This window comes from Zingiber officinale, chromosome 1A (assembly GCF_018446385.1).
Source record: "Zingiber officinale cultivar Zhangliang chromosome 1A, Zo_v1.1, whole genome shotgun sequence".
NCBI lineage: Eukaryota > Viridiplantae > Streptophyta > Magnoliopsida > Zingiberales > Zingiberaceae > Zingiber > Zingiber officinale.
This window is the reverse complement of record NC_055987.1, coordinates 23608755-23680843: the sequence shown is the minus strand read 5'-3', so window position 1 is coordinate 23680843 and position 72089 is coordinate 23608755. Positions and strand designations below refer to the sequence as shown.

General features: G+C 37.6%; 5 protein-coding genes across 6 annotated transcripts; 2 read left to right on the top strand and 3 right to left on the bottom strand.

Moving 5' to 3' along the window:
* Positions 1-2347: 2347 nt before the first annotated feature.
* On the top strand, positions 2348-10732 carry LOC122020871 (mRNA-decapping enzyme-like protein). Of its 2 annotated transcripts, none has more exons than XM_042578911.1 (8): positions 2348-2747; positions 2854-2894; positions 3201-3250; positions 5019-5163; positions 6590-6643; positions 8425-8548; positions 8731-9204; positions 10301-10732. In XM_042578911.1, exons 1-8 carry the CDS (start codon positions 2592-2594, stop codon positions 10343-10345), a joined length of 1089 nt encoding a protein of 362 aa, XP_042434845.1. In that variant the 5' UTR covers positions 2348-2591; the 3' UTR covers positions 10346-10732. The 2 variants fall into 2 exon arrangements, with proteins under 2 accessions (XP_042434845.1, XP_042434838.1); XM_042578904.1 differs by having other exon boundaries at positions 2349-2747; positions 10443-10732.
* A 19678-nt stretch (positions 10733-30410) lies between these two features.
* LOC121996952 lies at positions 30411-33520 on the bottom strand. The gene is made up of 6 exons (XM_042551129.1): positions 32240-33520; positions 31999-32126; positions 31495-31884; positions 31116-31397; positions 30718-31029; positions 30411-30651 (listed from the first exon to the last, which is right to left on the bottom strand). The coding sequence occupies exons 1-6, from the start codon at positions 33518-33520 to the stop codon at positions 30411-30413; spliced, it is 2634 nt and encodes an 877-aa protein (XP_042407063.1).
* Positions 33521-38283: 4763 nt separating this feature from the next.
* On the top strand, positions 38284-39060 carry LOC121996943. The gene has a single exon (XM_042551117.1). The coding sequence runs from the start codon at positions 38284-38286 to the stop codon at positions 39058-39060; it is 777 nt and encodes a 258-aa protein (XP_042407051.1).
* A 4090-nt stretch (positions 39061-43150) lies between these two features.
* On the bottom strand, positions 43151-44251 carry LOC122001210 (NDR1/HIN1-like protein 1). Its single transcript, XM_042555842.1, has one exon. It carries the CDS (start codon positions 44029-44031, stop codon positions 43408-43410), a length of 624 nt encoding a protein of 207 aa, XP_042411776.1. The 5' UTR covers positions 44032-44251; the 3' UTR covers positions 43151-43407.
* Positions 44252-44547: 296 nt separating this feature from the next.
* Positions 44548-47644, bottom strand: LOC122001202 (receptor-like kinase TMK3). Its single transcript, XM_042555830.1, has 3 exons — positions 47519-47644; positions 45187-47385; positions 44548-45098 (listed from the first exon to the last, which is right to left on the bottom strand). Exons 2-3 carry the CDS (start codon positions 47276-47278, stop codon positions 44707-44709), a joined length of 2484 nt encoding a protein of 827 aa, XP_042411764.1. The 5' UTR covers positions 47279-47385; positions 47519-47644; the 3' UTR covers positions 44548-44706.
* Positions 47645-72089: the final 24445 nt, after the last annotated feature.

Sequence of the window (72089 nt, the reverse complement as noted above, 5' to 3'; positions counted from 1 at the left end):
GTCGTCAGCATCCTCTCAGTTTTGGCTTCAATAGTCAACTTTGTCTATCTTCAAGGTCTTTCCACATTGACATCATTTCCTCATCCGTCTTCATATTGGACCTACACTAAATCCTCATTAATGAGTCTATTTTTCCCAGAAGATACAGACAATAATGATGAATATTTTAGAACATAAGGTACCAGATGAATGGAGAAATAATTATGTGGTTATCAAATATGGTGTCCTAGATTTCCTTTTTCAAATACGTGGTACTTAGTGGATGGAGAGACAACTAATGGCTGTCGGATCTAGTCCCCTCATTAGCGCTGACATGGAGATACTCTCCTGACAGTTATATAAACTCTAGAGAAGATAACTACAAGGGGATCTTCTTTTTGTTAACTCTTAGGGTGTGTTTGGTTCAAGTTATCATGTATAACCTTGGTTATGTGATTACCAAGTAATCACATAACTAAGGTTATAGAGAATAAAACATAACTAAATGTTGTTTGATTCAATCTAGGTAATGCAACCAAAACATGTTTGTTTGAAAGTTTTAATGAATAATCTAGTTTAATATTTTATTATATTACCCTTAGTTACAAAACCAACTATACATAATAATAATAATAATAATAATAATAATAATAATAATAATATTATTATTATTATTATTATTATTATTTAAACTCTATTATATTTTACTATATTTTTACGTTTGTCTTTATTTTTTTTGTTTTTTAATTTTCCTTTTTTTATTTTTTTAAAGTTTTTAAAATTTTTTTACTTTTTATTTTTTTTTTATTTTTTAGGTTTTATAAAATTTTTGTATTTTTACTTTTTTCTATTTTTTAATGTTTTTTAACATTTTTTTTATTTTTTACTTTTTTTTTAAAAAAAGATTTTAGTTTTTTCTATTTTTTATATAATTTTTTTTTTAAAAAAAATTATGGTTTTTCTATTTTTTAATGTTTTTTATTTTTAAAAAGTTTTTAACCATTTTTTATTTTTAAATTATTTTTTAATGATTTTTTTTTATATTTTCCATTCTTTTATATTTTCCATTTTTTTCTTTACATTTTACTTTTTTTCACAGTTTTTTATTATCTGAGGATATTTTGAGTAAAAAAATTCGATAATCCCGGAATTAATAAAAACCTCAGTTTTTTGAAATTTTTCGATTCCTGGTTGCATGTCCCTTTTACTGACGTGTCGGGCATGAAACATTACTCGGGAATCATCGATTACCTAAATCAAACAGGGTTTTTGTTGATAACCTTGAATGAATAACCAAGGTTATCAAGAATAACCCCCAACCAAATATACTCTTACACTCTTTTTTATCTCTATCAAACTCTCACTTGTTTCTTCTTTCTGCTCTATTTTTATATCTCAAGCAATTTTAATTTGAGTGTCGGAATGGTCGAGATGTCTTTGATGCTAAACTAACCTTCCGTTGAAGTTTGTTTTCGGTCTTTCCCATCCTCTTCACTGACAATGTTTAAAGAGCGCGCTCATCGAATTGTACCTTGAGAGATAATTTGATCATATTTAACTGGAATAATGTGTTTTCTTCTCTATTGACTTTGATGGGTCAACGGGATACGCCAAAACTTGTCCCATCTTGTTTGGGTCTGACATAAAAAAGCCAAAATATTATTTGATGCAAGTCCTACAAATCAAGTGATGGCTCGATTTTGACATTAGCTAAGGCTATGATCAATTTGCTATCGCAATACTTTCCTATGTAATTTTAATTGTCCTTTCATTTTATATTTTACGATTAGACCGATGATACTAATTTTTTTTTATTTTGTGTATCAGTATTTTTATGTATTAACTGAAGTGTAAAGATAGTTTTATTCTAAGTCTCATTTTAGTGACTATTTTTTTTATGTATTATTACAGTTTGTTATTTTTTTTTATTTTACGGGTTAATATTTGCATTAGTGATTAGTTGAATTGATCTTTCTCAGCGGATAAAAAGGACTCCTTGAACGTCTGATTTCCAAAATTTAAAAAAAAAACAAAAAAAAACACGCTGTATTAAAATAAATACTTATGACAACGTCACCTTTCCTCCCATTATATTTCTTCTGTTCTTCTGTTTTCCCCTACGTTGCCTGTTTTCATAGTTGATAAATTCAACACTGGGTCAGTCAATATACAAGGATAAGGATAACTGCAATACTGCTATCGCACGATCAACGAGCATGTGAAGTGTTCATAAGCCCACGGCTGGCTCCACAAGTTGTTCCCATGACAAGTAGGGTATTCATCTGGGTAATCCACGATGAAATTAATCTTAACAATCGCACATTTTCACCTATAAAACTAACCTGTCGCTCTCGCCCCGTCACCTCGCTCATTCTCTTCCTCCTGAATTTCTTATTAATATTTTCCCCTTTTCCCTCTCTCTTTCTGCAGATTTCCTCGCATCTTGATCCAAATCCAATCTCTACTCTCCAAGGAGAGCGACGTCACTGATAGCATCTCTCTCGATCAAACGTTGTTTTCGTGTTTATTCCTTTTGTTCTGCTTCGATCGACGACTCCTCGAATTGCTGTTAGGGTTCTTCTGGATTTGGGGTTTGATCGCGCGCCGAGAGGATGACGAATGGGAAGCTGATGCCAAATCTCGATCAGAACAGTACGAAGGTCCTTAACCTCACTGTTCTCCGGCGGATCGACCCGTTCGTAGAGGAGATCCTGATTACCGCCGCTCATGTCACCCTCTACGAGTTCAGCATCGAGCTCAACCAGTGGGTGCGTCTCGACTGGAAAATTTCATCCTTAATTGATTAATAATGTTTCGGCCGGTTTTTGGTTGGTGTTATTGCATCTGATCTGGGGTTATTTTGATTTCCTTCAGAGCCGTAAAGACGTTGAAGGATCCCTATTCGTCGTCAAGAGGTAGTTGGGAGTCTCCCTTCTAAGATATTACGTTTTTTTATTATAGATTTCTTTTGATTCGAATCTGAGGTACCCGTGAATTCTTGTTTTCCTTCATTCCGACAATTCCTCTGGTCAAGATATATAGGATCAAGTGTTATTCTATACTCCTGGGAATTTATAGGGCATTGGCTTCTAATTTGCATCATTGATTTTTTTTTTTTTTGTAATTTTATTGTTTCTCTAATTGTTCCTTTCCCTTTAATTAATTTGGTTGTTTCTTTTATTGCCAATTATGAAAAGAATTAAGTGCTTATGTATTTGCAGGAACACACAGCCCAGATTTCAATTTATCGTGATGAATAGACGTAACACAGGTTGGAAATTGGTTCATGTTAGAGTTATTTTATTTATTTATTTTTGCATTTTTCTTAATAATTTGTGTTATGCTTCTTCCTTTATGCTGTGTTTAGTTGGAAGGGAGGAAGTATGAGACAATGAAGGCAATTTAGGTGAGGGCAAAGAAGAGAAATGAATTATTTTATCATTTTCATCACTTATTTCCACCTATTCTGTTTACTTGAAGGGAATAGGAACGAAAAAGTCATATCACCAACATATGTTGTGTTTATTGGATACTCAAACTACAGTCTTTTCTTTTGTGGAAGTAGAATGAGTTGGATAGAATTAAATTCCTCTCTCTCCTTTTCCATCCTAGGGGAAAAAAAAGTGAAATTAAAAAATTCATTTCTTAGGTCTTACCTTTATTTCCTCTCCTATTTCTGTCAAAGTAAGCATTAGTGGTCAGTTTTAGTAGTGAAAATCCGCAAATGAAAAGTTATCTGTAGATCTGTTGTTGAAAACCTTTTCTTGCAGACTCCAAATGGATTTTAAGTCTTTTAAAATTTCAGAGACATTTATACTTTATAGTAGCCTAGGGATTCTTTTGTCAGTGTTCTCGTGGGAAAGAATACACTTGGCAGAGCCACAGTGTACAAGGATTTAGAGCTTTGAAATAATAGGGATTCTAAAGAATCAATAATGAGCAAGTGCCAAGTAATAAGTTGTAGATTAGGGATGCTGTAGGGAATTACCTACCTTGTTTCTCATATCTTTGAAAACCAGCTGTTGGGAGGGACAATAGGAAGTATGAGAAACACAAACTTATAAAAGGAAGAAGATTGGTTGGAATTTGCCTCTGAACAGGAGGATATTATTTTTCAATTTACCAATTTCGTATACTTTTTTAGTCTTCAGTTGAACACTGATTATACTACAATAAACAAAAACATGAATCCCTGTTTTTAGTTAGTTATATTTATATCCACCATTGGGCTGGATATGAGGTCACTTCTTCATCAAACCAAGTTCATTTAGATTTCTTTCTATTATACTGAGAAAACCATTTTTGGTCTTCCTCTACCTATAAAATTTTCAACCCTAATTAATTGGACCAGTAACATTATATAGATCATCTATTTGATTTTATTAAACATGTGTTATCATAAACAAATGAGAAGGAAGCCAATCATCCTTCTTGGCATTCTCTTGACACTGTTGTTTGTCTCTGCATCCCAAATCCATAAAGAATCATCTTTCACTAGTCAGTTATGATCATATTAGAGATTTCTTATTTAAATAAAATAAAATATCTGAATCTAAACAACTAGGAAGATTTTTGTAGATTCTATTTATTATTTAGTTGGCACACTAAAACAACCATTCTAGCTTAAGTTATCTTTAACTCTATAATCAGATCAATGTTTACCTATTTAGTCATGAGTTTACTTTATATATATATGAAATTCTCATGCTCAAGTGTGTTTTATGACTTCCAATTAAAAATTGGTTCAATATATGCTGAATAATAAGTCCATCAGAGGCAGATTCAGAAATGATCAGATGAAAATTGTATGAATTAGGAACTTGTTTTGCAATAGCCAAAAAAGTGCTTGTATATTCCACTGTGAATTAGTATTAGAAATTCAGGATGTTTTAAGATATGCTTCAAAAGGTTCAGTTCCTTCAAACACATTCTAATTTGTTAGAAATGATTGATAGTTTCTTCAAAAGTGCTTGTATATTCTCTGTGATTTATCAATTTTGGTAGCCTGGTTCGCTGTATGTGCTTATTTTGGTTGACAGATAATCTAGTCGAGGATCTTTTGGGAGACTTTGAGTATGAAGTTCAGATTCCCTATCTTTTATACCGAAATGCAGCTCAAGAAGTAAATGGCATATGGTTTTATAATTCACCTGATTGTGAAGCAGTGGCAAATCTCTTTAGCAGGTACGGTGCTGCTAAAGTGATCCCTGATGTGTCAATTTGCTCTTAATCACTTCCTTAAGAATATTCTTGCTTATTCTATCCTTTTATACCCATCTTCTTGCCTAAATGCAAATATATACTCATTACTATATTCTATTACACAAAGAACATATTAGATTTACTTACTATGGATGTTGATTCATATTTCATATTATGTAACTTAACATTATTTTTATATTTTGTGAACTTTATTTTAAAATTATGGTTTTGGGGATGGTTTTTAATTTGATGTCAAACTTTTTCCAAATCATGATAGTGAACTTATATTTTCAAATGTTCATCTAGTTCATTTGTGTGTTAATCCACCTTATTTTATTTAAGTCCATCAGTAATGCTTAATAAAAGAACATATATTGAGATGTTATATTGATGAAAAAATAGCTTGTTTACTCAGAACCTTTGCTCAAGGATAGGGTATTAATTCGCTGCTCTTCAATTTCATATGGTGGATGTCAAAATACAAACAATTATCTAGTGCATCATTCTCATTTCTATATATTTCATACTGAACAGAATAAAGGATATGAAATTAGGCATTCCTGTACCATTCATGCTAATTCCCTTTTATGATTCCATGTTGGCAATCAAACCATACTGTTATTTGGCAATCCTTTGAAAGGAATTGGCTATCAGTGGGAAAGCAAAGGCAGCCAAGAACATTACTTGCCAGCTGTATCATGTGATGCTTTATTGATATAGTTCATCAATGATTTATGTATTGGTAATCTAGTTACCATATGGAGCATCTGACTTGTTCAAGAACAATCAAGCTTTTATTTGACCATCTGAATCATTTTACAACCAGAAGTTTATTTGTAGATAAGAATGTGGCTTTGACATTTTTTACTCCATGGAATAGTTATAGTTATTTCTTATCATTAATGTATCAATATTTATTCAAAACTATCTGAAAGTTTGTTTATGTGCAATCATATATTTGTGCAATGCTCTAATATCCAATGATATCATAAAAAATATTCAAGTGTCCAAACAAAAGGGTATAGGTAATTTTTTTTTAATGATTTCTAAGCATCGATATTCCCAATCTGGGAACCATCAATTTGCAGATTCAGGTTTTTGAACTTCTATTGATCACTGATTTATTCTACATTGCAACTAGGAAATTAATGTCCAATTAACAGAGCCATCACTTTCTAGGGATCACTGATTTTTTAATGATTGTTTAGCATACCATATGCTATTAACTGCTACTCTGTAATTGTGTCATCCTTGTATATGCATGTTAGTATGTGTATGCGTATATATACACACACAACTTGAGAGTCTTTTTGCAGAATCAATTGAAACTTATTAGACATAGGAAGTGAGCTGCAGTCTTGTTTCATTTATTTCTATGCTTTAGACTGATAGTCTTTCTTTTATTCAGGATACTAAGTGCATATTCCAAAGTGTCACCAAAGTCTAAGCTAACTTCTAAAAGGTATCTCATATCCTTCTGGTAAATTTATATTTCAGAATATGAGGATAGCATTCTTTCAGAATACGTCCATTCCATGTTGACAACTAGCAATTCCTTTACTTTTGGTTCTGTAGAACTCCTATGTGACACTGACCATGAACTCCAATTAGTTAATGGTCCCTGAAAAATTCATAGAAACAATGAGAATCTTCAAGTGGCTTTTAGACCAACTTCTCTCTTTCAGTTGAAGGATTCTCTTTCAGTTGAAGGATGAAAAAGGAGCTTGTTGATTGTTTTAGAAAAACACAGATGAACAAAGGAGAACATCAATCTAAAAAAAATAATACACGAGCAAACCACATTTATAAAAAGAAAAAAACTTCAACTCAGATCAAGGAGTGGAGGTCCCTTCTCTATTTGTCATCCTCTCGTTTTTAGTCTGCTGAAAAGTTGCACTAGACAACACAATTTGACACTGGCAAGACACTGACCTGGTCGACTCATTTAAGTGTTGGGCTAGGGATTGCACGATTCATTACAGGCTGTGCTTGACATTAACTTTGTTTGCTGGACATTGGATGATTGACTTGTGTAGGCACAGGTCCAAAACAATGGGGAAAAGAAATATAAAAAACAGAAAATAGGAAGGAATATTCAAAAATACAATTGGAGATGTTTATAGGGAAATTAAAAAAATATATAGATTTTTTGGGGTTAATTAGGTGAGTTTAGGTTTAAGTTGATTGAGTGCCCCCAAATTAGCCATTTTTATTCAAAACAAAAGGTATTTTGGTCTTTTTACCCCTTTGATCATTGAGACGGTCCCTTCCCAACACAAGCTTGGCCCTACAAGTGGGTCGTGCCATGCCTGGCCCAGGACAAACCAGGCTTCTATTTCAGATTAGGCACAAATGAAGAAACAGTGAGATGAGAAAAAAGGAAGGAGATGCGGAAAGAATGGAATAATGATGGTGACAACTGGTAAGAATATGCCATTGCCTATTATTCTATAAGTCGCATAATCATGTATAAAGATAAGGCTGGAAAAAAAGAAATTGTTGGAAGTTTTAAAACTAGGTCCACGGATGAACAAACTAAAATATGAACACATCAAAATTAATACATGAAATCACAGTCTTGAAAGAGACATTACATGACATGTGCAAGTCAGATTTTAACTCATATCTCCCTTCTATTTTTAGTCTCTTCCTAAAGATATGTGTGTGATTAGGTGTGACTAAGGAAAAGGTTAGATGAGAAGAGAGAAGGGAAAAGAGGAGAATATTGGAATATTGGTAGCAGCTGGTCAGATGGAAGAGATTATGGCATCTATTAATTGCATATAGTTGCATTGACTAAGCCAGCCCAACCGTTGACTGGCCAAACCAGAAACTGAGGCTGTCTGGTTCAAGATTCAGTCTGGTTTCAAGAACATAGGTAGCTGGAAGGTATGGTTGTTGTTGACCATGTGTTGATTGGTAACTTTTTTCTGCTGCCGTTATAGAATTTTGACAATTATGATGTAACAATTTCAGTGATCCACTGTTAACATGTTTCCTATGGTTGCTCACATGGACTTCAGCTTTATGGTTATAATAAATGGTGGTTTTATTTCATAAAATAGCTTGGATTCTCTGTCTCTTTTCTTTTTCAGCTCCTTGCATTCACATCAGATGCTGATATTTTTCCTAGTTATCACATCAGATGCTGATAACAATTTCAGTTATCACTTACCAATTTATCAATTGCTTTATAGATGATAACATCATGATGGCTGTGTGACATGTTATTTTTTGTAACAGTGAGTTTGAGGAGCTTGAAGTTGTACCTACTTCATCCGTCATTGAAGGTCCTCTTGAGCCAATAACATCAGTTTCTGCAGCCGCTCCTGATGTTGCTGATGATGCATTTGTGAACTTTTTCAGTGTATGTTTTCTGCTAAATAGTTTCCCTTATCGTACTTCCTATCAATAATATTTATTGTTGCTACTCATTGTTTGCTATCATTGTATGTGCTGCAGTTCCAGACTTAAAATATTGTGTACTACAAGATTCAGAGTTTGTTCTTCAATAACTATTCTTGACATAAACAGTTTGATTTTTCTCAGAATGCTACAAGCACCGGAAATGCATCAGATGCAACAGTGATCAGCCAGTTATATCTTGCTGCTCCACCTGTTCCTGTGACTACTCATGCACCAAGTCATGCAACAAGTGTCAATCTGCCTGTTTTGCCAACCGTTCCATCAATTCCCATTCCCTCTGCTTCATCTGTTCCTCTAATGAAACCCCTGGATAGTCTTGAATCTGGAAATGGGAGTGGTAGCCATGCTATGAATCTGGTGAAACCTTCATTTTTCTCACCTGCTTTATCTTCTGCACTGGTAATGCCTCCAGTATCATCCGCTGCTCCTACAGCCCCGCCCCTCTATTCTCCAGTTACACTGCAGCAACCATATGGAACTCCACTACTTCAGCCCTTTCCTCCACCTACTCCATCTGCATCGCTTACTCCTAGTCAAAACATTGGACCAGTTATCACAAGAGACAAAGTTCGTGATGCACTATTGAGCCTTGTTCAAGTAAGTTTCTTTCCATTATTCTCATCATTTGCTCTACTATTCTTTCTGCTCTTTTCTAAGATAACATATCTTAAGTTGCCATTGCTTTTTTGGATGTAGAATCCAACTTGTTTATTCACAATTGCATTAACTGATTCTTTTCGATGTGGTTTGCTTTCGTCTCATTTTGTACCTCCACACCTGAGCTGAAAGATGTTCAGTGGACCTTGAAATCCTTTGATGTGATCATTAGGTGTTAGCTCATTCTTCATCTGGTATTGTTTGTAAGAAGAATTGTCTATAAAGCCTTTTATTTTATTGCTTTCTGTCTTCTTCAATCTCTATTACATATTGATTTTGTTCCTCTTTCACTTTCCTTTTAGCCCTTCTCTTTTCTGTTTTTCCTGCAACCATATATTGCTCTGATTCATCACCTTGTATCTGATTTTTCATTTATATTTGTTGTTATGTTTATGCTATTTGTGTATATGCTGTACCAATCACGTCACTTGTTATTGATACTTTCATTTAATATTTATTTTGTTCTGGTTTTTCATTTATATTTAATATTGAAGCTTGTTTTTTCAATTAAGAGTTGAAAAGTGCTTTTAGTCTCAGATATTTGTTGCCAGAGAATGCATGAAAACAAACTTGAAAGATTATTTGACTGGATATCATGTTATATTCTTTTGTATATGTTAGTCTGTTTGTTTTGCTGAAAATTTTGCTCTTTGGTAAATGGTAGGTGAGGATCTTGATTTTGTTTTGGTCAACTCACTAAATTCAGTTGTGATTCAAGCTCACCATTATGTTTTAACATATATTGTATAGGAAAAAATAAAATAAAGCAGAAACATCTTCTGAAGAACGAAAGTATTGGAAACACAAAAAAAAAAAAAAAAAACGTTGGATACTTGAGATTTTGATCAAATTTCATAAACAAAAGCATTAGTTCAAGTAAGATGAACCCTTGGCTCGGTCCATTATGTTAATCATATAATTCAAATTTTAAAATAGGTTCTTTTGCCTTGAATTCTGTTTTTTTTTGGCTTCAAAAATTGCATCATGCATTTCTCAATTATTTTCTTAATTTTATTTTTTATAATGTAATTTTCAGATGCAATTTCTGATGACAAGTAGGACTAGCGGAATTCTTTTTTAAAAATGATCTCCACATAGCCAAAGTGGAGCCTTGTTCTTGTGTAATCACTAGATGGATTATAAGAATCTTGCTTATTCGTGTTTTCTGTTTTCGACAGAATAACGATTTTATTGATATGGTTTATCGGGAGATGCTAAATGCGCATTATTCCTTGTGAATGAGCTTTTGCCAAATGGAATTTAGCTTGTTGCTTTAATATGGTTGCTAATGATGCAGTTTTTTCTTATAAGAGCTATTGTAAAAATTGCCAATCGAAGATGAGGGACATGGAACTTTTGTTTATATTATTATTTGGGGGTTGTATATGAGTGGGAACATTTCAGTCTTAAATTTGATGTGGTACTCTTATTAGCGGTAATTAATCTAATATTTGTTTTTGCATTGAAACTCTATTTGGTTGGTAATGTCTTATTGGCCTCCAAGAATAATCTTAGAGTATTTATATCAGTTATCCTATTTTAAAATTTTATTTTAAATTTTAAATAGGGTAATCGAAAAATCTTTGTATAAGTTAGTTTATCTATTTTCTAAATTTTATATTTATGAATAGTTCTCTAAATTTAGAGACTGAATTTCATTCTTTAAATGTTATAGAGGAAAGAAAAAATAGGGAAAAAAAATAAAGAAGTTGATATATGAGATATTGAAAAGTGAATATCTAAATTTAATAAAATAATTTTTATTATAAATTATGTATTTTGGATAAGGAAATGGTGTAGATGTTTTTAAGAAGAGATTAGAGTACTTGCAGTTCGATTATGACGTATTTGTAGATATTTTTTCTCTTAATAGAGTATACAATCATGGGATATTGGGCTTCTAGATAGTTTAGTCGTGAGTGCTTTCTGATTTATTTTAGTGGTCGGTGGAAAATTTTTGTAGAATTGGATTGGTAGTTTTAGATTGTTATTTGATTCACCACGAGAAGAGACTAAAGCTGCCTATGTAAGCCCTAAAATGTAATACCGAAGACATTTTCAATTAAACTAGTCAAATTGGGAGGTTAAACTTAAAACTTTCAATCAATCAATGCCCCTTCTGAAGTTACTCTCCTACTACTTGTTCCTGGCCTTCTTCCTCAACCTCACCGGTAACAAAGATGCCCATAAGCGTGAACAGACACTAAACAATTTATGAATACGTAACTCTATCTTCACGGAATTCATATAAGGATATTATTATCAACAGAGAAGATTGTAGCCGGTATAGAATGTCCTATTGGTTGTCTTAACTCCATTCTTATGTGTTGTTATTGTTGGACGAGTCATCTTTGCCGGGGTGACATTTTATTTTCTCCGCTGACTCTCAAAGTGTAGCGAGGTGGGATGCTAAACCGAAGTATACAGTAATGAGATAGAATCCAGACAGGAATCATATATTCTGAGTTGTTTGTGAACCTTCAATTCTACTTGTTTACATTATACCAATTACTGCTTAGCCTTGATTAACAAGGAGTTGCATGTAATTGTTGGATGGAGATAAACGAAAAGGACAAATTAAAAGGGTGACCTTATTTTTGAAATAGTAAGATGATGTGCTATTTTAATTTTTTATTATAAGGGTATTTCATCTCATATATAATTATTTAACTATCCTCCTCTAAAATATTCTCATTATTACTCTTACTTATATTTTCTACCTAAATCATGAATCAGGGGCACATTGTAATAGTTATAAACCTATAATTAATATACAATTGTAACAATTATAATTTTATAGTTGTTACAACTGAGTTATCATACAGTTGTAACAATTACGAAATCATAACTATTATAACGAGTACTCTGTGATAGTTTTGAAGTGATCAACTAAGTTAAATTAATTGTGTATTTAATTTTAATGTCTAAGTGTACAGGAACTTAGGAACACAGGAAGTCGAGTGGAAGACACAGCTAGCGAGAAGGATGACATGGGGAAGGAGTCGATGCACTCAGTGCATCCGAAGGACGAGATGCTGCGAAAGAGTATACCGGTGAACGAGAAGGACGTGCACGACGTTCGAGGGACGAGAAGCCGGGGAGAAAGTCTATTCGAAGAGAAGGTCAGAGTTAAGTTCGGGTGAACTTAACTACAGTTAGCCGAAGAATCATCCACGTGAAGAGATCAACTACTAAGGAGCTGATCTGCCTCATGGAAGATGCCTTCTATGACTTGGAATGCGCCTTCGATGAATAGTGCGAAGGTGCTTTCCAACTATAGAAGACACTTTCTAGTAGCCGTTAGTTGTAGATAGAGTTTTATCCTCAACGGATAAAACTTATCTGATGGAAGGCACCTTGGACCATCTTGAAGGCACCTTCAAGCTGCGAATAGAGTTTTCCAGGGGTTATAAAAAGACCCCTGGAGTTAGGAAATATTCAACAACTCTCGTATTCATTTCCTAGAATTTTTTTGAGCTTCCAACGAGTGTAAGAGACTTCTTCGCCTTCAAAGAAGAAGTTTTTTAGTACTTTTTTTTGCCTTAGATTAACAACCACTTATGTTGTAATAAAATAATTTTTTAGCCTTTTTTTTTAGTTATTTAATTGTTTTATTATAATTGTATTACTAATCTAAGTTACAATATCATAAAAGGTTTAATTTTTATTTTACAGACAATTCACCTCCTTTTATCGATCGGCCCTGCTACACCAACAAGTGGTATTAGAGCCAGAACACCTCAGAAGTACTAACCGCCGACTGAAGTATTGAGACGATGGTCGGATCGAGCATCTACCCGTCGAAGTTCGAAGACGACTTCGTGCAATGGAAACATCGAATGGACGTATATTTTAAAACAGATTTTGAGATTCTTTTAATTATAAAATATGATTTTATAGCCCCCAAGGACCAACAAGGAGTTGAAAAAGAAGAGTATTCATGGACAAAGAAAGAGCAAGTGGATTTCGTAGTAAATGGACGAGCTGAATTTCATCTATTGAGTGTGCTATCTTCGTAAGAAGTTAGCAGAATCGACACCTACGAATCAGCAAAGGAACTTTGGGAGAAGTTCCTGGAACTATATGAAGGTACGTCCGAAGACAAGCACACAAAACGAGATCCGCTTCAAAACCAACTGACCAACCTATAGCTGAAAGGAGAGTCAGTAGCACAACTGTACGCCAAGCTGGAGGAGTTAATAATCGGACTTACGAATCTCGGAGAACAAGTAATAAACCGAGATTCTTTAAGATATGTTTTAAATGTTTTCCCTAGGACACAAGAATGAACATCTATATAGTAGACTCATATTATATTTCAAAGGATCTAGAGGTAAGTTTTTTAGAGAGTTTATTTTCTACTTTAGACCTTCACGAATCTAGATGTGCAGAAGTAAATAAGCTAAGTCAGACAATTACCCTGAAGGCAAGAACAGAATATCAAGACTCCAAAGCATCCATTAACGAAGATGAAGCAACATTATTGGTAAAAATAATTTAATAAATTTATTAAATCTAATAAATTTAAGTCACAGATGAAAAACACTTACGGAGCAAAAGGAAGATCCGATGCTACAATTGTAACGAAGAAGGACACATTAATTACATGGAATGAGTCATCATCAGAGTCAGAAATTGAAGAATACGTTGGGCTAATCCTATTGGTGAACCACTAAGGAGTAGATAAAAGCAACTCAGAGATGAGCATCGATGAAGGGGGAGGATCCTAAGAAGAAAATTGTAATGAATGGGGAGCGTCAAAACACGAGATAAGTGAGGTATGTGCATTATCTCCCAAGCAATCTTTTGAATTTATCAAGATATAATCCAAAAATATAGTACAACTAAAAAAAGATAATGCTAGGTTAAAATTGAACTTAGTAAATTCATGCCCATTAGATATGTTTGATAACTTAAAATTAGAAAATGAAAAATTGAGAGCGCAAAATAGAAAAATTGAAAAATGACCATGCATGTTCAAATAATTTACAAAAATCAATATTTAGAAATTGTAGTAGAGTCAATTGATACATAAGAAATCACCAAGGATAAATTAAAACAAACTTTAAAAATTATGTTTCACCAAAATTCCTAATTAACACAGTAGGAAATAATTTATATTGGATTTTCAAATCATGCCTAGTATAATTTAAAGTTAATCTTATGCATGCTTTAAATTTTAATCTATTTTCTCTTCCATATTATTTAAACAAATTATTTAAATGCCTACTGTTAGTATTTTTGAGTGAGAAATTTTTTTTATGGTATCTGATGATTTAATCTATAAATAGAAATTTTTTGAAATTTTCCATTAAAATATTTTCTATGATTTAGTTTTGACAAAAATAATATTTTAAAAATTAAAAATACTCTGTAGACTCATTTTGAAAACTTTTATTTTTTTTATAAAATGTAATGTTTTCTATCACAAATAAATTTTTTTGATATTTTTTGAATTTTATTTGAATTATTTTCTAAAAAGTTAATTTTTAATACTAAAAATTCAGAAAAATAGAAATTTGGGATCTTTAATTTTTCTAGTACTTGACAATTTATTTTTCATATTAAAAAAATTTTAGAAATTTTTTTAAAGTTGAATAATATTTTTAAAGTTTATCTTATAAAATTCAGTTGTTCTGGTAAAATAATTAATTTTATTCGTTAAACTATTTTTTGAAAAAAAAATTATATTCATATAAATTATTTTGTTTAAGTTTGATAAAAAATTTTCAAGATTTTTTGAGTTTTAAAACTAATTCTAAATTATTTTTGTCAAATAGAAGATTAATTAGTAAAAATAGAATATTTTTAAAAATTATTTCTAAAAAATATTAGTTTACTGATAATTTTTGTTAATGTGCTCCTAGAAAAATATTTCAAATGTTTTTAACCGTTTATCTTATTTTTTTCCAAATTTTTTGATGTGATTAAATGGGGAGAAATATGTACAAGTTTAGGCGGAGTAAGGACATTTTTATCGTTGTACGAATTTTGCAATATTTATTCTAATTGCAATTTCTTTACAAAATCATGTTATTACTTTTTGTTTAATTATAACTTTAACTTGGGTTGATGCACATCGAAAAGGAGAAGATTGTAAGTATCCCGTGGTAAGAGGAGATTGTAAGTATCTCATGATAGTTTTGATGTGGTCAACCAAGTTAAGTTAGGTCCTGTGTATTTGATCTTTGTGTCTAAGTGTGCAGGAGTTTAGAAACACAAGAAGTTGAGCGGAAGACATAATTAGCGAGAATGATGACATGGGAAATGAGTCGACGGGCTCAATGCTTCTGAAGGACGAGATGCTATGAAACAGTACATCGGTGGATGAGAAGGACATGCACAACGTTCGAGGGACGAGAAGTCGGAGAGGCAAAAAGTCCCAAGTTATGCACATGCTCGCGAAACATCTTGGGAGGCAAGGCTTTTGTCAATGGGTCCGCCACCATAGCACCAGTACTAATATGCTCAATGGATATTAACTCGTTTTGGATCCTTTCCTTCACAACAAGATACTTAATGTCAATATGTTTGGAAGCACTACTTGACTTGTTGTTCTTAGAAAAGAATATGACAGCTTGATTATCATAGAATATTTTTAATGGTCTGGACATAGAATTCACCACTTAAAGCCCCATGATAAAATTTTTAATCCATATAGCATGGCACGATGCTTCATACAGTCTGCTTTGTACTTTTCCATAAAACAGGTGCACCAGATAACATCAAAACATATCCAGATGTAGATTTTCTAGTATCGAGGCATCCTGCATAGTTAGATTCAGAATATCCAATGGCCTCGAGAAAATCTGATCCCCTATAAATGAGCATGAAATCTTTTGTACCTTGTAAGTATCGCATAACTTTCTTTGCATTCTTCCAATGATCCATTCCTGGATTAATTTGGTATCGACCAAGCATGCCAACAATATATGCGATATCTGGACGCGTACACACTTGAGCATACATTAGACTTCCTACAGCAGATGCGTAAGGAAATTACTCCATCTCATTAAGCGCCAACTGGGTCCTAGGACACTGTGATAAACTGAACCTGTCGCCTTTATAGACTGGTGCAACTGTGGAAGAACAATTATGCATGTTGAATCTTTTAAGAACCTTTTCAATATAGGCTCTTTGAGATAGACCCAACATACCACGAGATCTATCTCGATGAATTTTAATGCCTATAACATAAAAGGCTTCACCGAGATCTTTCATATCAAATTTACTTGATAGAAAATCTTTTGTCTCTCGTAACATGCCTAAATCATTATAGGAAAGTAAAATATCATCCACATACAGTACGAGAATGATAAATTTGCTCCCACAGATTCGCATAAAAATGCATTGGTCGACAACGTTCTCCTTGAAACTAAATTTACTGATCACCTCTAGAAACTCCAAATACCACTGTCGAGATGACTGCTTAAGACTATAAATGGATTTCTTAAGTTTATATACCATTTGTTCCTTGCCCTTAACCAGAAATCCTTCTGTTGCATCATATAAATATCTTCATGCAAGTCACCATTAAGGAATGTAGTTTTAACATCTATTTGATGTAGCTTTAAGTCAAAATGAGCTACAAGGGCCATAATTATACGGAACGAATCCTTTTTAGACACGGGTGATAAGGTTTCATTATAATCAATACCTTCCTTTTGCGTAAACCCTTTAGCAACCAAACGGGTCTTGTACCGTTCAACATCTCCTTGAGAACTCAGTTTGGTTTTAAAAACCCACTTACAATCTATCGGTTTGAATCCTTGTGGTAAGTCTATAAGGTCCCACACATTATTTAATTTCATTGATGTCAACTCTTCGTTCATGGCTTCAAGCCATTGAGGTGTTTGGTCGCTTGTCATTACATCATTAAATGATGTGGGATCATTCCCAATAGAATTGTCATAGTCATCGAAATAGATAAAGTCATCAAGAGTAATTGACTTTCTCGTTCGTTCTGACCTTCGTAAAGGTGGGTCATGAACAATAATAGGAGAAGGTTCATCAATGTGGTCTGAAACATTAGGCATTGTCTTATCATTTGATGATTCTCCCACAAAATCAGGGATAATCAAATCTCTTGAAATAATGAGAACATTTAAAATTTCACGTTCCTCTTCAAGAATATTTTTGCGAGATATGCTATCACCACAATTACCAATATCTTCCAAAAATATTGCATGTCTAGTTTTGATTATTCTTGTGGTATGTGATGGACAATAAAATCGATAACCCTTTGAACGTTCTGTGTAATCGACGAAATAACAACTTATTGTCTTAGGATCAAGCTTTCGTATATTTGGGTTGTAAATTTTAGCCTCTGCAGAACATCCCCATACACGCATATACCCAATATTTGGTTTCCTTTGCGCCCATATTTCATAAGGGGGTTTAGGTTTAGCTTTAGTAGGAATACGATTTAGTATATGCATAGTTGTCTTAAGAGCCTCAACCCAAAGATATTCAGGTAAAGAAGTTTGGCATATCATACTTCGTACCATATCCATAAGGGTACGATTACGTCTCTCAGTGACACCATTTTGCTGAGGCGTGCCCGACATAGAAACCTGAGTAATAATGCCACATTCTTTCAGAAATAAGGCAAAAGGTCCAGGATTATGACCTGAGTCAGAGAATCTTCCATAATATTCTCCTCCTTTATCAGATCGAACCACTTTAATCTTTCGATCAAGTTGGTTTTCAACTTCAGATTTATAATCCTTAAAAACCTGGAGTGCTTTAGATTTTTCATGAAGGAGATAAATATATCCATAACAAGAGTGGTCGTAAATAAAGGTAATGAAATAACGATGCCCATGAATACCAAGAGTATAAGGACCACTGAAATCAGTATGAATCAGTTCTAATAGTCCATTACTTATGGTGGTGCCATGTTTGTTCTTTTGTGCAAATTTTCCTTTAATACACTTAATACATGTGTCGAAATTAGAAAAATTTAATGAACGAAGTATTCCATCTTTAATGAGACGTTGCATTCTGTCCTGAGATATATGACCCAAACGTTCGTGCCATAGTATTGACGAATTCTCATCCATTAATTTTCTTTTGTTACTGATTTGGGTTGTACAATTTTCATGTATGGATTCCAATATGTTCGCAGAAGAAGCATTTAAACATAATTTAAAGAGGTCTTCCTCTAAAATACCAGAACTAATAATTTTGTTGTTTAATGAAATGGTAAAAGCTTTATTCTTGAACAAGACAGAATAACCATAAGCGACAAGTCAAGAAACTGAAATAAGGTTTCTTGTAATACTGGGAACATAAATAGTATCAAATAAATGCAGTTTGAAACGATTCTCCAAAACCAAAGAAAGAGTTCCTACGGCTTCAACTGGAATTTTATTTCCATTTCCAACCAAAACGTTGTGTTCTCCTTTATTTAGCTTCCTAGTGAAACAGAATCACTGCGATGAACAAGTAATATGTACAGAAGCATCACTATCAATCCACCATGTATCAGTAGGAACATTTGCGAGAAATGATTCATAACAGACATAACTAGACATTTTACCCTTTTTAGCTAACCACTCCTTGAATTTTGGACAATCCTTTTGAAAATGAGTAGGCTCGCGACAAAAGTTGCATTTGCAAGTCTTGGAACCTGAAGTCTTTGCCTTATTTCCGTCATTATTTTCTTCACATGTCTTTTGTCCTTTCCATGCAGTTTCCGTTTCTTGCCCTGTCGTTGAGTGGTAAAATGGGCACTATCAAGTGTCTCAGCCTTAAGTCTTTCTTCTTCCTGATCACACATATTGATCAGTTCGCTCATTTTCCATTTCTCCTTCTGAGTATTATAGTTGATCTTGAAAGGACCAAATTGAGAAGGAAGAGATGTCATAATGAAGTGAACGAGAAAGCCTTCAGAGATCTCCATGTCCATGACCTTAAGCTGAGCAGTCATATCATTCATTCTTAGGATATGCCCACGAACACCACCAAGGCCGTTGTACTTAGAAGTTACCATGTTGATGATCAGTGTGGTAGCAAGTGCTTTAGAGGAACTCTGAAACTACTCCTCAATGGAATCAAGGAAGTCCTTAGCATTTTCAGAATCAGGCACGCCTCCTCGAATATCCGACGGTACGGAACCTTTCATTATCATAAGTGACAAACGGTTGGACCTTTCCCACTTTTCATAAGCAGATTTTTCATCTTGAGTGCTAGTGTTTGAAAGTGGGCTAGGTTTATCAACCCGTAAGACATAATCAAGGTTCATAACGCCCAAAACGAGGCGAATATGTTCATTTCATTTCTTAAAATTCCTACCCATCAGAGTTTCAATGGGCGCGGTTTGGCTCATAATTGAAACTGCGTTCATAGAGTTAAATCATGTTCATTAACAATAATGGAAAATATAAAATCATAATCATAATAGATAAGCGATTGAAGAAGTACACTTTACTATAATTATATAATTGAATTTATATCACCGTTGTGCAGATAATAAATTTAGTCTACAATTAAGTATTACATTACACCCTGTTTGGAAACAACTTAAGTGAATGAATTGAATTGAATTCCATTAGGAATTGAATTCTGGCAGGAATTGAATTTAATTTCTATGTTTGGAATGGATTAGTGAATAATAGAATTGAATTGAATTCCTTAATTTGGAATCTATTTGAATTGAATTTCATTCTTATACATTTACCATTTTATCCTCATAACTAATCATTTAATAATCAAGTTAAGTATTAGAGAATAGGAAGAAGAGATCGCACAGTTAAGACAGCAGTATGAAGAAGGTGGCACACGGGAGAAACGGTGCAAGGAGAAGTTTTCGACACAAGGAGAAACGACACACGGGAGAAAGACAAGAGAAAACAAGAGAGTCGGCAGATGAAAAAAAGAGTTTTAAGTTAAAAGGGCAATTAAGTAATTTTAGTTGTTCATGGTAAATCCCTATCCAAATCTGACCATTTGAGGTCTGATTTACTATTCACGTTTTGAATGGAATTGGAATTGAATTCCGTATCAAATCCATCTCAAAAATTCATTCCAAACTATGGAATTGAATTCCAATTACCATAAGAATTCAATTCCATAGGATTCCAAACAAGGTGTTAGTGTCAAAAATTATGATAGAGAATAATGACATACGTTATCCATCGAGAAACTAGCAAATCTTACAACCTTCCGTTGGATCCATTGTAATAAATGCACATAAATTTTCTCCGTTAGATTTTTGACTTAATTATAGAACTAAATTCAAATCACCGTTGAGCAGAATTGATTTAGAACTACGATTAAATTGTGTGTTAGTGCTAAAGTATTATAGAAAATTAAATATAAGTTTTCTATCAAAAAATAGCAAAATATTAAAACCTTCCGTTGGGTCGACTGTAATAAATGCACATAATTTTTTTTCATAAAAATTTTAGCATAATTATAGTTGAATTCACCTTACCATTAGTCAGAAGATAAACTCATACTATAATAAATTCCATTCAGTAATTAAAATAATCATTTTTGGTTGGGCCAATTATTAATTTTAATATAAGAATGTAACATAAGTGTGGTTTCTTATTCCTATTTATTTAATTGATAAATCTTCCGTTGGGTCGACTTATCATGAAAATAAATAAGAGTCCCACATTAGATTTAATATATTTATGTCATGCTTTCAATCATGCGTACCATAATTATATACATAAAAATAATAATTATGATTTAAAATCAATTAACGATATCGCAACACGTTAATACCTTAAATAACAAGATGACGAAGTCAACAATTAAATCAATCAAGCATAAATTCATGTAATCATATAAAAATAATATGAACATTATTTCCTAATATATTATGGTAAATGATTTATCAAAACACATTAATCTTAATCACATAAGATATTTATCTTAATAAATAACATGACAACTATTAATGCCATATGTTATAACAACATTGATAATTATGACTGATCTTGTCCGAAATCTGAGTCGGATGGATCGTCGGGTGAGGTGGATGGAATGTTGATTGAGTCGCGACGTCCAGGAGGGGGGGTGTGTTGAGATGGCTTCTGTGTTGACCAAGTCTCCAGAAGTCCTCTGGTCAACGCTACCTATAGTCAGCGACCGGGTTAACCTAGCCCCCGGTACCCCGATGCTCGAGGCAGATCCAACGAATATATGAGTAACAATTTAATACTGACATAATAAAATAAATGGAGAGTGAGTACGGAAAACGTACCTTGGCCCAGGAGGCGCCCTCGGATGGGACGCGACTCGAATTGTGGTGACACGGAAGAGTAGACGATGCCTGATCAGGATGAAGAGCTGGATCTAAAGACGTAGAGTCGAACGCGACATAGAATCGAAAGACGAGCTACAGGTCGGGCTAAGACACCGACACGCAGGCCGAGAGGTACTAACGACACGCAGGCCGGGACACGACTTCAGCACACAGACCGGGAAACGAGATCGGCACACAGGCCGGGATAAAACATCGGCACTCAGGCCGAGATAAAATTATGACACATAGACGAGAAGACGACACCCGAGCCGGAACCAGACAACGACACGAAGACTGGATGCAATAACCGCCAGGCTGGATCAGTGCGACGACGAGAACGCAACACAACGGAAACGAAATACTATCTAATGGGCGACAGCGGGGTCTGCGGCAATAGTAGGTGCTGGGGGCCACCGGAGATGGCTACTGCAGCCTGCTGTGCCAACGACGACCGGCTGTGGATGGAAGGTTTGGCCGGTAACCTGCTGTGGTGGCGGCTGATGAGGGGATTTCCGGTGGAGCCGCCGACGAGTGTGTAGGTCAAGCGATTGGGGTGGGTGACGGAGCATTCGAGCCAACCACGGCTATGGACGAGGGTAGTGACGACGCTTGAGGAGAGGAGAGCGGCGGTTTGGGTCACTTGTGGTCGGCGGCGGCAGCGACATTGGCCAGAAGCGGCTTCAAGCGTTTCGAGTAAGAGAGAAGAGAGGGTTGCCGATGCCCGGGCTGCTCGATGGGGCTGTCGACGGGAGGAGCTGCCGGCGCATGGCGGCGTACAAGAGAGGAGGTGGAGGCAGTGGCTTAGTCATCGGGAGAAGAAAGGAGAAGAGGCGGCAACATCCTCGCCTGAGTTCATGCGACGACGGTGGCCGGAGAAAGAGAAGGAAGGGAGTGGTCCGCCTCTGGTGTAGGCGAGGCGCGCATGAGAAGGAGGAAGAAGATCCTCCCCCTAGCGGCGGAAGCAGAAACGCGAGGAGAAGAAGGGGAGTCGTGGTCGGCGTCGAGAGGAGAGATGGCGGCACAGTGAGGAGAGGGAGAGGAGACGAGGTGAGGGCTAGCGTCGTCTCCGGCGACAGCGTCGCGAGGGGAAGGTCGAAGAAATAGGTGGGTGGCGGCGCCTCCACGAACGAAAAAAACCTCCTTGCATGCTACAGTATCCCTTCTCTTAAAACCTTACATATCGCTTTTACCAAATTATCCCTCATTCCCCCTTTAATTCCTCCTATGCCCCTAATCCATATTCACATCACAAGCCTCCCCTTCAAGTCTAGTCGAAGGAGGCGCAATTTCGACTGACTAGACCCAGCCCTAAGCAGAAGCGCTACCGAACGCGAAATCACACCACTGAGCTCGTCTTGTTACGTCGAACGAGTAGTTGTCGCGATGCCGAGCAAGCGACTCAAATAGAATCGAGCGAGCGATGAGAAATCGCGACCGGGCACTAGAGAGAAGTATCAGCGAGCAAAGCCATGAGCGCGATAGGGAAAGTGTCGATCGAGCGATAGTAAATCGCAAGCAGAGCTGTAAGTGCGACCGAGAAATTGCTGACCGAGCGACAATAAATCACGACCGGGCATTAGAGAGATGGAAAGGCAAGCAGAGCCACAAGTGCGACCGAGAAATTGCTGACCGAGCGACGATAAATCACGATCGGGCATTAGAGAGACGGACCGATGAGCAGAGCCACAAGTGCGAACGAGAAATTGCTGACCGAGCGACAATAAATCACGACTGGGCATTAGAGAGACTGATGGACGAACAATGCTATGATCGTGACCGAGCGAATGCCGACTGAGCGACCGTAAATCGCGACCTGACAATAAAACAATGTCGGACGGTGCAAAGCGAACGCCCAAGCAGATGGCCAAGCGATACTGATCAGTCGACTGAGAGAAGGTTGGTCGTGTGATCGGCAGAATGTTGAGTGGGTGCGAGGCCGGTGCGTTGGGTAGACACGGAGCCTGAGACCAAATGAGAATGGGATAAGAACCCGTGGATCGAGCGCGAATGGGAGCGAAGGCTCTATGAGCCAAGTCGAGCATGGATCCTGCGAGACTGAAAGCGACCGAGAGCAAAGCATGCGGATCAGGCGTAAGCGCGAGTATAGCCTGTGGATGGAGCGCGAACGGGAGTAGAGCAGTCAAGCGGTTATGCGAATGCCAAGCAAGAAGGAGAGTGGGTATCGACCGAGCAGCAACGAACAACAACAGTGATTGAAATACGAATGATGAATGCCGGGCAGAGCGACAAGTGAGCAGTAAGTGTCGACCGAGCAACAGTGGTGAGCGAAAACGCGAACTGAGAGTGTCGGGTCGGGCGGCAAGTGGATCAAGTGTGATGAGTGTCAGGTAGAGCTGTAAATGAGTGGTGAGCTCCGACCGAGAGGTCGTTGGACGTGAGAGCATGCTCGCTTATAACTCGCACTGAGGCGAGAGTCTAGAACCCGACCTGCCGGTCGTTGGGCGTGAGAGCATGCTCACTTATAACTCGCACTGAGGCAAGAGTCTGGAGGCGTGAGAGCATACTCACTTATAACTCGCACTGAGGCGAGAGTCTGGAATCCGACCGCAAGGTCGTTGGGCGTGAGAGCACGCTCACTTATAACTCGCACTGAGGCGAGAGTCTGGCGGCCGAGGTTGTTGGGCGTGAGAGCAAACTCACTAGAGTCTGGGGCATGAGAGCATGCTCACTTATAACTCGCACTGAGGCAAGAGTCTGGAGGCGTGAGAGCATACTCACTTATAACTCGCACTGAGGCGAGAGTCTTGGACCCGACCTGCCGGTCATTGGGCGTGAGAGCATGCTCACTTATAACTCGCACTGAGGCGAGAGTCTGGAAGCGTGATAGTATGTTTACTTATAACTCGCACTGAGGCGAGAGTTTGGGACCCGACCTGCCGGTCGTTGGGTGTGAGAGCATGCTCACTTATAACTCGCACTAAGGCGAGAGTCTGGAAGCGTGAGAGCATGCTTACTTATAACTCGCACTGAGGCGAGAGTCTGGAAGCGTGAGAACATACTCACTTATAACTCGCACTGAGGCGAGAGTCTGGGACCCGACCTGCCGGTCGTTGGGCGTAAGAGCATGCTCACTTATAACTCGCACTGGGGCAAGAGTCTAGGACACAGATCGAGAGGTGATCTGGAGGTCTGACCAGTACTTGATCTGGAGACCTGACCGGGAATTGATCTGGAGGTCTGACCAAGACTTGATCTGGAAACCTGACCAGGAATTGATCTGGAGGTCTGACCAAGACTTGATCTGAAAACTTGATCAGGAATTGATCTGAAAACTTGACCAGGAATTGATCTGGAGATCTGACCAAGAAGTAATTTGGAGGCCTGACAAAGAAGCAATCTGGAGGCTTGACCAGGAAACAATCTGTAGGTCTGACCAAGAATTGATCTGAAGATTTGACCCAGATCGTTAGCGATACTTCGATCCGAGACCGAACAGTAGAGAAAAAGACAGACGAGTGAAGTCGTGAGCGCAACCGAGAAACATACTGACTGGGAAACAAAGATAATGTCGATCGAGCAGAATGAGAACGGGCAAGCGACGTCAAGCTTGCGACTAGGAAAATACCGACCAAGCGATAATAACCACGACCGGGTGACTAAAAAATGTTGACCAGGTAAAGAGACAATCGTCGAGCTGAACCAAGAGGTCAATGACGAATGGTCGCAAAACTCATGAGTAGAGCGGAAGCGGATCTTGTGATCGACGCGAGCATGGAGCCAATGAGATTGAAGGCCAACGGGAACAAAGCCCTTGAGCTGAGTAGGCATAGAGCTCGTGAATCGAGCAACGAGTGAGACTCGAGTCTCCAGCAATGCAGCGAGTGAGATGAGTGTCGACCGAGCAATAGTGATGAACAAAACACGACTGACGAGTGCTGGGCAGAACGACGAGTGAGCAATGAGCGATGAACGGTGAGTGCCGACCGAGCAACAACGGTGAGCAAAACGTGACTATCGAGTGCTGGGCAGAAGGACGTCTAAAGCAAGTGTGTGCCAACCGAGCAACAACGATGAACAAAACGCGACTGACGAGTGCTGGGCAGAGCGGCGAGTGATGAGCGGTGAGCGTCGACCGAGCAACAGCGGTGAGCAAAACGCGACTATCGAGTGTTGGGCAGAGTCTGAAGCGAGTGTGTGCCGACTGAGCAACAGCGGTGAGCGAAATGTGAATGCTGAGTGCCTAGCAGAGCGGCGAGTAAAGTGAGTATGACGAGTGTCAGGCAGAGCTGTGAGTGAGCGATGAGCACCGACCAAGAGGTCATTGGCGATACTCCCGAGACCATGATACGATACACCCCCGAGACCGACGATAGTCTGTGACTGCGATACTCGGTCCGAGACCGGTGGATCTCGGTCCGTGCGACTGGCGATACGTCCGTGACTGGCGATACGACCAGATACGATGGCGACCGTCCGGACCGTGGCACACTCCGGACCGTGGCGAATACGTCACCGTCCGAAACTCGCGGCAGACTCAGCGTTCGGATACTCGTCCGGATCATGGCTACTCTCTGGCGATACTGACGGACCGGTCCGAGACGATATCCGCCCGAGACCATACGGCTACGGTCCGTGACGTACATATATCCTCGCCAAGAGGACTGTGATACTCCGCGTCGGTATACTGACTGACTCGGGTACAGACCGACGATTATCTCAACCCCAACGGGGAGGTAAGAGGATTACCCAGTCCGGCGGTGGCGTTATCTCGACTCCAACGGGAGGTAAGAGAGTACTGGTTCGAGATCGGTGGCGATCTTGACCGACATGGGGAGGTAAGAATGATATACTCCGTGCGAAAACCTGGCAGTGATAGCTCGACTCAACGGGAGATAAGAACAAGGTTGGTCAATGAAGGTCATAGACCAATGAGGGCGAGAAAATCCACAAAGTCCGTAGAAGTCCCGTGAAGAGCCATAGAGCGACGATAGAGCTTATCATATCGGCGGCGGAGTGATGTTCGTTAAGCCGCCAATCCCAAATGCTAGCTCTAGTAAGAGAAATAGTTGATCCCTTGACTCCCAAATGTCCTGCAGAGTCAAGGAGAAAGAATAATCAGTGAATCTCGAGTGGAAACCCATAGCCATGAGGGAGCAGATTCGTGAAATAAGGAGGAGAGTCGGACGAAAAGCACGCATGTGGAGAATAGCATATAGTAATAATAAAGTGCCTATAGCGGAAGAATCGAGCCACTACAACAAATATAGCTTTTACAGCTATGCTATCCACGTCATTGCGTGCTCTCATAATGATAAGTCGTTGAAAGTCTAAAGATATCCACGGCAATTAAACAACGCACTCGTAATCACGTGCAATGCAATGCCGTTGTTAGTGCCATCAATGGCATACAACGCTGAATTGAAGAATTCGCGAGACAATGCGGTTAGGGTAATAAATGGCGGTAATAAAATTCGCAATTAATGCAATTCATGGCAATCATCTATTAGTGTTATCAATTTACAATTGAAGTATTCACGGCATGCATTGCAAGGTGTTGTTAGGATTATCTACGACATGCAATGCACGCCGCAATAGATAGTATTCACGGCATGCAATGCATGCTGCTGTTAGAGTTATCAACAACATGCAATAATACACACAAAACACAGAAACATAATCTGCAAAAAATATAAAATGTCGACACAAAATGCAGAAACAAACACAACTTGCAGAAACATAAAATGCACCACACTTAACATAACATAGCAAGAGTTCACTTAATAACATGATTTGGATCCAACAAAAATGTATGGCTTTCAAATAAGTAGAATCTATCTCACTCACACAAAACTACAAGTTTAGACAGCCATGCTACTGTGCTTCCTAGTGCATCGTCGAGATAAAACATTTCATCATTTGGTCGTATCAAGTCTGCCTTCTCCACCAAAACTTTATCAACCCAAACCTTCCAACAAGAGCCTCCAAGAGAAATGTGATGCACTTTTGCTTTTGGATCTGTGGATGCAACTCGACCTTCTGCAACAACTCCCTCACCACACCAATGAAGTAACTTACATTTATGATTATCATGGACAACTTCACTATTCACATTCTTCAGCTTTGCCTGCATATAGTTAAACAATATAAAATTATTAATATGACATGATGATTAAACAATGAACTTTTGGTTTATAAGGCATACAATTTGAATATAATTACCTGAAATTGTTTTGCACCATTGATATCAATATCATTCCCAATACCGCTACTAATGCCACCACTAGCAACCTAATTTGACACACAAATTATGTCAAGTAATGTCATCATGTAATTAAATCCAATAATTTAACTATACATACTTAACTTATTTTATCTAATGATGGTTAATTTACTAACATGTTCTTCATCATTTCGTTGCCTCATACTTTGGAGAAACATGGACCTCATTTCTTGCATTTCTTGTTGAAAGTTATTCATCATACTTTGAAGTTGCTTAATAGTTTCATTTTGTTGAATGCAAGCTCCAGTTTTTGATGGTGTAATTCCAAAGCCCAACCCACGCACTCTACCTCGAGCTTCCTTGCCAAATACAATGCTACTTGCGTCATCGGCAATGCTAGTTGTATTTAAAGATTCAGGTGGGCATTCTTCTATTTTTCTCTATCAAATAGAACAAACAAATAATTTTTTAGTAAATAACAAATTTTTCTAACGTTTTACAAAATTCAAAAAGATAGTTTTATTACCATTTTCTCTCCAACAGCTTCACTACTAGGTTGCCCATTTTTTTTCTTGTGAGCCTCAATCCAAACTTTTGATCTTGTAATTGGTGTATCTGCACGACTTTTTTTTTCCTTAAGTATGGAACATATAGAATATATAAAAAAATCATTAGAAAAGAAATTTAAAAGATGTATCATTGCTTAAATAAGAAAACTTTAAAACAAACTATCCATAAAGTTGTATAAATAATAATATTTACCATCATGTTGGCTAAACAGGCATAACCTCTCCGGCTCATTGTATGATTATGGTCTTGTTTTACCCTCATTTCTCTAAATTTGGCGCTCTTCTCCTGAGAATTAAAAGATAACCAACAAGGAAAAATACAATCATGAGCAGTAACAATCTAAGAAAAAATTCATAGTAAGGATACAGATTCTAAGATATTCAAAAATCTAAGAAAAAATTCTAGCATTCTGTTTGTTAATTTTTGACAAATCTCTATCTTCATTTCACTCTTCAATTTTGTTGCACGCTATTTTACAAGGAAAAAAAAACGTGCAGAAAACTGAGGCCCAACTGGCTACCACCAAGCCAAAAAAAAAGCGTGCAGTTTTCTGCTGCAGCCTGAGGCCCAGCTGGCTACCACCAAGCCAAGAAAAGCTTGAGCAGCTACAAGTGAGGCAAATCTTCATAGGCTGTAAGCTTGCTGCAGTATTGTAGTTTTATATTGTTCAAGTTTATTTGCTAATACATCCGGACAGACGGATAAGATTTGAAAATTGGTCTAATATTGGAAGACTACAACCTTCCAATATATACACCATGCTTGAAATAAACCATGCTTGCAGTATAAGTGAGGCAAATTGCTTGAAATAAACCATGCTTGCAGTATATGCACCGTGCACTAAAGATGGCACCAGATTAGATTGTCACACTAATGGAATTACTAAAGACTACCAATATCTTTACCAGATTAGATTGCAAACACATACTACTGTGGCAATCGGATATTACTAAAGCTGATTGCTAATACCAGATTAGATTGTCACACTAAAGCTGATACTAAAGCTAATACCGATTGCCAAATAATATCAGACTACCAATATCTAATCTGGTGCTAAAGATGGACAAAATCAAATTCGTAACGGAATTACTACAAATGGAAGAGAGGTTAGAATATATAGTTAACCAAAATTACTACAAATGATTAAAGTGAGTGAGCATATGATACTACTTACTGATTTTGGTCCACAACAGTGAATTAATACTTACTTGAAAGGAAAGTGACAGTGTCTTCTTTACAAAAATGTCCCACTGATTTTGGTCCATAAATTCGGGCTTCAAAAGGCTAAGATCTCGTGAAGCTGCTTGGCCAGTATTAACTTCTCGTATAAGTATCTGTAGCCTGGACTTTCTATCATGCCACAACTTACCTAACTTTTGAAAGATTGTTTTCTTTTCCCACTCCTCAACATTAAAATGTAGCTGTAAAATATAAAGCATGAATATATGACTAAATTTTGTTATAGAATTGGAAAATAATAATTCAGTGATAGATGACATTACCTGAAGACAACTCCACATTTTACTTTTCAAATCTTCATCTACGTCATTCCATCCATCCAATGTATATGGAACAAATTCTTTTACCATACAACCAAGAAAAGATGCATACTTCACCGAATTATCTCCAATTGGTTGTCCGAACTCATTACGCTCTAGCACTTTGGGATTTTGTTGGCCACTAACCAACATCAACTTTGATGGACCTCGTCCCTTTTTCCCATCAATTTTACTGTCATCAACCGACTCTTTACCATGCAAAGGTTGTGAAGAATCAGAGGCAGTGTTAGAGTCCATTCTCGATAGTTGATTAACAATTTTTTCCTACAAAATAGCATAAAGAGATGTTGAAATGCATAAGTGTACTTATTAAAATAAACCAAGAATTAAAAAAGGATTAAAATATATCACCTGAACTTCAACTATAGATTCTCTACTGCGTTTTTTGCCCATTTTTTTCATCATTTGAATGCTAAATAATGACCTGATAAAATATGTAATATGACATGATGCACCACTGAAATATTGTAAACTAGAACAAAAATATATTGCAAAAGTAAATAAAGAGAAGTGGAGTTTGAAAAGAACATTTATTTGTTGAAATAAATAATTATAAATCTACATCTGAAAAGTTCAGTCATGGGATATCAATAACATCAATTCCCTCAAGCAAATCCATGTTATGAATACCTCGAGGTGGCGCTTTTAGCAACACATACCAATTTGATTCATCATTTTCCCTAGAATATAAAACTTGCTTTGCTTGTGATGCTAAAATGAAAGGATCATTTTCAAAAGTCCTTAGTCCTTGGTGTAAGTTGACAAGTGTAAAATCATCATCCATTTTGATACCAGTTCCAGGATTAGCCCAATCACACCTAAAAACAGGTACTTTGAAAAAATAATAGTCTAGTAACACAATATCTCATATAACCCTATAGTACGATTGTCTTCCTACTGTATGTGAATCAGTAGAACTAGATTGCCAAATAGTATCAGCTTCAACTGAAACACCACTATCTTGTGTCGACCTTCCAACATCAATTGTGTGGAACCGATGTCCATTTATAATATAACCTGTATATGATATAACATGCTTTCTTGGACCATGTGCTAGCCATTGAATCCGATCTGAAGAGTTATCAAGAACATGTTTTGATAACCATTGAGCAAATGTTTCCATATGTCGTTTTTGTAACAGTGTTTCATTACTTGAGAAACGACGATCTGTTTGTTTAAGTTCCTCAATGTGCATCCTATTTAAAATCATTGAAAAGTGATTGTTAAAATATATGAATCATGCAATACACCAAGAATATTAGGGTTGCAATTTAATACTCACTGTATGTAAGGATCAATTTCTGCAGTATTGAACAACACATATCGATGTGCTGCTTGTAACAAATGTTCTTCTAAAATAATTTCTTTTCCTTGAGAAATGGGGCGACCTTCCACTACTCCATTTTCCAAATCGTCATTCCGATTAGATCGGAGACCAATACAAGCAGCTTTTTTTATATAAGCACTACAAAATCGCATTCGTTCTTCTGTAAGGTAACACTCAGCTATGCAACCCTCTGGCCTTGCTCGGTTCTTCACATAGCCTTTAAGCATTTTCATAAATCTAAATAATTAAAAATCACATGAAATAAATGTTGATAGAAAAATCTAAGTTGTTGTATGATATTAAAGTAGTAAAAAGATAGATTATTATTTATTACCTTTCAAATGGATACATCCAGCGGAATTGAACTAGCCCACATAGGCGAGCCTCTCTTGCTAAATGAATTGTCAAATGAACAGAGATGGTAAAGAAAGCTGGTGGAAAGTACCTCTCCAACATGCATAAAGTTTCAGCAATATTCTCTTTGAGTTGTTCTAGACGGTTCCTATCTAACACTCTTTGACATAACTCATTGTAAAATGCACAAAGCAAAAATATAGCATTACGTGGACCTTTTGGTAAAAGACTTCTCAATGCTACTGAAAGCAATTGTTGCATAAGAACATGACAATCATGAGATTTCAACCCAATAAGCTTTCGTTCTTCTAAAGAAACACAGTTACCAATATTTGAGCTATAGCCATCAGGTAACTTTATTTTCTTCAACCTAGAACAAAATACGTCCATTTCTTTTTTAGACAATGTGTAAGGTGCAGCCGGCAAGTGATACATGTTTTCTCCTTTTTCTTGAGGATGTAATTCTTTTCTAATATTTAAGTGCCTCAAATCTTTGCGAGCGTTAACACCATCTTTTGATTTTTTCTTTAAGTTTAACATTGTACCTATGATATTCTCGCAAACATTCTTTTCAACATGCATAACATCTAAGTTATGACGTAGCAGGAGCCCCTACAAGTTTAACCATCAACACATTTCATATATTAGTTCAAGATTCAAAATAAATTGTGCATAAAATATAAAAAATTTATAAAATACAATTAATAGAGTGCAAAATAACTTACACTCCAGTATGACAAATTGAAAAATATTGACTTCTTCTTCCACATTTGAACTGGTTTTTGAACTTTTTTTGAACCATCACACTTCTTCCTCTTTTTCTTTGTATTATTCATATCTTTACCCATTTTCTTTTTACCCCAGTCATTTTCAATGTCTTTCAATACATTAAGAATTTCTAATCCATTCAAAGGCCTAGGTTTTCCTTTTGTCTCTTTATTCCCATCAAACCACTTCTTCTTCTGACGGAATGGATGATTAGGAGCAAGAAATCTCCTATGCCCTAAATATGCAAACTTTCTACTATACTTAAGCCACATAGAAGATATGCCTTCACCGCATATTGGGCAACCAAATTTCCCTTTTGTGGCACATCCAGCTAAGTTTCCATAAGCTGGAAAATCATTGATTGTCCACATCAAAATAGCTTTCATATTGAACACTGACTTGCTAAATGCATCATACGTCTCCACACCAATGTCCCATAACTCCTTCAAATCCTCCACTAGGGGTTCCAAGTATACATCTATATCATTTCCTGGTTGCTTCGGGCCTGGAATCAATAATGTCAACATAAGATTTTCCTTCGCCATGCACATCAACGGAGGAAGGTTGTAATTTACTAAAATAACTGGCCAACAACTATATCTAGAACTAAGATCACCAAAAGGGTTGAATCCATCTGTTGCAAGACCAAGCCGGAGATTTCTAGGATCTGATGCAAAAGCTGGCCACTTATGATTTATCGTATCCCAAGCTATTGAATCAACTGGATGACGCATCATATGATCATGACTTTTATGGTTGGAATGCCAAATCAAGTCTTCAGCCTTTTGTTCTGATTTAAACATCCTTTTCAATCTTGGTATCACAGGAAAATACCGTAGCACCTTTTCAGGAACTCCTTTACAAACTTTGGTGGTGACTTTGTCTACCTTCCATCTTGAAGAACCACACTTTGGACACGAGTCCAAATCTTTAAGCTCCTTTCTAAAAAGACAACAGTCATTTGGGCATGCATGAATCTTCTCATATCCTAAATCAAATGGTTTTAACAACTTTCTCATTGAGTAAACATCCTTTGGAAGTGTGTTTTTTTCTGGAAGCATGTCACCTAAGATCTTAAGGAGCTCATTGAAACTATTGTCAGTGTGACCATTTGTAGACTTGAAATTGTATAATGTAACGATTGCTGACAACTTCGTGTAAGTTGTACAACCAGGGAAGAGAGGAGTTTCTGCATCTACTAATAAATCAGCAAATTCATAATCTCTTGCCTCAGACATAGTGTGGTCAACGCTTTCATCAGAGGCAAAGGCATCTTTATATAAGTTATATGCCTCTCTAGTTTCATCCTCCTCTTCCTGAACTCCTCTTGAACTACTTTGACCTTGAAAATTTGGAGTATAAGTTTCACCATGGAAGACCCAAATTGTGTAAGAAGGATTGAATCCGTTAATAATTAAGTGATCGTACACTTGGTCAAATTTCATATACTTCTTATTTTTGCAATGTTTGCAAGGACATAAGATTACTTCACGTGTTTTGGCATAGTTCCTAGCTTGTGTAAGAAATTTTTGAACCCCTTCTTCATACTCGGGTACAAGCCTCGAAGGAAGATGGATCCATTCCTTATCCATTTTGTAAAAAATGGTCCTTGATACTAATAAAATAATCTGAAAAAAATAAATAAAAGGAAATTATCCTATTTTTATAAATAATTTTAGTGTTATAATATTTAATCCATCAAATTTTAGAAAAAGATAGACTTATAAAAAAATGATATACAATAGAACAAAAAAATTATATCTGAGTATTATCAACTTACATATATTACTCAACTCAAAAACATAAAAAAAAGTATCAACTACCTAGTAAATAAATTTTATACTAAATCAACCAATTGTGTTCAACTTCCAAAGGTTGTAAATCAAAGTATAAATTCACATCCAATATCTTAATTATGTTTATGAATACATAAAAAAGATAACATAACACCTATTTTTCATGAACATTGAAAAAATAACATATGGATGTTTGAAATCAATCTCAAAACAATAACTATACAAATATTTAAAATCTAAAAATGATCACCACCGAGCACAATAGACAAATTTGTATGAATAATAGACCTTTTAGAATCAAATCCAAGAGAATTAACAACATAATCGTTGTCTGGTTAATAGACAAATCCAAGAGAATCAAATCCAAGAGAATTAACAACATGATCATTGTATGAATAATAAACCTTTTAGAATCTAAAGTAATTAATAGACAAATCCAAGAGAATTAACACCACCGAGCACAATAGAGTTGAAACAAGATATTGGATGAATAAAGAATGTGTATGAATAAAAAAATTTGATTACATCTTTTAGAATCAAATCAAGTAAAAGCTAAAATGAACTAAAACAGTAGTTACATTTTCAAAGTTACAAAGTAGCAAAAAAGCAAAATATGAAAAAAAAAGCATGAGCTTAAGTCTGCTTAGTAACATTATGAGCATTAAAAAGTTTAGAAGTCCTATGAGAGTGAGCTTCACGTGCCACAATGTCTACCATAAAATTGCCTTCTCTAAATATATGAGAAATGTAGCAAAGATGAGTATCAAGCAGCATGCAAATCTATACTTGAATAAATTCATGAACCACAAATCTTAAGCCAAGATTGGGATGAAGCAATGAGTTTGTATAGCCTAAACACATATTGAGTAAATCTAACTTGCATTGTTATGAATTGGCATTGTTTTTGTAACTAGCCGGTTAAAATGGAACTAGTCTAATCTGGTAAAAATCTGGATTGGACCAGTTCTGCATTAATGAAAATCGGACCAATTCAAACCAGTAGTTACATGCCTAGTAAGGGAAATTAAAATTGAATGGCAAACAAATGGACTCCAAGGCTAATGTTTCTTCTCTAACTCCCTCTTATGGCTCATCAGCCTCTTTCTGTGAAGTATCCATATATGGAAATCCCTAAATGACTTGTTTTCTTTGAAGCTTATAAAAACGTTCATATTTTCTATAGAGTTCAAAAATATTGAGGCTTCATAGGGTCTCCAGCTATGGAGTGTTATTATTTCAAGAAACCCTAGAAGGAAAATAAGAATGAAAGAATTCTGAAATAGGGGGTTTACATGAGATGAGAAGCGCAGTAATAAATCTGAAACCATGACACAAATCTCCTTGCTAGAAAAAGGAAAATAAGAACAAAGAATGCTTTAGATGTAGAGAAATCTACCGCCGCTGGAGAGAATAGCAAGAAATCTGTTGTCACTGAAGGAGAGAACAAGAGCGCGAGAAATCTGTTGCTGCTGGAGGGGAGAACAAAGATGAGCGCAAGAAATTTGTTGTCGCCGAAGGAGAGAACAAGAGCGGCAGAAACCTGTTGCTGCTGAAGGAGAGAATAAGCACGAGAAATCTTCACTGTTGAAGGGGAGAAAAAAGGCGTGCACGAAGAGAAAAAGAATCGGCGCTAAGAGGATGGCGCGAGAGATTTGGGGATTTTAGGGATTTGGCGGTATGTTATATTAATATATTTGTAATCTTTAAGGAATAACAACGTGATTTGAACGCTGTAAATATTACATTTTATTATAAATTAAAAAATTTATTGTAATACTATTAACAGCGTGCAATGTACGCCGTAAATATTTAATTTTAACAGCATACATATAGTTTGCTGTTGAAATAACTATTTACGGCATGCATTTTTTGCATGTCGTTATTTGTATAAGTTGTTATAATATTAACAGCACACATCGATGAGCGCGCCGTAAATACTAACATTGGCGGCGTGCTTTAAATGTGTGTCGTTGATGCTGAGCCGTGAAAAGCTATATTTGTTGTAGTGGCCCCATGGTGAAGGGTGCAGAGCCGGTAGTACAGAGCCGGTAGTAGTAAGAGGATGCAGAGCTTCATGGCGAAGGGTACAGAGCCTATAATACACCTGATCGGAGAGCTGGGCCCATGATCCCTGATTAGAAAGCAAGGCCCCTAGCCTGTAATCAAAGAGCTAGACCCTTAGATCCTGATCGAGAAGTCATACTACGAGTCAATGATTGGGGAGCGTGTCCCTAGTGTATGAGCGGGGAGTTGGGCCCCTAGTGTCCGATCAAAAATCGAAGGCCCTAGCCTTTGATCAAGGAACTAAGATCTTACTTTTATCAGGGAGCTATAGCAGCTCTTATAATCGTAAAAAGGGAGCAGTGCTTGTAACGTACCTGATCGGGGAGCCGTGCCAACCGGCTAAGGGTTTGTCTCGGTCCCGTAACTCCCGAATACCCGTGGAGTCAGGGAAAGAACATAATGGAAAAACTAACCTGTCAGCCAATTGAAGCTCCACTCGATCCCTCGACTCCCGAATACTGGTGGAGTGAGGGTAGAAGATAATACATTCGTCAGAATCCTCCGAGAGTTTGATAATGGCATAGAACCTCCCAACGTTGTCTATTTTCAAGTTCCAGAACAGGTGGAGAAGCTTCCCACAGACGACGCTAAATTGATCATGTCCGAAATCTGAGTCGGATGGACTGTCGGTTGAGGTGGATGGAATGTTGACCGAGTCGCGACATCCAGGAGGGAGAGTGTGGTGAGATGGATTCTGTGTTGACCAAGTCTTCAGAAGTCCTCTGGTCAACGCTACCTATAGCCAGCGACCGGGTTAACCCGGTCCCCGGTACCCCAATGCTTGAGGCAGATCCAACGAATATATGAGTAACAATTTAATACTGACATAATAAAATAAATGGAGAGTGAGTACGGAAAACATACCTTGGCCCAGGGGGGCGCCCTCGGATGGGACGCGACTCGAATTGTCGTGACCCGGAAGAGTAGATGACGCCTGATCAGGATGAAGAGTTGGATCTGAAGACATAGAGTCGAACGACATAGAACCGGAAGACGAGCTACAGGTCGGGCTAAGATACCGGCACGCAGGCCAGGAGGTACTAGCGGCACGTAGGCCGGGACACAACTTCAGCACAGAGACCAGGAAACGAGATCGGCACGCAGGCCGGGATAAAACATCGGCACACAGGCCGAGATAAAATTATGACACATAGACGAGAAGACGACACCCGAGCCAGAACCAGACAACGACATGAAGACTAGATGCAATAACCGCAAGGCTGGATCAGTGTGACGATGAGAACACAACACAATGGAAACGAAATACTATCTAATGGGCGACAGCGGGGTCTGCGGCAATAGTAAGAGAAGGAAGGGAGTGGTCCGCGTCCGGCGTAGGCGAGGCGCGCATGAGAAGGAGGAAGAAGATCCTCCCCCTGGCGGCGGAAGCAGAAACACGAGGAGGAGAAGGGGAGTCGTGGCCGGCGTCGAGAGGAGAGATGGCGGTACGGTGAGGAGAAGGAGAGGGAGAGGAGACGAGGTGAGGGTCGGCGTCGGCTCCTGCGACAGCGTCGCGAGGGGAAGGTCGAAGAAATAGGTGGGCGGCGTCGCCTTCGAACGAAAAAAATCACGCAGGCCGGGATAAAACATCGGCACACAGGCCGAGATAAAATTATGACACATAGACGAGAAGACGACACCCGAGCCAGAACCAGACAACGACATGAAGACTAGATGCAATAACCGCAAGGCTGGATCAGTGTGACGATGAGAACACAACACAATGGAAACGAAATACTATCTAATGGGCGACAGCGGGGTCTGCGGCAATAGTAGGTGCTGGAGGCCACCGGAGATGGCTACTGCAGCCTGTTGTGCCAACGACGACTAGCTGTGGATGGAAGGGTTGGCCGGTAACCTGCCATGGTGGCAGCTGACAAGGGGATTTCCGGTGGAGCCACCGACGAGTGTGTAGGTTAGACGATGGGGGTGGGTGATGGAACATTCGAGCCAACCACGGCTATGGACGAGGGTAGTGACAGCGCTGGAGGAGAGGAGAGCAGCGGTATGGGTCGCTCGTGTTCGGCGGCGGCAGCGACATTGGCCAGAAGCGGCTTCGAGCGTTTCGAGAAAGAGAGAAGAGAGGGCTGCCGACGCCCGGACTGCTCGATGGGGCTGTCGACGGGAGGAGCTACCGACGCATGGTGGCGTACGAGAGAGGAGGTGGAGGCAGTGGCTTAGTCGTCGGGAGAAGAAAGGAGAAGAGGCGGCAACATCCTCGCTTAAGTTCGTGCGGCGACGGTTGCCGGAGAAAGAGAAGGAAGGGAGTGGTCCGCGTCCGGCGTAGGCGAGGCGCGCATGAGAAGGAGGAAGAAGATCCTCCCCCTGGCGGCGGAAGTAGAAACGCGAGGAGGAGAAGGGGAGTCGTGGCCGACGTTGAGAGGAGAGATGGCGACACGGTGAGGAGAGGGAGAGGAGACGAGGTGAGGGTCGGCGTTGGCTCCGGCGAAAGTGTCGCGAGGGGAAGGTCGAAGAAACACGAGAGAGGAGGTGGAGGCAGTGTCTTAGTCGTCGGGAGAAGAAAGGAGAAGAGGTGGCTGCATCCTCGCCTGAGTTCGTGCGGCGACGGTGGCCGGAGAAAGAGAAGGAAGGGAGTGGTCCGCCTCTGGCATAGGCGAGGCGCGCATGAGGAGGAAGAAGATCCTCCCCCTGGTGGCGGAAGCAGAAACGCGAGGAGGAGAAGGGGAGTCATGGCCGGCGTTGAGAGGAGAGATGGCGACACGGTGAGGAGAGGGAGAGGAGACGAGGTGAGGGTCGGCGTCGGCTCCGGCGATAGCATCGTGAGGGGAAGGTCGAAGAAACAGGTGGGCGGCGGCGCCTCCACGAACGAAAAAACCTCCCTGCATGCTACAGTATCCCTTCTCTTAAAACCCTACATATCGCTTTTACCAAATTACCAAATTACCCTACCACGGTGAGGAGAGGGATCATACCTTGGCCCAGGGGGGCGCCTTCGGATGGGGCGCGGCTCGAATTGTCGTGACCCGGAAGAGTAGACGATGCCTGATCAGGATAAAGCGCTGGATCTGAAGACATAGAATCTAACGCGGCATAGAACCGGAGACGAGCTACAGGTCGGGCTAAGACACCGACACGCAGGCCGGGAGGTACTAGCGGCACGCAGGCCGGGACACGACTTCAGCACACAGACCGGAAAATGAGATCGGCACGCAGGCCGGGATAAAACATCGGCACGTAGGCCGAGATAAAATTATGACACATAGACTAGAAGACGACACCCGAGCCAGAACCAGACAACGACACGAAGACTGGATGCAATAACCGCAAGGCTGGATCGGTGCGACGATGAGAACGCAACACAACGGAAACGAAATAATATCTAATGGGCGACAGCGGGGTCTGCGGCAATAGTAGGTGCTGGGGGCCACTGCAGATGGCTACTGCAGCCTGCTGTGCCAACGACGACCGGCTGTGGATGGAAGGGTTGGCCGGTAACCTCCTGTGGTGGCGGCTGACGAGGGGATTTCCGGTGGAGCCGCCGACGAGTGTGTAGGTCAGGCGATGGGGGTGGGTGATGGAGCGTTCGAGCCAACCACGGCTATGGACGAGGGTAGTGACGGCGCTGGAGGAGAGGAGAGCGGTGGTATGGGTCGCTCGTGGTCGGCGGCGGCAGCAACATTGGCCAGAAGCGGCTTTGAGTGTTTCGAGAAAAAGAGAAGAGAGGGTTGTCGACGCCCGGGCTGCTCGATGGGGCTGTCGACGGGAGGAGCTGCCGGCGCATGGCGGCGTACGAGAGAGGAGGTGGAGGCAGTGTCTTAGTCGTCGGGAGAAGAAAGGAGAAGAGGTGGCTGCATCCTCGCCTGAGTTCGTGCGGCGACGGTGGCCGGAGAAAGAGAAGGAAGGGAGTGGTCCGCCTCTGGCCGGCGTCGAGAGGAGAGATGGCGGTACGGTGAGGAGAAGGAGAGGGAGAGGAGACGAGGTGAGGGTCGGCGTCGGCTCCTGCGACAGCGTCGCGAGGGGAAGGTCGAAGAAATAGGTGGGCGGCGTCGCCTCCACGAACGAAAAAACCTCCCTGCATGCTACAGTATCCCTTCTCTTAAAACCCTACATATCGCTTTTACCAAATTACCCCTCCTTTCCCCTTTAATTCCTCCTATGCCCCTAACCCATATCCTCATCAATGACAGTCATATATCATGCATAAATCATCTATAGAAATAACTTATGTAACATTGATTTATATTTAGCAATTAATTATGTCATTAATTGCCATCAAATGTTTGTTTTGAGACATAATTACATTACCATTTAAAACAAACGCTCCTGTTTAGTAAAATAAAATTATTGCACACAAATCACAATTAATGCATGCTCGTCATTTCAAGACTAAAATCACAATTAATTCATATTCAAACAAATGAGATTGAAATATATTCTTTATTGTGAATATATGTTATTTACCTTCATAATTCGTTGTAAGACATCACACGACTAGATATAACATGCCGATAGATAATAACGTATTATCTCAATTCATATACTTGAATCAACCTTTGCTCTGATACCAAATGTTAGATTTATTTTAAGGCGGTAGAACGTGACATAAGCTTGATCTCATAATCAAGATTTCTATCGTAAAACGGATCTTATCAGGTATATGAACAAATTTAGAAAATAAAAATTACCTGCGTTGAGCACCGACATCATTGAAGACTTGATCTTCACCTCTTTCGCTCTACGAGGGGAGATGGATTCTCGTGTGTACTTCTTAGGGTCGTAAGCCGTCGTGTATAAGAATATGTAATAAGCATTCAAATATGCTAGACTTGTACCTATTTATAATAACAACAAACCCTAATTCTTAATAGGTAGAGCAAGAGATTGAGCTAGTCCGTCCATCAAAACTTTAGTGATTGAGCTAATTAAATAAATTATTAAGAAATATCTCAGCTATTTATAATCTATAGGTCAATATCATGAATTGGATCCGTCGAATCTAATACATTTTTGTTTGTAATTTAGTATGTTGGTCGACTCTTGCAGTTGAGTTTTAGGACTTGAGTAATCATGAACGGGAACAATCAATCGTGGAACCCAAGGATGGAGCTGAAGGTGAACGTGGCGAGGAGGCAGAGGAGGACTCGCTGGTGTCAACGCCGTCGACGCGGGCGGTGGTCGAGGAGGACACGCTTGTGTCGCCACTGAACTCATGCGTGTCGGAGGATGAGGAGGAGAGCAAGTCCCTGGAGACGCCGATGATGCTGCTCGCCGGATGCCTCATGTAAGTCATGCTCCTCGCGAAGGACCCCAAGTGCAAGAGCACGGTCCTCGTTGGCTTCCATGGCGGCGGCGGCGGCGCCGTCAAGTCGAGGAGGAGCTAGTGCGCGCGCTGAAAGAATTCCATCGAAGGCCCCGTTTTGTATGAAAAAATGAATCCTGATCGTGTTTGATCAATTTTTTGCTGCAAAAAATGTAGTCAAAGAATGGAAGATCAAGATTCTTCATAGAGCTCTTCAATCAAGAATGTGATTCAAACCTAAAGATTTTTCTAAGTCGTCAGATCTTGACGATTTCATTTTCGAACTCTAATTACTCTTCTACTTATAATAAGACGGCGCCTAATCTCTAGCTAAAATTATTTACGTTGTTGTTTGTCTCTCTCGCGTGTTACACCCTGAAGACGTGTGATTCATCATAGAGCTATATTAAAAAAAAAAAAAAAGAAAAAAAAAGAACTATCTAAAAAAAAATATAGAAATTAAAATTGGATCTGAAATTTGATGTTTTAAGTTCCCCGTAAGAAATGTATCACCGCCAAAGCTTGATTTCGAGTTGGAATTAAAAATTATGGCCCTTTAAAATTTTAGTTGATCCTCCGTCAACAACTCAACCACTAAACTTTAACTCTTTTTATTGTCCGCTAATTCAAAGTAATTAAAGTAGTTGTGGAGAGGATTACACATAGCTATAGAGGTGCGTTTGATTCAAGTTATCATGTATAATCTTAGTCATGTGATTACCAGGTAATCACATAACCAAGATTAAGGGGAATAAAACATAACCAAATGTTGTTGGGTTCAATCTAGGTAATGCAACAAAAACTTATTTGTTTGAAGGTTTTAATGAATACCCTAGTTTAATATTTTACTGTATTATTATTTAATTTTTTTTAATGTTTTTACTTTTTTTTTCCTGTATATTTTTTTACGTTTTTATGTGTGTTTTTTTAATGTTTTTATTATTTTTATTATTCTATTATTTTATATTTTTATATATTTTTACATTTTTTTAATTTTATTTTTTATTTATTTATTTTATTTTTAAATTTATTTTATTTTTTTAGTTTTTATAAATTTTTTAATTTTTGAAATTTTTTAATTTTTTAAAATTTATATTTTGTATTTTTTAGATTTTTTTATTTTTGTATTTTTGTATTTTTTATCTTATTTTTTTAATTATTTATTTTTTAAATTTTTTAAACATTTTTTTTATTTTTTATTTTTACATTTTTTATGTTCTTTTTTTTCACATTTTTTCTTATCGGAGGGTATTTTTTGGTAAAAAAAAATTCGTTAACCTCGGAATCAAGGAAAACCTTAGGGTGCGTTTGGTAAGCGCGTTTTTCATTTTTATTTTCTAAAAAATGCACGTTTTCTGAAAACGAGCATTTTTTAAAAAATGAAAATGAAAAATGCGCGTACCAAACACACAGTTTTCTAGGTTTTCCTATTCCGGGTTGCATGACCCTTTTGCTGACGTGTCGGGCATGAAACATTACTCGGGAATCATTGAATATCTAAATCAAACAAAATTTTCGTTGATAACATTGAATGAATAATCAAAGTTATCAAGAATAATAACTCCAAACTAAACACACCCTAATAATTGTCCGATGGCAAAAGATGATGACTTAGCAGGCCTTTTAGGATGACCCTACATAATTTAAAAGGGAATAAATTATGAGACTTATTCAATTAAGATTGAATAATTTTCTAGATAGGGACACGAGATAATTCAAAATAACATTTAAGCATGTGAAAAATCAAACCCTAATCGAGTACCAATCCGAAATAGTCGGTGGTTGTGAGATTGAGCTTTTATGAGATAAAGACTTTTTTTTTTACGATTTAATAGATTAAACTTCCGGCTCAATAAGATTTGTAAGAACACCGGTTACGACCATGGAAGGCAGAGTTGCGTAGTCCCTGCCTTAGAAGACAGTGCAACAAACACGATATGGGAAGGCTCAACTCTAAGCGCGAACGTAAGCAAGCAAGGTATTGGATCGAGCAGATTTCCATCGATCAGACGTCGACGAGGCACTGGGTGCTCTGCTGGAACCACCAGTAGTCGTCGAATCCAGCCTTCCGCACCAGAAACAAGGGGCAGTTGACGTGGAGGTGGTACCAGCCGGAGATCCATGTGCCGACCTTCCACCGGAGGCGGCCGTCTACGACCACAGAGAGGAGGACGTACCCCGCTTTCTTGTCCTGGCACAGAGCAACGGCGAGGTTGGGGTCGAGGGGGACAGAGTTGCCCCAGAGAAAAGGGGACCAGATGACTTGTTCGTTGGGGGCCAGGTAGACGGCGGGGAGCACGGTGGAGGTGGTGATCTGCTGACTGTGGTAGCGGGCGTAGACCACGAGGCGGTTGTAGAAGATCCCGATGCGGTCGTTGGGGTTGCAGGGGGAGATGGTGACCTGGAGGACGGAGGTGAGGATGGCGGCGTCGGCAGTGAGGTTGAGCTGGACGAGGGAGGAGTCTTGGAGGTAGAAGCGGGGCTTGGTGGGTCGGAGGACGAGCCAGACGATGAGGACGATGAGGAGAACGAGCGTGATCAGGAAGAGGATGCAAGCGATGATTCGGCGGTAAATCCGGCGCCGCTCGCACTCGCCGTAGTTGTGGCCGCATTCCCTCTTCTCCGACATCGCCAATCGAACAATCGATGCTTAATTGGATCGTGAAGATAATAGCAAAGGACGGTTTGGCCATTCGCCGGGGTGTGTAGTGGCTTATAAAAGTGAAGTGGCCGATGAACCAGCAGTTTTTCCAATTTACCGCTACATGGTAAGAAATCAATTAAATAGGCTTCGCTGAAATTTGAAAGCAAATTAACCTTGCCGCTTTTGCTAAATAAGAAATACAAAATAACAAGAAGCTGCTGGTTTTGGCTTATTACTTAATTTTACTTCATCAAAAAAAAAAAAAAAAAGAGAAAAGCCTGTACGATGATCATTTATAGCCGCTGAATGTTGTTAGTTTTGAAAGCCGATGAATGTTGTTAGTTGATGAGTTATAGCTGAAGGCGATGGATATCCTCTATGATCAAGACTTATTGAATCATTTATAAGAAAACAAAGAAAAGAGTCATAGAAAATTATCAAGACTAAAGAAAGCCTCTAGCCCAAAATGTTCACGCAGTAAAATTAGAAACTAATTCCTATCAGACATGATAAATGAATCATTTATAAGAAAACTCGAACTAACCCAAAGAAAGCAGAGCATTGTACTCTGTTTTTTTCACCTGCCGCCTTCAAGAGATGCCTCCAATCCATCAGGCGCATTAGGGATGCTTCCCTCTGTGTTGATATTGATTGTCGATCTTACGCCGGAATCTCCATCAGCTGCTTGCCAATGTCGATCCCCCAAAACTCATCCTCGTCGCCGTCTTCAGGCTTCCATTTCTCAACAAGCGGTGCGAGTACACCCACTGCATGGCACATGTCCGGCCGCCGGCGGGGGTCTTCTGCAGCGCACTGACCTGCTAGTTCAGCAATGATACAAATGTTGTTGAAGGTATCATCTGTAATTGTAATTACTGGGTCGATTATTTCCTTCAGATTTTCCTTGATGCTCATCCTGCTACGGAACCACGCCAATAAGTATCGAGTTGGTTCAGAACGAGTCTCATCCAGAGCCATCAAACCAGTCAAGAGCTCCATCAGCACTATTCCAAAGCTGAACACATCAACCTTTACTGTAACCTTGCCGGTCGCTGGTTCAGCCATGGCAAGAGGATTTAAATTAATCAAAGTTGTAGTAAAATAAATAAGTAAACTGGAATACTGAACAAAATAGCATACTTGCATACTCTGGAGCTAAATACCCAAAAGTTCCGGCCAGTTTAGTAGCAAGAGAGTGTTTTTCATCAGGGGCAAGTTTGGCTAGCCCGAAATCTGAAATTTTAGCCCTGTAGTCATCGCTGAGAAGTATATTAGATGACTTGAAATCCCTGTGAATAAAGCATTGATTAGCAAATCTATGAAGATACTCAAGTCCCCTAGCGATATCCAGTGCAATGTTAAGCCTCTTCTTCCACGTCAAAGGCTCCAACCTCTCCTTTTTCCAGTGGAAAAGATGCTTGCTTAAAGCCCCTTGGGGCATATACTCATAAACAAGAAGCATTTCATTCTCTTCCGCGGAGTAGCCCAATATTGATACCAAATGACGGTGGCGGACTCTTGAAAGAACAGCAATTTCGGCTTTGAATTCGTCCCACGCTTTGTTACTCAGCACTGAAGATTCTGTTCGCTTCACTGCAATCATCGTTCCGTCATGTAACTCTCCCTTGTATACAATTCCAAATCCTCCACGGCCGAGCACATTCTCTGGGGCAAAATTTCTGGTAGCGGCACGAAGAACCTGGATCGATATCACCAAGTTCCCTGCTTCAATCAAATGTGCATCTGTGTCGTCACTGTTGTTTATTCTAAACAGCTCTCTATCAGCTGCTCTGTTATCGGCATTATTTGCAGTTGCAATTTTGATTAGTCCATGTGCATCAGGAGAATCTCTAGGATGAGGAACCAGGCTGAATGGTGGAGAGCTATACTTTTTCCATTTCTTAGAGTAAAAAAGAAACAGAATAACGATTACAGTAACTAAGATGACCGCTATAATGGGAACAACAATAACCAAAGTTTTTGACCTGGAAGAAGATGAACCACCTGAAGAGCCTGGTGTAACAGATGATTTATTGCCATCAAGAATAACCGTGACTGCACTGGAGAACTCTGGAAAAGGAGGTGAAATACTGTTCGAAGAAAGATTCAACAATTTCAACGATTTCAACTTAGTCAAGCTCGAAGGGATCGTGCCAGTGAGATTGTTGCCTTGAAGAAATATCTGAGAAAGCGCATCCAAGTTCCCAAGTGAAGGGCTAATGGTGCCATTCAAATGATAGTTTGGCAAGTTGATCACAGAAACTTTGCCGCCAGAACAAGTTATGCCCAAAGCAGTACAAGAATTGTTCGTAGACCAAGAGACCAGGAGATTCTGCGGGTACCCAACACCGTCAAGGAAATCCAAGAGTGCTGAAACCTCCGGAGGGCAAGGAGCTCCAGGCACGGATTGGCAAAATGAGTTCCCGGAATATGTGAAGTCAACGAAGCTCACGTTTGGAATCGGCCCCATGAAGTCATTGTTGCCCAAATGCAACGATTGAAGCTTCGGCGAATTTGCCAAGTCAAATGGAACTTCTCCAACCAGCTTGTTGTTGTCGAGCCACAAGGTGTGCAACGGCAAGTCCGAGAAGCTCGCCGGGATCTTTCCGGTGAGGCTGTTGGACGACAGCCTGAGGAGGCTCAAGGAGTGCATGTCGCCGAGGAAATCAGGCAGCGGGCCGATGACATTGCAATGAGACAAGGACAAGTTGACGAGCATAGCCGAGTTGGCCAGATCCGGCGGAAGAATCCACCCTGTGCTCTTCTTGTTCAATGGGTTATTGTCCAAACTGATCTCTTGCAAGCTATCGAGGCCGACGAAGAAGTCGGCCGGAATGGAGTCGAACTGGTTGGATCCAAGGAAGGCAAATCGGAGTCGGGAGAGCCCCTTGAAGGTGGGAAGAGGCCCCTGCAGTTGGTTGCCCTGGAGGCCGATGTTTTCGAGCATGGAGAGCTTGTTGAAGTCGGCGGGGAGAGATCCATTCAATCCGAGGTTCTTGGATTGAATCTGCGTGACGCGGGAGCCGGAGCAGAAGACAAATTGCCACCGCTGGGTGCCGCATGGATCCTGGTTGTCATCGGGCCAGCCGAGAAGCTCTGCGTTGGTTAAACCCTTGCGGAACTCGTCGAGTATCTCGTAGTCGCCCGGGTCGGTGGTGCCGCGGGCGGCCGCCGCCAAAGCGGCGAGGAGAAGACACAGAAGTAGGATTCTCATCGGATTCCGCCGCCCCATTCCGTAGATTGAGCGCAGGCGGCGCGAGGACGCTCAATAATCAATATCGAACGGTGCAAACCATCGCCAAGAATCGAGATCGAGAAGCGCGGTGCAGTTTCAATGTCCTAGCAATCCACATCAAATACAGACACCAATATTATAAATAAATATACTGCCGAAACATCAAAAATCTAAGCCAAAAGCAAAGTAAAAAAAATAAAAAATCGAAATCGAGAAGAAGAAAACAATTATACTCACAGAATCTGATCTTCCACGGCTCCACCACGAGAGCATGAACGAGAATTTCTGTAGCAGAGACTGCGCAGGCAGCCCGTCGAATCCTATAGATCTCAGCCAAAACCCTGAAAAAACACGAATTTGGCAGGAAGGGGGGAGCGTTTCTGGTAGTCCAGTTGTCCCTTCATTCTTGTTTATTGCCCAAGCGTGTTTATTGCGTTCGCCATTTCCAAAATCACTGAAAGTTGGCACGCATCCGGAGAGAAATTTACGATCAACTTCCAGTCAAAGTCTATTTGTTTTTCTTTTTAGGATGATATTATAATTTAATTTGATTTAACCAAAGTTAAATTTGAATATTAGGATTTTTTTATATTAATGTCAGATTATAATTTTTTTAGGTCTTAATCACAAATTAGTCATAAATTATTTCATACAGTATTGTATATTTTTAAATAATGTATTCATTAGCGAGAAGTCTTCTAAAGTAACTTAGTTATTATTAAGCCAAATAACATGGCCCAAATTGTTTAGAAATAACATATTAATCAAGTTTTAATTTCATAGATTCTTATACAAGCGTTTCTAATCTTTTTTGAGTTATTGAAGATAAAAAAAATCAATTGTCATTTTAAAAAATAAGAATAGTGTTTTACTTTTAGATTATTATATAAAATTTTCAAACTCAATGAGAAAAAACGAGTTTGATATGGCAAGAATATCTCACCATGATATGAGAAAGACAGATAAATTACCTTTTTATATAAAGCATACAAATCATGTTAGATTTTTTGTTATAATTTAAAGAACTTTGTTATTTAATTTTTATATTTCTATTTAACTACCATTCTATTCCTTGGAACATTAGAGAACACAGTCATAGAATTCTTTGTATTGGCTTTTGATTATTTGATTTTTGGTGGTCATTCCCTTTTAGTGTCTTTTGGGTGTCATGAATCAACCCCAATTGAACATATTATGTGGTGCCCAACAAACCTTTTTGTCTTTTCACTGAGTGCCCATGTTTCTTTTTCTTCTTTGGGTTTTGAAAAAGATTTCCATCTTTAACAAGTAGGTAATTTTAAATTTAATAAACTCTATTAGAGCTTTAAAATAAATAAATATATATTCAAACTCTATATATTCTTAGCGATTTCAGATACTATTAGATTGATCAAGTAAAAAATGACTAGATACTTAACCCATTAAATTCAGTTTGGCCGTAGATAATGCTCTAGATTTTCATATTCTTAGCGACATTTTTTGATGTTGCTTATAGATTTTCAATCATAGTCTCACCAGCCTAAAATAAGTGAAAGTGCTTTAAGGTTTCGTTATGGCCAAGATGAATTTACTCCCTTACATTTGAAAATCTGACACCCAGTTCCATCAAACCCAGTAATTTTTTTTTAAAAAAAGAATTTGTAATTTTAGATTTTTTATTATAAACCATTTCCTTAAGACGGAAGGAATAAATATATTAAGTACAACATCAAATAGAAACTTTTACTCACTAGAAAAAAAAACAATTTTACTCAGAGATTTCTATCGATATTTCATCGTCCTAGGTATTCAGTGACAAAATTATGATGAAATTTAATCTATCAAAAAATATTTTTTTGAAAATATTTTACCGATGGAATTATAATTTCTAGAGATAAATATCACCGACGGAATCAAAATTCTGTTGATATCTCTTAAAAATTTTACCGACGGAAACAAGGAGTTCGTTGGTATACTTCGACGGAACCCTTGATTCCGTCAGAGAATATTGACGGAATCCTTATTTCCGTTCGTAAATCATTCTAGATATACTGACAAAATTTCAATTCCGTCGATGTATCATTTCGATATTTACTAATGGACTTTCGATTCTGTCGAAATTTCAAAAAAAAAAAAATTGTCAAACAGTAGTTTGAATTACGCTAGATCCTACTTACCATTTTCATAGATAAATAAACCATTACAAATGATGGCATTCACAATCCGCACAATCACAATTCACATTCATCCATACGAACACACTCCACACATACAAACACATATTCACAATACAAATACATTTCACAATCCATAATAGAAACAATCACAATCATTTAATAGAACATACAAATAAAATCTCAGACAAAAACTAAACATAATTCATACAACTAGTAATAAAATATCCATACAAACAAACTAATAGACAAAAACTACACTATTCCTTCATATCCATAATCTAAATAGAACATTCATATATAAAATAGTAATAGACAAGTTTTGCAAAATGTCAAATACAATATATTTATATCATATTTATATATAAATAAAAATATTACATATACATGCAATAAATTTTAATACCGGGAAAAAAATAAGCAAATGATAATCATCAATGTCAAAAGACTTGAACTTCTGAAACATATAGTAATATAATATTTAGAAATTAGCATATCATATTATAAAAATAAAATAAATATATTTGGTATGATTTATATATAATAAAAAAATTTGAGTTTTATTGAACAAATCTTAGAAAAAAGCTAATTATCATGATTTAATGGATCTTTAGTCTCTTGTGAATCAGAATGAAATGGAACTAGTGACAGAGGCAAATTAACTATGAATTATCACATTTGAGCCACGAGAGCAACATGCTCCTCATGTTGCTTCCGCTCCTCATCGGCTTGCCTCCGATCCTCCTCAGCTCTCTTCTGCAGCTTAGCAGTCATCCACTATTCCATCTTCTTATCCATTGAGGCAATTTGAGTGCGTAATTTTTTATTTTCCTATCTTAAAGACTGCACCTCAGAAGAAGAAAAGGAAGAGGAATCATCACGATCCCGGGAAGTCCTCAGATTAAATGTGACTTTGGCCTGGAAGCCAAGGCCATAGAAGTTGGAGTTTTTTGCCCATCCACTGACAACATCATAATAAAACTCATTAAATGTCTTGGTAGATAAAGATTGTGACTCCCCCCTCTGCTTGTGCCTGAGATGTTTGAATCACTCTATTTGTCATTTAATCCTATATGGAAAAATATAATATGAATATTATTCAATTTGATAACAATTACTAAAGTTAAGTAAGATAGAAATAATTAAATATAATAAAGTAAATAATCTTACGGTATGACCTTCGATCTAGTATTGATAAATGTGTCATCCTTTTTCGTGTGGGTCTTAAAAAAATCTCCATACAAATAGGTTAGAGGATTAGTTCACGTCCCTGCATACAAAAAAAATTTTGGACAAATTATTTAATTTTGGTAATAAATACAAAATTTTGGTAAATTAAACTCACCAGGTCCATGTCATGCTCAAGAATAGATATGGAACCTGACGTATGTCGAGCCGTTTCGATTCTCGGACCACCTGGTTCTATATTTCTATTTGCTCTAGCATTTTCAGCATTTAATTTATACCTTTCTGGAGTCCAGGTGGTCGTCCATGCACTCCATATCTTAGCTAGCACATACGTCGATCTGGTGCCCTTCTTTCATATATAATAAAGAAGGTTTCTATAAAGTTTGTAACAATAGCTACTCCAAGTATCTTTAAATTATTTCTCTTGACCTTCCTCCTATATGTATATCTTTTTTGTAATTATAAGTTGAATTAAACCTTTAGTATTGATCCAGTGATAAGGGCCCACCCCTCAGAGGATCACTGCCACGGTGGAGGTCAGAGGTCAAAACCAGGGCGGTCAACGCCCTGATATCACCGACCGGTCGGGCGGCCCACTTGCCCTACCGGGATAGAGAAGGTCCGACCCAACATCATCACAGCTCGACCACATACCGAGCTTCTGACGCTCAGAGGAGTGTCGGAGAAGCACACGCCGAGCGGCCAGCCCCGCTTGGACTTACATCTAACCTTAGAACCGGCGAAACGGGAGCCCAACCAAGTAGTCACTCGGATATAACTCAACACAACAACGGAGCTCTGACAGAGGAATGTTGGCCGAGCGACCACTCCACTCGACCCAAAGGCCAGACCGCCCGGACGATTGAGGGCTGGTTGAACGACCAGCCCGCTCGGCCCACTAACAGACAAAAAGAGGATCAGTTGATATCCTTGTGGGAACTCGTGTCACCGACAGACGGCATGGTTGGTGACATATGTTGGTTGCTACTCGGAAAACCTAGAGGTTCCACTGTACAAAAATTTTGTACAAAAGTCTGAACCTTTTCCTAGCTACCATGTGTTCTTTTAAATTAAATTTTGGATCGCCTGCGGAACTTAACACGTTTGATCCAAAACTTAATCTATTTGTTCTTTTAGGTTTTGACTTGGATCTCCTGCGGAACTTAACACGTTTGATCCAAATCACCTAAGTTATTAATTCCATTAAATATTAATTTGCAAAATTGGTTCCCAGTACTGACGTGGCGAGGCACATGACCTTCTTGGATATGGGAGCAACCACCACCGACTAGACAAAACCTTTTAAGGAAAGCTAATATTTAATTTCCCAAAATAACTTTAGGTCAACCGAAAAGAACAATCAAATCACAAGGAAAAGAAAAAAAAAGAATACTATATCGAAAACAAATTTGAAACACTAGAATCGTATGCCTCTTGTATTTAGTATTATTTCCAAAAATAACTAGTATGATGCGGAAAGAAAAATTGCTAGTTATACCTTTTAGAAAGACCTCTTGATCTTCTACCGTATTCCTCTTCTAACCTCGGACGTTGTGTGTGCAACGATCTTTCGAGATGAGAACCACCTAGGCACCTTCTTTCTTCTTCCTTCAAGTTTCGGCCAAGCACAAGAACTTCCAAAGGATGAAGAATTTTCCACCAACCAAGCTCCAAGGGATGCATGCTTTCTCTCCTTCTTCTCCTTCCTTGATCCGGCCACATCCTCCAAGCTCCAAGAGATGATAGATTTCGGCCACAACAAGAGGAGAGAAGAGAAAGGGAAGGGCCGGCCACCACACCAAGGAAAAGAGGGAGAAAAATAGAATAGAGTCCTTAGCCTTGAAGCCTCCTCTACCCCTCTTTTATAATCCTTGGTCTTGGCAAATAAGGAAAATTTAATAAAAACTTCCTTAATTCTTTTGCCATTGAAAAGGAAAATTTATTTAATTAAAACAATTTTCTCTTTTCAAATTACAATGGCCGGCCATAACAAATAAAATCTCCAAGCAAATAAAATTTTAAACACCAATTAAAACTTCCTTATTTGCTTCCGGAAATTTATAAAAATTTCTCCAATAATTTTATCCCTTCATGATTGGTTTATAAAAAGGAAATTTAATAAATTAAAATCTTTCTTTTAAACATGTGGATAAAAAGAAAGTTATCTCTATAAATTAAAATCTCTTTTAATCTACAAATAAGGAAAGATATCAAATCTTTTCTTAATCTTTATAGAAACTTATAAAAGAGAATATTTAATTTTAAACTCTCTTTTAAATCATGAACATGGTTAAAAAGGAAAGTTTTCTTAAAATTTAAAATCCTCCTTTAATCAACAAATAAGGAAAGATTTCAAATTTTAAACTCTCTTTTAAATATGTAGATGATTTACAAATTAGGAAAGCTTTTACCAAAAATTAAAACCATCCTTTTAAACTACAAATAAGGAAAGAGATTAATCTCTTCTCTTAATCTTTTGTAGAAAGGTATAAAAGGAAATTTTTAATTTTTAAACTCTCTTTTAAAATCATGATATCCACATAATAAATAATTTTAATAAAAATCCTTTTTAATATTCTAGTGGCCGACCACCTAAGCTTGGGACCCAAGCTTTGGCCAACCACCTACATGGCTCATCCACTTGGTCTTGGCCGGCCCTAGCTTGGGTTCCAAGCTAGCTTGGCCGGCCCCATTGGATGGGTAAGAAGGTGGGTATGCGGTGGGTATAAATCTCTATATACTAGAGGCTACGATAGGGATCGAGAGGAGGAATTGGTTTTGGTCTCCCGATAAAATTAAGCATCCCGTGCTCGCCCCGAACACACAACTTAATTTTATCAATAATAATTCATTCCACTAGAGAACTATTATTGAACTACCGCACCAATCCCAAATTACATTTTGGGCTCCTTCTTATCATGAGTGTGTTAGTCTCCCTGTGTTTAAGATAACAAATGTCCACTAATTAAGTAAGTTACTGACAACTCACTTAATTAATATCTAGCTCCAAGAGTAGTACCACTCAACTTCATCGTCATGTTGGACTAAGTCCACCTGTAGGGTTTAACATGACAATCCTTATGAGCTCCTCTTGGGGACATTCTCAACCTAGATTACTAGGACACAGTTTCCTTCTATAATCAACAACACACACTATAAGTGATATCATTTCCCAACTTATCGGGCTTATTGATTCATCGAACTAAATCTCACCCATTGATAAATTAAAGAAATAAATATCAAATATATGTGCTTGTTATTATATTAGGATTAAGAGCACACACTTCCATAATAACTGAGGTCTTTGTTCCTTTATAAAGTCAGTATAAAAGAAACGACCTCTAATGGTCCTACTCAATACACTCTTAGTGTACTAGTGTAATTATATAGTTAAGATAAACTAACACCTAATTACACTACGACCTTTCAATGGTTTGTTCCTTTCCATCATGGTCGTGAGCTACTGTTTATAATTTATAAGGTACTGATAACATGATCTTCTGTGTGTGACACCACACACCATGTTATCTATAATATAAATTAATTGAACAACTACATTTATCACAAATGTAGACATTTGACCAATGTGATTCTTATTTCTAGATAAATATTTTATACCAAAAGCTAGGCTTTTAGTATACATTCTAACAATCTCCCACTTATACTAAAAGACTAAGCTGCCATATCTGCTGCCATACATCTTATTCCCATGCCTTTCAAAAAGCTCTTGCCTTAAGGACCTTAGGTTATCATCTGATGCAATCTAGGCGGCAACAACTTCTCCTCGTTATACAATTTCTCGTATTGGGTAGTACTTGCGCTCTATTGTGTTTACTTGCCTTATAGACTCATGGTTTCTTCGAGTTTGCTACTGCACCATTATTATTACAATAAATTGTAATAATCTTTGGACAAACTAGAAATCATATCTAAGTCTATCTTGAGGTTATTTAAGTCATTCAACTTTTATGGCTACCTCAGAGGCTTGCCATATACTCAGCTTCTATGGTGGAGTCCAGAAAAACACCTATGCTTATCACTCTTCCATAGTTATGACTTTTCCTCCTAAAGTAAACTCAAAACCCCGAGGTCGACTTATTATTGTACCTATCCGATTGGAAGTCAAAATCCGTGCAACCTACAGGAACCAAATTAACTGCCTTGTAAGCTAGCATATAATCTCTAGTGCCTCTAAGGTACTTTTAATATATGCTTTACTGCAGTCCAATGTCCTTGTCTAGGGTTACTTTGATATCTGCTAACTATGCCCTTGGCAAAATAGATTTCTGATCTCGTGCATAGCATACATTAGGTTGTCTAGCTGCCGAAGCATAAAGAACTGCCTACATGTCCTCAATCTCCTTTGATGTCATCGGAGACATCTCTTTAGATAAAGACACTCCATGCTTAAAAGGTAAGAAACCTTTCTAGGAGTTTTGCATGCTAAAAATGAGCAAGGATTTTTTCGATGTATTAAGCTTGGGATAAGTAATATATATATATATTTTCTTGCGATCACTTATTACTTTGATCTCAAAAATATATACATTCTCCCAAGTCCTTTATATCGAATTATTTGGACAACCATACCCTTACTTCTGACAACATTTTGATATTGTTTCTAACTACCAAAAATGTTATCTACGTATAGTACAAGAAACACCACCACGTTTCCATCACACCTTTTGTATACACAAGACTTATCCGTTTACTCAATAAATCCATAGGTCTGGATTACTTTGATAAACTGGATGTTCCAAGACCTTGAAGCTTTGCCTCAGTCCATAGACTGATTGAGCTTGCAAAGATGCCTTAGCCCTTTACAATGAACCCTTCTGGTTGCTTTATATGGATGCTTTCTTCAAGACTTCCATTAAGGAATGCTGTCTTGACATCCACTTGCCAAATAGATAAAAGAATCCGGATAGACTTAAGCATGACTACCAGTGAAAAAGTTTCCTTTTTCATCTAGCCTTGCTTTTGAAAGTTTCTACCTTCCTGTCTATCCCTCTTTTCCTATTATTGACCTTTTTACACCCAAAAGCTTTTACACCATTTGGTGTTTCTACAAGCTTCCAGATTTTATTAGAATACATATATTCTAATTCTATTATTCATTACTCTTTGCCAAGATGTTACATCTTTATCTTGGAGTGCTTCGTCATATGTCTGGAGATCAGGTTCATGTCCTCCAGGGATCGAGTCCAAAAAACTCTCCCAAAACATGAATCCTTTTAGGTTGCCTAACAACCCTCCCACTACGACAAGGCACTTTCTGCAATTGTGTATCATTTGTGATACGTGTTGCAGTTTCCTTGTGGTATCTCATCTTGTACAGTTGGTACTAGATTAGACATGTCTTTTATTATTTCCTTAAGAACAAATTTTCTTATGGGCACATGGTTTATTACATAGTCCTTTTCTAAAAATCGGTTATTGATGCTAACAATGACCTTCTGATTTTTAAGACTATAAACCTACTTTCATTTCTCTAGGATAACCCACAAACAAGTGAATTCCTGTCCAACTTATCATTGTCTCTCTTCTGCATATGTGCTGGACTACCCGAATCCGAATATGCTTCGAAATAGGCTTACGCCTATTTAGCAATTCTATATGAGTAGAGAGTTCTGTCTTTGGAAGGTACTATATTCACTTTCGTTTCCAGAGTATATCCTTAAAATGATTTTGGTAATATTCTAAATAACTCATCAATCTACTTATTTCCATAAGAGTCCTATACCTTCCTTTATCTACACCATTCTGTTGGGGTGTACCAGGTGCAGTTAGTTGGGATTGAATCCCTACTTCTGATAAGTGACTCCTAAATTCTCCCAAGAGGTACTTGCCACTACGATCTTACCATAGTGACTTTTACTTTAACATTTCTTCGCATCAGCCTTGTACTCTTTGAACTAATCAAAGTACTTAGTCTTGCGGTACATTAAGTAAATTTATTTGTATCTTGAATAGTTGTCTATAAAATAGACGAAATATTCAATACTACCTCTTGTCTGGATAGTCATAGGATCACACAAATCAGAATGAACCAATTTCAACATATCTTTGACTCCATACCCCTTAGACTTAAAAGCTTCTTGGTTATTTTTCCTTCCAAGTAAGACTCGTAGGTTGGAAAGATTTCCACTACTAATGAACCCAAAAGTTCATCAGCTACCAATGAATCCTACTCAAGTTAATATAACCTAGTCTTAGATGCCAAAGATATAATTGGTTCATTTCCGAAGGTTACTTTCTCTTAAAGATAGAAGATGTGTTACTAATTTCCATTTGTTGCATCATGAGAGTTATTGGATTTATAAATTGCCAACTAACGTACCAGAACAGATAACTTCCCTCTTTTTCTTAATAACAACTTTGTTATTAAAAGAGACAGAATATCAAGTTCTTTGAATAGTTTAGAAACTGAAAACTAGTTCTTTCTAAACTTGGTGCGTAAAGACAATTACTCAAAAATCCATGTTTTATTCTTATCAAAAGATAAACATCTCCCACTGCAACAACTACCATTTTTACAGTAGTGCCCATGTGGACGGTGTTTTAATTTTCATTTAGTTGCCGGGTTTCCTGGAACCCTGCAATGAATTACGGACATGATTAATGACATCTGTATCTACACTCCAGGTTCTGGTAGATAACACCACTAAACATGTTTCAACTAATGAATTAAATACACTTATATTGTTCTTAATTCTAAGAAGACAGTCTACCTTAATGTCCAAGTCCTATTTCCAATCATTACAATTGGGACTACTAAGTCTTTTCTATAGTATGACTACTAGGGGATTGACAAACATTTTAAATCCTAAAAATCCTAAAAATATTTGGTCAAGATCAACTCCTTAAAATCCCCATGAATTTTGTATGTCATGTGAACGTATACAAAATCGAAGAGGAGATTTTATTCATTAATTTTATTATCTCGTCAACTTTACTTTATGACGAATAAAATTAATAGTTGATCTGTCTTTGATCAAATATTTGGTCAAAACTTTTTGAATTTAAAATAACATTGATTCCTCAAATAATATTATTTAAATTCACCAACACCTCAAACACCGTGAATTTTGCATGCCACGATAGTGTGGACGTATACAAAATTTAAACATTTGTAAGAGGAGGGGTTTATCCATTAATTATCTTGTCAATAAATCTTTATGACAAATAAAATTACCTCAAACACCGTGAATTTTGTTTGTCACGATAGTGTGGACGTATACAAAATCAAACATTTGTAAGAGGGATTTTTAATTTTATTATCTTGTCAACCTATTTATTTGACAAATTAATAGTTGGTTTTCTTCGGTCACACAAATAATAGCAGTGACTCCGATGGGGAGGATACTATTAGACGTGCCTAAGTGTATACCATTACTTGACACTAAGTTCATTAATAAGATTATGCCCCTTCCGATGGGGAAGATCACACGCTCTTAATTAACTTCCTATAGTCATCCAAAATGGAAGTTTAATCTAGTGATCCGCAAACAAGCTCATCCGATATGGAGGAAGGCACTCAGAGCCAACGCGCAAGCTTGTTGCATCACTTATAAACCAGTAATGGAGACCTGGAATTTATTTAAAATAAATCCCTCTCCCACTTAGTTATTTAAAGTGAGGAATTTTGCCTATGCTAGTCTACCTAACATGCATACTAACAAGCATACACAACACAGCATAAAAAGCAATAAATAGAAAAACTAATTTTCAACTATTATGACTTTTATCTATTGCTATCATCCGTGTGTCGCCAACCCTAGCTGCTGCCATCTTTGGCCACCGCCACTGGGTCTAGTTGTCACATCCATCTTGCTCCTTGTTCCGCTGCGCCTCTGGTCCTCAAAAGGTTCCACGCCTTGCAAGATTCGATCCGCGACATAAATAGAATTTTACATTTTTCGATCCTATATTCCTCGAAGGAATGTACATGTAAACTAGATCGAACATTAAATAAAATTTACATCCATCGATCCTATATTCCATAAAAGGAATGTACATGTAACTAGATCAAAAGATAAAATCCTAATAAAACTAAATACAGCTCCTGCTATATTTTATAATACAATCATGCACACACAATAAAATGCCCTTGACATGTCCAAGGGTCCAATCACACACATAATAACTATAAGCCATAATAGTTGGATCCTGCATCTACAAAGTTAGCACATCCTACTATTAACCTGCCTAAATTATGTATGACATGTGCATAATTAAACTAATACCAAATACACAGAGGCAAAACCCTAGCTCTGATACCAATTGTTGGTTGCTACTCGGAAAACCTAGAGGTTCCACTGTACAAAAATGTTGTACAAAAGTCTGAACCTTTTCCTAGCTACCATGTATTCTTTTAAATTAAATTTTAGATCGCCTGCGGAACTTAACACGTTTGATCCAAAACTTAATCTATTTGTTCTTTTAGGTTTTGACTTGGATCTCCTGCGGAACTTAACACGTTTGATCCAAATCACCTAAGTTATTAATTCCATTAAATATTAATTTCCAAAATTGGTTCCCAGTACTGACGTGGCGAGGCACATGACCTTCTTGGATATGGGAGCAACCACCACCGACTAGACAAAACCTTTTAAGGAAAGCTAATATTTAATTTCCTAAAATAACTTTAGGTCAACCGAAAAGAACAATCAAATCACAAGGAAAAGAAAAACAAAAGAACACTATATCGAAAACAAATTCGAAACACTAGAATCGTATGCCTCTTGTATTTAGTATTATTTCCAAAAATAACTAGTATGATGCGGAAAGAAAAATTGCTAGTTATACCTTTTAGAAAGACCTCTTGATCTTCTACCGTATTCCTCTTCTAACCTCGGACGTTGTGTGTGCAACGATCTTCCGAGATGAGAACCACCTAGGCACCTTCTTTCTTCTTCCTTCAAGTTTCGGCCAAGCACAAGAACTTCCAAAGGATGAAGAATTTTCCACCAACCAAGCTCCAAGGGATGCATGCTTTCTCTCCTTCTTCTCCTTCCTTGATTCGGCCACATCCTCCAAGCTCCAAGAGATGATAGATTTCGGCCACAACAAGAGAAGAGAAGAGAAAGGGAAGGGCCGACCACCACACCAAGGAAAAGAGGGAGAAAAATAGAATAGAGTCCTTAGCCTTGAAGCCTCCTCTACCCCCTCTTTTATAATCCTTGGTCTTGGCAAATAAGGAAAATTTAATAAAAATTTCCTTAATTCTTTTGCCATTGAAAAGGAAAATTTATTTAATTAAAACAATGTTCTCTTTTCAAATTACAATGGCCGGCCATAACAAATAAAATCTCCAAGCAAATAAAATTTTAAACACCAATTAAAACTTCCTTATTTGCTTCCGGAAATTTATAAAAATTTCTTCAATAATTTTTATCCCTTCATGATTGGTTTATAAAAAAAAAAATTTAATAAATTAAAATCTTTCTTTTAAACATGTGGATAAAAAGAAAGTTATCTCTATAAATTAAAAAACTCTTTTAATCTACAAATAAGGAAAGATATCAAATCTTTTCTTAATCTTTTGTAGAAACTTATAAAAGAGAATATTTAATTTTAAACTCTCTTTTAAATCATGAACATGGTTAAAAAGGAAAGTTTTCTTAAAATTTAAAATCCTCCTTTAATCAACAAATAAGGAAAGATTTCAAATTTTAAACTCTCTTTTAAACATGTAGATGATTTACAAATTAGGAAAGTTTTTACCAAAAATTAAAATCATCATTTTAAACTACAAATAAGGAAAGAGATTAATCTCTTCTCTTAATCTTTTGTAGAAAGGTATAAAAGGAAATTTTTAATTTTTAAACTCTCTTTTAAAATCATGATATCCACATAAGAAATAATTTTAATAAAATCCATTTAATATTCTAGTGGTCGGCCACCTAAGCTTGGGACCCAAGCTTTGGTGGCCACCTATAACTCATCCACTTGGTTTGGCCGGCCCTAGCTTGGGTTCCAAGCTAGCTTGACCGACCACTTGGATGAGTAGAAAGGTGGGTATGGTGGGTATAAATCTCTATATACTAGAGGCTACGATAGGGACCGAAGAGGAGGAATTAATTTTGGTCTCCGATAAAATTAAGCATCCGTGCTTGGCACACAACTTAATTTTATCAATAATAATTCATTCCACTAGAGAACTATTATTGAACTACCGCACCAATCCCAAATTACATTTTGGGCTCCTTCTTATCATGAGTGTGTTAGTCTCCACGTGTTTAAGATAACAATGTCCACTAATTAAGTAAGTTACGACAACTCACTTAATTAATATCTAGCTCCAAGAGTAGTACCACTCAACTTCATCGTCAGTTGGACTAAGTCCACCTGCAGGGTTTAACATGTCAATCCTTATGAGCTCCTCTTGGGGACATTCTCAACCTAGATTACTAGGACACAGTTTCCTTCTATAATCAACAACACACACTATAAGTGATATCATTTCCTAACTTATCGGGCTTATTGATTCATCGAACTAAATCTCACCCATTGATAAATTAAAGAAATAAATATCAAATATATGTGCTTGTTATTATATTAGGATTAAGAGCACACACTTCCATAATAACTGAGGTCTTTGTTCCTTTATAAAGTCAGTATAAAAGAAACGACCTCTAATGGTCCTACTCAATACACTCTTAGTGTACTAGTGTAATTATATAATTAAGATAAACTAACACCTAATTACACTACGACCTTTCAATGGTTTGTTCCTTTCCATCATGGTCGTGAGCTACTGTTTATAATTTATAAGGTACTGATAACATGATCTTCTGTGTGTGACACCACACACCATGTTATCTACAATATAAATTAATTGAACAACTACATTTATCACAAATGTAGACATTTGACCAATGTGATTCTTATTTCTAGATAAATGTTTTATACCAAAAGCTAGGCTTTTAGTATACATTCTAACAACATGGACAGACAGAGGATCGTACGATGGAAGCTTCCATTGTCATGTCAGAGATATGCTCGAGTCATTGAGGTATGATGTTAGAGACACTTTCCTAACATATCTTTTCCGAGAAAGCTTTGAGAAGCGTGCACACCTCGAGAAGTGTGCACGCACGCCCCTGGAGCCTTATATAAAGGGCCTCAAGCTTCAACGAAGGTATGCATAATCTCTACTATAGCTACACTGTTACTCTTCTTCTCCACTTCCTTGCTTACACATCGTCGGAGATTGACTTGAGCATTGGAGGGCCATCGTCGGGGAACCCCTCCCTGGCTCGACACTGACGCTGCTGTGATTGCAGGATCCTCTGGCTCGGAGTACACAAATAGTCAACAGGAGTGACACGTCCCCCAGCATCCATTGCCTCTACTCTCGGACATGATCAAATTGGGCGTCGTCTGTGGGAACGCACCTACATCCGAGCCGAGAAGATGGAAGAAGCTGGACGACTTCACACCATGATGCTCACTCAAGAGGAGCTCGATATGCTCGTGCAAGCTCGAGCAGCTAAAATAGTCGAGCAGCAACAGCAGATGTCGCTGGCTGATCATCTAGCGTAACAGGCCATGTCAACGTCAGGAGGTCGAGCGGCGCAGGAGGACTGGTCGGAGCAGCTCTCCATTCGGGGACAAAATAGAGGGCCGACTGGCATGCAAGGAGAAGCACCCCCGCGCCGATACCATTCCACCGGGCTTTATTCCAGACACCCTCGGAAATTGCGCAGGCGAATCAAGATCAGGGATCTTCGGACGAAGTGCCCGTTCGAGATGCCCGGAAAGGCAAAGGGCCACGAGGCGACGCGCCCCCCCCCGAGCAGATCAATCGCCAGTTCTCCGAAGCAATATTGCAGGACCCGTTGCCAAGGCACTATGCTCCGCTGACGATCGGAGAGTACAACGGATTGACCGATCCGGATGATCATTTGGGCAAGTTCGACAATGCAGCTACACTTCACCAGTACATATATGGGGTGAAGTGTCGAGTTTTCCTCACCACACTCTCTGGCTCGGCGTAGTGCTGGTTCAGAAGGTTGCCGAACAGATCAATACAGAGCTTTAAGGATTTTCGAACGACCTTCCTACACCACTTCGCGAGTAGTAGGCGCTACCAAAAAATGAACGTTAGTTTGTTTTCTTTGAAACAAGGACCGATAGAAGCTCTCCGGGCGTACATCCAGCGATTTAACCAGGTAGCTATGGATATCCCCTCGGTCTTATTGAGACCATGATGAATGCCTTCACCCAGGGGCTCGTCGAGGGAGACTTCTTCCGGTCGCTCATCAGGAAGTCACCCCGCGACTACGATCACATGCTCAAAAAGGCTAATGAGTATATAAATGTGGAGGAGGCCCAGGCGGCAAAAAGGAAGGAGGCACCAGCCGAATCCTCGGTGTCGATCGAACGACGACCGCCGAGTCGTCACCAACCGTCGAAAGGGCCAAGAGCCGAAGGCCAGCCTCACCAGGAAACGAGGGCGCATGCCGTATAGCACGTGGCTTCCGACCGGATAAAGACATCGAAAGGCAAGATATGGACACCCATGTTTTGCTCCTTCCACCAGTCGGTGTCTCACAATACACGCGATTGCCGCGGTCCGACGCCAATCACCAGACCGGCCCCAAGGGGGTATCATCGTCGATCTCCCTCTCCCAATCGACAACATGAGCATCAATCTACCGGACGGTGAGAGGATGCAAGAAGATCACTCGGGCGACGACACCATCATCAGCATAGGGAAAGTATCGATCATCCCCTAGCCTCCCGCGAGTAGAACAGGCCATCTACTCGGGAGGAGGAAAATAGAAGCAATACCGCTCGGGGAAAATAAACATCATCGTCGGTGGGCCGACCAGCGGTGACTCCAACTGAGCCAGGAAATTATACGCTCGCCGACTGGAGATATATGCAGTAGGCTGCAGCCGACAAAAGGAAAGAGGGCCTGAGATAAGCTTCGGGCCCCGGGACCTCGAGGGAGTGGAAGTCCCTCACGATGATGTCCTCATTATCCGAGCGGTAATCGCTAACTATACTATCCATTGAGTTTTTGTTGACACAAGGAGCTTGGTAAACATAATCTTCAAGAAGGCTTTCGATCAGCTCCAGATCGACCGAGGTGAGCTACTGACGATGACGACCCCACTAAATGGGTTCACTGGCAATGAGGTGTAGCCGATCTACCAAACTAAGTTGGTCATATCGCTCGAAGAGGAGCCACTCAGGAGAACTAGAACCACAAACTTCATTGTGGTAGACATTGCCTCAGCCTACAACGTCATCTTGGGCCAACCACCCTCAATGAGTTCCGAGCGGTAGTTTCAACCTACTGCTAAAAGATCAAGTTCCCGGTAGACGACCGGGTTGGAGAAGTCAGAGGTGACCAGTTGGCCACTCGGCGCTGCTATGTTGAGATGGTCAAGACCGAGGCTAGATCCGCTCGAAAGGCTCCCAGGCTAGAGGTAAGCACCATCACTGAAATACTGCCTACTCTAGTTTATGAGGAGAGAGAGGAAGCGCAAGTCCATCCTGTCCGAGCGAAGGTAACTGTTGGATCGAGATCGCTCTAGAGGGGGGGGTGAATAGCGCTCGCGGCTATTTCATGTGTTTCGGATTCATAAAATCATTCGAGAGTTTAAGCAGCGAAAATAATAAAGAAGAGAACAAAACAATCACACAGAGAAGACTAAGATTTACTTGGTTCGGAGCCTAGGGCGACTCCTACTCCAAGGTCCGCAATCGTTGATCGCTTTCTGTGGGCAACAACTATATCGCATAAAATTATTACAATCTAAGTACAATAAAAAATTATACCGACAACAAGAAATGCTAAATCTGAAGCTCCGGGTCGTCGGGCACTTGTAGAAGCACTTCTGGGTCGTCTAGTTCGCAGCACACAAGAAGAGATTGCTTTAGAATTCATTAATCTGACTGCTACCTCGAGACCTCCTTTTATGCACTGTTGGAGGCACCTCCAACACCATCCAAGGCACCTCCAAGCCTCCCGAGTCGCCCGCGTGGATCAGCACAGAACAGGTCGCACCTCATCCACTCGAAGGCGCCTCAAAGCCACTCCAAGGCGCCTCCAAGTTGCGGTCCAAGGCACCTCCAGCTTATTCTGAGGTGCCTCCAGGCCTGCTGCACAACTCCCTTCAGCCTTGCACCTGAGGCGCCTCCAAGCTCCATGGAGGCGCCTCGGGCACTGTTCATCCGAGGCTTAAGGTTGCTTCTTTGTTTCTGCAAAATGTGTTAATCCCAAACACATACCCTTCAAAACAAAGTTAGCACATAATAGTCACAAATAACATATTGACAGTCTCCGGACTGTCCGGGTCTTACTTCGGATTTCCAACCGGAAATCGTAGGTCGGCCCGACGCCTACTATTCCCTATGCGGGGAACGCGTCCTCACCTACTCCACTTAGGAGATTTACCTGTTGCCAGCACGATCCTCCAGATCGACTGGACTTTTGCTCGGCGCTCGATGCTTCCAGACTTTCTACTGGATGCCCGCTCTTGACCCGTCCAGTCTTTCACCTGGTTCACGACACCAGGACTTTCCACCTAGGGTTACCACCTCCTAGGACTTTTACTTGAAGCTCTCGACCAGCCAAGACTTTCCGTATAGGGTTACCACCCCCTATGACCTAGGGTTACCACCCCCTAGGATTTTCCACCTACCTAACCGCAGTTAGGACTTTTGCCAAAGTACACTTAGGACTTTCTTGCAAGCTCATTCAAACTGTTAGATCACAAAACAACTTAACTTTGAGCCCTTTACCATTATCAAAACTTGGGTTTGATCGTCGGATGCTTCTCACACCAACAATCTCCCCATTTTTTATTATGGCAACTGAAATTCAAAGTTAAGTAAAAGACAATAAAGAAAAGATAGAGATAACACAAGTATAAACAAATTGACAACACAAGCATAAGAGAACAAGGCTCCCCCTTAATTTTTGAATTTATGCTCCCCCTTAATTTTTGAATTTTAATTTTTCTTTATGAATCTTCTACTTTTCTTTCTTTAATCTTTATGAATTTTCTACTCTCTCCCTTTGCCATACATCAAAATACAAGGAGAGTAAAATGAATCAGAGTACTTGGATTTGAAAAAGATTTTGAAAAAAATGTTTAGTCATGCCTTGAAAAGTACTTAGCTTTTTAGAAGAAATGTTCTTGTACGACTTTTAGCTATGAAAGAAAAAAAAATATAAGTTATTTCAACTTTGAAACTTTAGCTAATCAAGATACTTAGTTAAAAAGCTTTTTTCTTTTTGAAAAATCCTTAGTTAAATTTAGAAATACTTAACCACGATCATTTAGAAAAATACTTATATTATTTGTAAAACATTTTGCTATGTAAATGTTAAGGATTCAAAGAAGATCTCTTGAGATAGCTTTAAAGGTTAAAGTTTGAAGGCATTTGCTCAAAATATTTGAAAACAGCTATAGAAGTCACTTAGCTAACATATTAATGAGCCTTTAAAAACACTTAGTTGAAAATACTTAGTCTAAATTCAAAAAAGATGCTTTAGCAAAAATAGCTTTGGAAATGTTATTAGAAGAGATGGCTAAAGTTTGAAAAGTATTTATCTTGATTTTGAACTGAGAAATATTGAATTTTTTTTTTGAAAAAAGATAGGTTTTGAGAGACATTTAGATTGAAAGACTTAGTTAAATTTTAGCTGCAAAGAGGGAGGAGCTTCACTTATAAAAATTTAAGTTAAGATTATTCATTCAAATTCAGGTAGTCCTAAAGTCCAAGCATGAGTAATTAAAATTAATCATTTTGTCCCCCGGGCCACATGTCTAACCATTAGCAACTAACTGCTTATTTAGAGGGTAATAACTTTCACTTGGTTAGTCAAGTTAAGTTGAAAATCCAGTTAGATTTGACTAAGTCAGGATCACTTAACTTGATTACTGTATTTTTGGTATTTAACGCCCAGACTTATTGTGATGCATAAAAATAAGCATTCTGAAGTCCAGGCTGTACCCTATGCATCTCACGCCATTCTAAGTTTCTTTCAAACACAAGCAAGTTAAGCCTAGTGTGTTTGTGAGATGCTCTGGCTGAAGTCTAGGGGAACATGATATCTAAAGGTAAGTGCCTAGGCTAACTCTAAATTTTGAAAGTCTAACAAAATTGAGATTTTTTAAAAAAATATTTTTTCCTATAATTTTGAAAAATAAGATGAGTTTAAAAGCAAATAAGTTCTATTCTACTAAGCACATTCCTATTTGTCGTCCAAGTGCACTGAACTCAAGTTCAAGTAAGGGCTTTGTGAATATGTCAGCTAGTTTGATTTGGACTCAACATAGTTAAATACAATATCACCCCTAGCTACGTGATCCCTTACAAAATGGTGTTTTACTTCTATGTGTTTAGTTCTTGAGTGGTGGATTGGGTTCTTTGTCAGGTTGATTGAGCTTATGTTGTCAATTGAAATTTTAGTTTTATGATATTCTAGCTGGTAATCTTTTAGGGTATGCATCATCCATAATAATTGAGATGCACATTCTCCTAGGGCTATGTATTCAGCTTCAGTGGTAGATAGAGTAACACAGTGTTGCTTTCTGCTTGACCAACTTACTAGACACTGACTTAGAAATTGACAACTACCATTTATGCTTTTTCTATCTAGCTTGCACCCGACATAGTCTGAGTCAGAATAGTCAGTTAGATCAAGGGTGTAAGTTCTAGGGTACCAAAGACCTACATTTAGGGTTCCCTTAATATACCTAAGTATTCTTTTAACGTGAGTTAGATGTGACTCTTTTGCACAAGATTGGTATCTTGCACACATACCTACTGCAAAGAGAATGTCCGGTCGACTAGCAGTTAGGTACGATAGACTTCCTATCGCACTTCGATAGTATTTCAAGTCTACTGGTTTTCCTTCTAAATCTGAGTCAATTTTAGTGTTGGTAGCCATTGGTGTATTAATAAGTTTTGAATTTTCCATTCCAAAATTTTTAATTAGTTCCTTAGCATATTTTGTTTAGAAGATGTAGATTCCATCTTTTGTTTGTTTAATTTGTAAACCTAAGAAAAAATTAAGTTCCCCTACTAAACTCATTTCAAATTCACTTTCCATTAGTTTTGTAAATTCTTTTAAAAATCTTGAGTTAGTTGACCCAAATATTATATTGTCTACATAAATTTGTGCAATAAAAATGTCATTTTCTAAGGACTTTACAAAGAGGGTTGGATCTATTTGACCCTGGCCCAATCCTTTTGATATCAAGTAGTTAGATAATCATTCATACCAAGCCCTAGGGGCTTGTTTTAATCCGTATAAAGCCTTTTTTAGTCTAAGGACATGATTCAGATGTTCTAGGTCTTCAAATCCTGGGGGTTGACTAACATACACTTCTTTAATGAATCCGTTTGAAAAAATGGATTTTACGTCCATTTGATAGAGTTTGAATCCTTTATGTGTTGCATAGGCCAGCAGCATCCTAATAGATTCAAGTCTAACTACAGGGGCATAGGTCTCATCATAGTCTAACCCTTCTACTTGACTGAACCCTTTGGCTACTAGCCTAGCTTTGTTTCTAACTATTTTACCTTGATCATTTAATTTGTTTCTAAAAACCCACTTAGTGTCAATTATAGTTTTATCAACATGGTTTAGGTACTAGTTCCCAGACTTGGTTTCTTTCAAATTGAGCTAATTCTTCTTGTATTTCTAAAGTCTAGTCTGGGTATGGTAGGGCTTCATCTATAGTTTTGTGTTCAATCTTGGAAATCAGGGCTATTTGGCTTAGGTTCCCATACGATGACCTAGTTTTGACTCCTAGAGTTGGATCACCTAAAATTTAGTCAGACGGGTGATTGGTGCTTGTTCTTGTTGGTCTTCTACTTGGACTAGTAGTGGGTTCTTCAGGTTCATTAGGTTCAGGTTGAATTTCATCTTCATCTTCTATATTTATTGAGTCAATATTTACTGCATTATTTTCATTTATTACATTGGGTAATTTGTTTTCTTCATCAAATATTATATTTTTTGTTTCTTCAACTTTTAAGATATTTTTATTATAAACTCTATATGCCCTACTAGTTGTTGAATACCCTAAAAATGTTCTTGGGGTTGTTTTTGATGAAATTTTTTCTAAGTGATCTTTAGTGTTTAAGATAAATACTTTACACCCAAATACTTTTAAATAGTTCACATTAGGCAACTTATTATAGTATATTTCATATGGTGTTTTATTCTGAAATTTGTTAATTAAGATTCTATTTTCTATGTAACAGGCTGTATTAATTGCTTCAGCCCAAAATTGATTAGATAGTTTATATTCGTTTAACATGGTCCTAGCAGCTTCTTGTAGGGTTCTATTTTTACGTTCTACTAGACCATTTTGTTGAGGGGTTCTAGGGCAAGAATATTCATATTTATACCCATTAATTTCACAAAATTCAGTAAAGTTATGATTCTCAAATTCCCCCCATGGTCGCTTCTAATTCTTTTTATTTAAGTATCTTTTTCATTTTCTATTAATTTACAAAAGATTTTAAATACTTCAAAAGTTTCATCCTTAGTTTTTATAAATTTTATCTAAGTAAATCTTGAGTAGTGATCGATTATTACTAAACAGTATTGATTTTTGCTTAGTGACTTGGCTTCATGCGAATCAAACAAGTCTAGGTGAAGGAGCTCAAGTATAGATGTTGTTCTATTTAAGTTGGTTAATTTGTGGGTTGATTTGGTTTATTTACCCTGCTGACAAGCATTACAAATTGAATTTTCAACAAATTTTAATTTGGGCAGACCTTTAACTAGACCATTTTGACTTATTTTTGAAATAAGTCTAGTGTGAGTGTGACACAGTCTCTTGTGCCACAACTCAGTTTCCTCTTGTTGTGTCAGGAGACACTTTGTTGAGGAGGTTGGTAGGTTAATTGTGTATACATTAATTCTCCTAATGCCCTTAAGTATAATTTCAGGGTTATAAGCATTTTTAATTGTACACCCAGATTTGGTAAAGTTAACTAAGTAACCACTATCACATAATTGACTAATGCTGAGTAAATTAAAGTTAAAATTTTCAACTAATAAAACTTTTTGAATAATAAAGTCTGAATTGAGTTTGATGTTACCTCTTCCGATTACCTTAAATTTACCGTCATTGTCGAATGCAACTGAGCCTAGATTCTTTAACTTGAGCTTTGTGAACTTCAATCTATCTCCAGTCATATGTCTGGACATCCACTATACAACATTTATTGATCCAATTCCTACACATAAAGTATCTGAATTGGGATCATTTTGATGAAATGATAGTTTGATTGAAGTTAGCTCCCTAATGAGTGATTGTGAGATGATTTAGTGATTTAATCTAATTGGATTAGGTTTAAGTTAATTAAATTGGTTAAGGTAATTTGTGATTTTCTTAAGTAAGTTTTTAACCGTTTTTAAAAGATTTTTAAATAAGTTTTTAAAAGATATTTAAATAAGTTTTTTAAAAGTATTTAAATAAGTTTTTAAAAGATTTTTAAATAAGTTTTTAAAACTTTTTTTAAAAGTTTTTAAAACATTTTAAATAAGTTTTTAAAAGGTTTTTAAATAAGTTTTCAAAACATTCTTAAATAAGTTTTAAAAAACATTTTTAAATAAGTTTTTATTAAGTTTTTAAAAGGTAATATTTTAAAATAAGTTTTTAAAACATTTAAAATAAGTTTTTAAAAGGTTTTTAAATAAGTTTTAAAAAGATTTTTAAATAAGTTTTTAAAACATTTTTAAAAGATAATTTTTTTAAAAAGATTTTTAAATAAGTTATTTTAAAAAAGATTTTTAAATAAGTTTTAAAAACATTTTTAAAAGTTTTTAAAACATTTTAAAAAGATTTTTAAATAAGTTTTTTTAAAAGCATTTTTAAATAAGTTTTTTAAAACATTTTTAAATAAGTTTTTAATAAGTTTTAAAAAGATTTTTAAATAAGTTTTTAAAACATTTTTTAAAAGTTTTTAAACATTTTAAATAAGTTTTTAAAAGGTTTTTAAATAAGTTTTTAAATGATTTTTAAATAAGTTTTTAAAACATTTTAAAATAAGTTTTTAAAACATTGTAAATAAGTTTTTAAAAGGTTTTTAAATAAATTTTTAAAATATTTTTGAATAAGTTTTTAAAACATTGTTAAATAAGTTTTTAAAACATTTTAAAAAGGTTTTAAAAGGTTTTTAAATAAGTTTTTAAAAGGGTTTAAAAGGTTTTTAAATAAATTTTTAAAATATTTTTAAATAAGTTTTTTAAAAGATTTTTAAATAAGTTTTTAAAACATTTTTTAAAAGATTTTTAAATAAGTTTTAAAAACATTTTTAAAAGTTTTTAAAACATTTTTAAAAGTTTTTAAAACATTTTTAAAAGTTTTTAAAACATTTTAAATAAGTTTTTAAAAGGTTTTTAAATAAGTTTTTAAAACATTTTTAAATATTGATTTATTTTAATTTAATTTATTTAATTTGATTCGATTAATTTAATTTGATTTAATTTATTTAATTTGATTCAATTAATTTAATTTGATTAATTTTAAATTAATTTGATTTAATTTATTTAATTTGATTCGATTAATTTAATTTGATTAATTTTAAATTGATTTGATTTAGTTAATTAATTTGATTAATTTTAAATTGATTTGATTTAATTTAATTAATTTGATTAATTTTAAATTGATTTGATTTAATTTAATGTAATTTATTTTTAATTTTGTCCTTAGTCATCTCACACAATCTAAAATTTTCGATCAGGGGATTTTATAATTTTCGTGAGATGAATTGAGTTCAATTATAGGGTTTGGTTTAACTTTATGTTAGATTCAGGTTTTGCTTTGGGCTCAACAAATAGACAATTTTCGGATAAACTTCTGGGCTATGGTGAGTCACTTGGACATCATTAAAGTAACCATGCGATCAAGGTTTTTCAAATAGTCCTATCCACTGAACTTAATACAAAATCTTGGTCTAACTGGTTAGGATCCATAAAGGGTAGCTTCGGTTAGTTCCACTTAGCCAAATGCACCAGGTCGAAGCCATATCTTCCTAGACATACATAGACTAAGCTTCCCTAACATACTATCATCCAAAATTTCACCAGTACCATAGGTCAAGTTAAACTTGTTCCCTTTCTAATTAGTTCTAATTACCCTGCCGGGTAGCTTGGTTTGGGTTACCTTGCCGGGTAGGTTAGTTTTGGAGGTGTCAGCTATTCTGGAGCCTCCACTAAATTATTGATGATTATATATATTTTTATAGATTAGATTTAAGTTTTTTACTTTTAATTTAATTATGTTCTTTTAATTATTTATCTGTTTATTAATACAGTTTTTCTTTTGGATCCCCCTGGATCATAGCCTCGATATGGTCTATCAAGATAATGTACTTGATCCTTAGGAACCCAATATTGACCAAGTCCAACTTGATTAACTAAGTTGGACTTGGGTACCCATGCTTGGACTGTCTTAGTATTTGGTCTGTTGACTAAA

What these genes read in the sequence shown, in the direction of transcription:
- LOC122020871 (XM_042578904.1), top strand. Translation starts at nt 2,592, where the DNA reads ATGACGAATGGGAAGCTGATGCCAAATCTCGATCAGAACAGTACGAAG. An exon ending in GCATCGAGCTCAACCAGTGG is followed by an intron (nt 2,748 to 2,853) that starts GTGCGTCTCGAC and finishes GATTTCCTTCAG; the next exon opens with AGCCGTAAAGACGTTGAAGG. An exon ending in GTGGCAAATCTCTTTAGCAG is followed by an intron (nt 5,164 to 6,589) that starts GTACGGTGCTGC and finishes TCTTTTATTCAG; the next exon opens with GATACTAAGTGCATATTCCA.
- LOC121996952 (XM_042551129.1), bottom strand. Translation starts at nt 33,520, where the DNA reads ATGTCTGAGGCAAGAGATTATGAATTTGCTGATTTATTAGTAGATGCA. An exon ending in GAAATTGATCCTTACATACA is followed by an intron (nt 31,030 to 31,115) that starts GTGAGTATTAAA and finishes GATTTTAAATAG; the next exon opens with GATGCACATTGAGGAACTTA. An exon ending in CATACAGTAGGAAGACAATC is followed by an intron (nt 30,652 to 30,717) that starts GTACTATAGGGT and finishes ACCTGTTTTTAG; the next exon opens with GTGTGATTGGGCTAATCCTG.
- LOC121996943 (XM_042551117.1), top strand. Translation starts at nt 38,284, where the DNA reads ATGGTGGCGTACGAGAGAGGAGGTGGAGGCAGTGGCTTAGTCGTCGGG.
- LOC122001210 (XM_042555842.1), bottom strand. Translation starts at nt 44,031, where the DNA reads ATGTCGGAGAAGAGGGAATGCGGCCACAACTACGGCGAGTGCGAGCGG.
- LOC122001202 (XM_042555830.1), bottom strand. Translation starts at nt 47,278, where the DNA reads ATGGGGCGGCGGAATCCGATGAGAATCCTACTTCTGTGTCTTCTCCTC. An exon ending in TTTAGCTCCAGAGTATGCAA is followed by an intron (nt 45,099 to 45,186) that starts GTATGCTATTTT and finishes TGGCTGAACCAG; the next exon opens with CGACCGGCAAGGTTACAGTA.